Raw genomic sequence first — 60,948 nt, 5'->3', positions numbered from 1 at the left:
CCCAACACAATCAATACAAGCAAGCCACGATAGATTTTTTTTCTTAAGACTGGGTTGTCTACTAAGAGTCAGTGCTTACATTGTAGTATCTGCTCTAGGCTTTGAAGCCCCCTGACATATACCAATGAAATTATAATGAGAGAAAATCTACTACTAGAACAACAACAACTACTACTACTACTACTACTACTACTACTACTACTACTACTACTACTAATAATAATAATAATAATAATAACAATGAGAAGAAGAAGACAAAGAAATGAGCGAAAATAAGAATAAATAACTAAATGGATTTGATATATAAATTTAAAATTTTTTCTTAACAATCAAACATCGACAACTGGCTCCACACGAGAAACTAACTGAAATTAAACGTAATAAAATAACAATTAAACATAATTTAGAGTGCTGATCGTGATAGCCCTGCTACCTATATTTATGTTGCCCGAATCTGTATATAAAGTACCAAAAAAAAAAAATCCCACAAGAAAACCAACAAACAAAAAGACAAACGGCTCAATGACAAGCATTTCAGAACTGCGCTAAAAGTGTATACACACGGAGACGAGTGGGTCAGCGCGCGTGCGTTCTTAAGTTTCATGTGTGTGGGGTTTTTTTTGGGGTTTTTTTTGTTGACTTGCAGAATGGTACAGCCCACGCGGTTCTGTAGCTATGGAGAGAGGCTCCCCAGGAGCACGAGCCAGAGAGAGAGAGAGAGAGAGAGAGTGAGAGAGAGAGCAGGGACGAGCGAGGAGCGAGGAGAACGGATCCGGGAGTGCCGAGGCGCACAGACACACAGGAATCATGGAGAAAAGATTACCGCTCAGGAGGACTTTGCCATCTAACGGACTGCGACTTTTAATATCCCTCCTCACCGTATACGGACTTACCGGTGAGTTAACGGTTTCTGTATCATCCCTCCCATAATACTTTTGAGGCCATTGAAAGAAGTTGTTGCAGTAGGATTGCTCGGAGAGGGTCCTCACGGATACAGTCCACTACCCAAACCGGCTGGCTAGTTTTTGTTGTTTTGTGGTGGGCTCGTCCTGCTGCATTTAAGCTAAGCTTAAGCAGGCTAGTTGTTGCCTGTGGACAGTTATCTTTACGTTAACACTGATGGGAAAGTAGCTGCTGCGTCAGTTGACCGTTAGCTAAAACTCACTCTCCTCCCCCCATTTGAATTCAACTCCGTTAACATCAGTTAACTTCTTTACATCGGAGCGACTGTTACACACAAGCTAACTGTGTTAAGATTTTCAGCTTATTCCAGGAGACATAACTCAGACACGGCACTGATTGGTGTTATGGTGATAATGGGCAGACCTTCAAGCTGAGGTTACTTACAGTATGTCACATCATGACTTGGCTAACATCATTCAGGGCGTTTGGGGGATTTACCGGCTAGTTTGTCTCCCACCCACATGGTTACAAACTGAGGAGAAGCAGTGATTAGAGGTGCACAGAAATAGACAAGAAATGGAACAATCCGGGTGTCACGTATGGCTAGGAAAAAAAAGAGGCTCCTTTGTGAAAAGTTTGCCAAGTGGTTGGTTACAGATGGATTGTAGGTTATGTGATACACGACAGAAGGAGAGTCAGTGCAGAGTCTTCAGCTTTGGGGTAAGGGGTGGCAGGGGAAATGAAGACATATTTGAGTGCATGCACTGCAGTCGCAGAGTCTGTAGAAGTATTGACCTGCAGTTGGGCTGCATGCCAGCTGAAGCACCTTCCAGCCCCCTCACTGTCCCGAGGAGAGCAGCTGGAGAGCTTTGCTGTGTCTCAGACACAAACACAGATGGATGCTTAAGTAAATACTACCCAGAAATACACCAGTGTTCTTTTCTTTTCTGAATCCAAGAGCAATACACGAAAGAACAACTTTTACTGTATTGCTCATGTTAATGTGTAACATAGTGTTGGGCGGTATGGAAAAAAACCAACTGCATGATGGTATTTTTTTAAGATTCTGGATGGTTCATAATAGATCTATTATTATTACTATTAACTTTTTCATGGCCATCTGTAAGGTTTATACAAAAAAAACACTTCTCTTTTAAACCATTTAAAAGAAAAAAAAACAATCAAAATAATAAGTAAACCACACTTAGACTCTTATCAGTAGTGCTCATGTGTTCAGTAGACTCGGTCCTTAATAGACTGCTTGTTCTGCTTTTAGGTTAGATGTCAAACTGGCTCCTTAGCATTAATATTTCCACAGCAGAGCTGGGTCTGAAAAAGCCTTGACTAACCTCATATCGTTGCCCTACCTGATTCCCTTTTGCTGTGTGCGAGTAGAGTTCCCTTAGACTTGCCTCCAGTGAAAGTCCAGCACAGAGACAGCATGACACAAAGCGAGTCTCATTTCTTTACAATTGAAAAATCAACAATCGACAAACCCAGCTCCTCTCTGGGTCTCAAGTCATTTGGGTTCATCCCCAGTCTTGTTTTTTTCATCCCCCATATGGCTTCACTGTTCTTGAATGTAATGAGGGAAGCCCACCCTTACTTCCCTAGCTGTTGACACATTGTTATGATGTGTTCAAACCATATGCCAACAGAAGTTTTCATGCGGTGTGATTACATACAGAGTGAGGCGAATTGACAGAACGTTGCGCTACAGGAGTTGGGATGAAGCTGTTTGCTCAACTTGTGACACACAAAAAAATCCACTTCACTCTACGATAGAGGCAAAAAATAAAGAACAAAGCTCGGAGAAAAGCGAGTGAAATCATAGTAAGGCAAGGCAAGTTTATTTATATAGCGCAATTCAGCAACAAGGTGATTCAAGTAAGGTCTCAAAATACGTGATCCAACTATTGTGTTTATTTTGTCTCTGCCCTCTTTTAAGGGCAAATATTTGTTTGTTTCTAACTTGACTATGTTCATAAGACTAATGCAAGGTCAAACTTTGTGATTTATGTCACAACACTGATATTTCTTGGCACCTTTCTGTTTTAGTCATGTAAATGTACTGTTATTAATGCTTTAAGTGGTTTTATCATTAATTATTCCGTACCATGATTTTTTTTTCCCCACAGGTTGTGGATTGTTAATATTGTGTATGATTGGAACTGAGTTAATATGGGTATCATCTCAGTACACTCTTCTGCGCTCCTAGTGGCAATATAGTGCATGTAAACCACTTGGAAAACCTGAGCGAGCATTTTGCCTGTTCACCATTATTTTCAAAATTCAAACATGCATGAAATTAAGCTCAGGATGCTGCCCAGCACAAGTGTGGCTCCCAATATAACAGTAACTAATGGCCTTTTAAAAGCTGTGCTTTTTGCCTAGACACTTAGAATTACTATTGATTTATCTCTAATAATATTCTTGCTTAAATGCTTGATCCAAACAATATGTGTTACAGTTTTCCAGAGCTTAAGCTGATGTACAGAGATGCCATGTTTTGTCAGATCTGTAATTAAAGAGCAGATATTTTTGCTTTAAAACCCTAGAAGACTGAGCAAAAACTCTCCGAGAAGCCATGTCTTGTCTTAAATTGTATAATATCTGCTCTTATAGTAAACTGATTAATCGGTTGAGCACTTGTCTTTTGCGCCTGTCCTCCTGCTACAGTCAGTTTCATTTCAGTTGCTTTCAACAAATGTTTTTAAAGAAGCCTCTTCGTGCCTTTCTTTTTGTGTCTGTTCCCACAAAACACTGGTTCATAAATCATCACAGCAAACCGATAAACAATGCAATGTTGCAATCTAAGCTGATTAGCCTCAAAGGCGTGTTCAAGTGTGTTTGTTGATTTTCCAGTCCAACATGGTACCTCTACAGCCAGATTTTCTTAGCATGAACACATACGATAACGTAGCCAGCATTTTTAGTTTTAGGGTTTTTTTTTTCGGTTTTGTGTTTGGATAAAAATGTGTACAGGTTTTTGACTCGTAAAAACATTGTTAGCAGCCATGTGGTCCTAGGGGACATTGTGATGTAAACACTTTTGAAGTTAGTTTTCTTCACTTCGCTGTAGCGTGTGGACAGGATTTTTGAGGAGGGGATTTGTTAAAAGGCGTGGCCACTGGCTGTGAGGACTGTAATTGAAGACCATAGTTTTGTGGTTCCTTCTCTTGGGGCCACATGATTCACAATCTAAATAAATAATGTAGTAATGGAGCCACCCCAAATTACAGACTCAGAAATAGATTTGAAAAAGCAGTGCAGCGACTGAGCAGATTTGGTCCTTAAGCTTAATATGATTCTGGACTCATTAATTGACAGCATGATGTAGCCAAGAAAGTTACTTTGTCATTAGGAATATAATTAAAACAACCGTGGCTTTGCCACCACATGGTATAGGGCAGATCAGGTCAAGACCCTTTTGTTGGGGGAGGAGATTGGATAACTTAATATAAAGTTACATCCCAGTCTTACTGGCTTTTCTGAGCAATTACAGCGTTAATACCTTGGATCGAGTGATTTAACTTTTTCAGGACTGATTACAGACATTAGTAATTATAGGATAACCAATATTTTAATATATTTTTAAAAATAGCATGTTGTCATGTTTTTATTCTGCTATTTTAATGCTTATTTTTTTATGTTTTAAGTATTAGCTGTTATGGTGTTTTAGTGTCTGTTTAAGCCTTATGCACTATTGGGGTTAGCACTGTTGCCTCACAGCAAGAAGGTCCTTGGTTTAAATCCACCATCTGGCCAAGGCCTTTCTATACGGGTACACCGACTGCAGATGTTTACCTGTCTCTCTGTGTTAGCCCTGCGACAGACTGGTGACTTGTCCATGGTGTACTCTGCCTCTCACCCTGTGGCAGCTGGGATAAGCTCCAGCTACCCTAAATTGGATAAGCAGTAGAAAACTGATGGATGAATATTCAGTGTAGTCTGAAGCTGCCTGCTAACTTAACCACTAGCATAACCCTTTGCCCTTTTGCTGTTTTAGTGTAGCTTTCGCCACTGTAATCCTTTTTCCTTATCTATTCCCAATATGTCTTGGTTTTCTTCAGTTTTGACAGCATTGTCTTACTTTCACCCCTCCAGCTGGCCTGATAGCAAGCCTGCTATCCTTGCCTTCATTGGATGTCACTGCAAAATATTGCATTTGATCATTAATGCATCTGGGAAACTGTGCATGCTTGTCATGGTTGTGTGGTCGTACAGCAGAAAGAATTGCAGCATTTATTGCAAGGTCAGCTATATCTGCGATATGCAGTCCAAACCACAGCTCCACTACGGGAGCTGCTTCAGACTGTGTTCTGCTCTGTGCTCAGTGGTGATAGGCTTTTGTCCATAGCATGTAAACAATCAGAACATTATGTGGGTAGGACCCTATATCACAGAAAGTCATACAGAGAGAGGCAGTTTTGTATTGTGACAAATCAGCATGCAAAAACACAGAATAATGACCCCAATAATCAGCCTATCCATAGCTAATGCTTAAAAAAAACACCCTTTGTCATGATAAATTTTGCACCACTCACTTGATGCTTCTGCATATTTCAGCTAGTCTCTTCCAAACAGTGATAGTGATAATTTAGCATGACCTATTGATTTATTTGTCAGTAGATTCAACCATTTCTCTTCATTGCTGATGTTAATTATCCACAGTTGTTATTTGTTATCAGAATTATGAGCAAGAAAAATGGCTTTGAAAGAGCATTTTAGCATTTGGATTCACATGTGTGGGTCACAGCTGTCACATCCATCTGAGCCTCCTTATTTGATCTCAGTTGAGAAGCAGCTGACTGAACACCCCTAATCACATTAAATGCACACAGGGTTTTCTTTTTGAAGGAAGGCCATCAGCAGATGAGTGTGTGGCTTTGTTGTGTAGGCTGGTGTGTAGGCTGTGTGGGGAGTTCAGGGAGCAGTCTGTGGTCACCGGCTCCTGTTGACTCCACCCTTTGCTTCCTCTTCCATGACAGATGTGACTGACTGTCAGAGGCTCTGAATTGCAAGCAGCTTCCTGGTGGTCCTTTAGTGAAAGCTGAGTTGTAAACCGCAGTTTTACCTCTTCAGCAAATTTGTTTGTAATTTAAAACACATCATCGTCAGTGACACTAAAGTTGCTGTTTGTTATACCTTGTAAGTGGGGCATAGACTTTCCACCACTTTCCATTCATTCCAGTGTGAATAGCTCTCTTTTTGTGTTCTTTCTTCTTGAGTGGGCTAATGCACCAGTACGCTTTGGTATTGACTGCAACATTCCACCAATGTGTTCCAAAGCATTTTGTTGTTTGTTGAACCACTTGTCATTGACATATGAATCTTTCAAAGATCAAAAAGGAGGCACCTAATTCAAGGGATGAACTGCTGTGCTTTTGCACATTTTGCAATAAAGCACATTTCACACAAATGTGCAAGTAATGCAAGAAAGTCTAAGTAAGCTTGGCTGTGTTAAAGAATAAAGGTAATCTTATCAAATATTGACTTTCAAGAATTATTAGAATCGTAAAAGCTCTACTTTTTGACTTATATACTGTATACAACCCAATTTCCCATTGTTCTATTGGAGATTATGTATCGGAATTTCAGGAGCGGGACCACGCCTCCAAACACGCTCCTTCCGGTTGTCATCTATATAGGTTCCCCCAAGTTCTGCAAACTGTTCATTCTTGTTTACATGCCCCACCCTCCCTCCTTGTTCTCAATTCTTTAACTTCTTCACTCCTATTTAGTATATGGGGATCTGCCAGACCCGGGAACCGTCGCCAGTCCTCTTCGAGGCCTTCCCCAAACCGCAGCTCAATTCATGTCCAAGCATTCACCTTTACCCACTAAAACGCTGTCAAACCTAAACCTAAAACGAGGACGTGGGCCCAGCTAGTGAAATAAAATATAAAGAAATGAGGGGTGACTATATAGAATCCATCTAAAAGTAATTTTTAACCCCACTGTCTCATTTTGTCAGTCACTGACTTCTGGTGGTATTTGTTGTTTTATGTCTGTACCAACTTTAGTAGTTACCAGTCATTATGACTGCAGTGCCTGAGTGCTTAGCCATTCAGAATTGGAAGGAAAGGGGAAAATATAGAAAAATACACAAAAAATGCTAATATTAGCAGTACTATTTTTACTAGTGTGTCTTGCCTACTGAATAAATCTTGGATAGACAGGAATCAAATGTTTCAATTACTGAGTCATAGGAAACGGTGCTGTATAAATGTCTTCCAGATATTTCCATGGTTAATTACCTACCGTGAATGAACAGAGGGAAACTTTTTAAACAGTGTTTTTTGTCTACTGTTTTCAGGAGTCCAGGGTTTTTCCCAGAAAAACAGAAAGAGTAGATCACATTGTGTGGCTGTTAGGGTCACATGAGCACACTGTTGCTTTACAGTCCATATTAAAAAGCTATACATACAGTATGTCCACAGTCAGCAATCCAGTTCCCCAGGAGAGGAGCACAGAGGTTATGGGAAACAGGTGTGGCGGCTGAGCTTCATCCGCTCCGTCTCATTTGTTTCACTCTTTTCAAGTGTGGGATGAGCACGCAGTCAGTTGTGTGCACTGACACACCCCCTGCCACCCAGGTGGGAGATTAACACCCACCAGTCAAATACTGGGCAGTGTTGGTCGTAGAGGGGAAGCTATCTGCAGCGTGGTCTCGTGCCCACAAAGTATGGTGAGTAAGGTGCATTAAATTGAATAAGAATAAGCGCACCTTCATATTACTCATCTGCTCAACCGCATCAAATAATCTCCTGTTGTGTTCTGACTGTGTGCCTGAGTGAGTGACATTTTTACCTATGTAGGTAATTACAGTCAAGACTTCTAACACACATACTGCACTTGAAAGTTTCACAAAATGTGTTGGCCACAGCGTTAAGACAATTTTTTTTTTTCTTGAAAGTAACTGTTCTTTATTCCCAGTTTGCATCGTACACAGTTTTGCTACTAGTTGGAGAGCAGTTTTGAGAGTGTTTGCAGATCTTTTATACAGACTACTGTGGCAACCCGTTAGTAATGAACGTGATTGCAAGGAGGTTTTTGTGACGTGCCCTCTTTGTACTTGATTTCATCGCGCAAGATCCAGCAACCTCCAGAAACTACTTGACACTCCAGGAGGGAAGGGGATCATTAACCGTGTGACTGAGACCTCAGTTATTTATTTATTTATTTATTTTTTAAAAAGGTATGTAAAGTGGGGCCCTGCGACAGACTGGCGACCTGTCCAGGGTGTACCCTGCCTCTCGCCCTATGACAGCTGGGATAGGCTCCAGCGCCCCCCGCGACCCTGAAAAGGATAAGCGGAAGCGAATGGATGGATGGATGGATGTAAAGTGGGATTATTTTTTTTTTACATATTTAAGAAGTCATGAGTACACCTCCTTTCATGTGCATAGGCTCAAACTCTCTCCTCAAACTCCATCTTTTGTTTATTTTTAGAGGTTGTTTAGTTTTCCTTTTAACACCAGCCATGTTTTACCCATGTGTGCTCTAAGTTCTCTAGCATGATGTTTATTTAGTAATAAGACATGTGATATGCACAGAGAAAGAAAACAGACATTTTATTGAAAGATGTTTTCACCTCCGTCAGTCAGTCGCAATTCTGGCTTTTATCAAAGACCTTATTTACCCTCCTTCATCTGATTCTCATTGTATGGTTCTTTTTTGTGGGGATAATCATTGACATACACCTGAATTAAGCAGTGAAAGCACAGAAATATTTGGCTAATTGGAGGTTGAAAGGTTCAGTTCCTTGTTCCTCCTGTCCTCATGTGTGCTTGGGCAAGGTACTGAGCTCCAAATGGCCCCAGTTGCATCCATCTCTGTGTGAGTGTGAGATGGGTAAAAAGCACTTAAAGACATGTGGAAAAAGAAAAGTCATATATAAATACCAGTTCACTTGCCGTTTACGGTTGAACTGTGATCCAAACCCAGAAGTGAGGAAATGTTCACTGCATGCGTTATTTACAATAATATATTTTCTCATGAGTGACAGCCTTAAATTATTTCTTGCATTACCAAGGGTAGTTTAAACATCTGACTGCGGAATTTAACATTTATCTGAAACAGCCTGTTTGTCTTTAAGAAAATCAATGCCGTGACACTTTTTGGATTTCACAGTTACTGTTTTATCTACTGTGGTCCAGGTTTTCAGACACTCAAACCCAGGGAAGGAAAACCTGTCTCCTAATTCACACTTTGCTAATTTGTCTTTCTGAGCATGGTCCAGAATGCAGATTTGTTGCAGTAAAAGCTTCAACACAATACTGCACAGCCGTACTCTTGCTGGTTTTCAGACAGATTGTTCTGTTCCCCTGAGAATCACCGCTACACTACCCATGTCCATGCAGCCCCCTTCTCCATTCTTCAGTCTCTCTGCTTCTGTTTTAGTTTCTGATCCCTTCTTCCTTTCAGCTGAATACATTTCCCCACCTTGATTAAAGCAGAAGCAAAGAAGAACAAACAGACTGCAGGTTTTATTACTTTTTAATATTGATGAAGGGAAGTGGACCATATCTGTACACTTTTTTTCCCCACATTAAGTTACTCTGTCACTGAGGGGATGAGTCATAAATCAGTGCTAATCTCTGAGAAACTTCATGGTTGTTGTTGTTTTTGCCTTGGAAAGAATAATCAACAAAACAAATGGACAGACCGGTTCCTTTTAGGTCTTAAAAGAGTGGAACAATATCAGATTTTTGAGAAAGCAAGGCACATACTCTACATCCTAAATGTGTTAGGCAAGCAATAACAGAAATCTTTGTTTTGTACATGTGAGCTTGTGTAACCTAAATTTGTTAAATCTATTTGTTAAAAGTTTGAATCTCTTTTGATTTGAACAAATGCAGGTGAATGTGGAGAGTGTGTAGAACGTACTTATGCATTTGCCTGTTTCTCTGAGGTCCCTGTGGATACAAGCTTCAATCAGCTTTGCATTTTGTGTTTTAACAAAAGACCTGAGTGACCCAGACACCTACATATTATCTCCTTGTTCTCTCTGTTCAAAGTGGGTGGCACATCTGAATAGAGAGAAGCGCCTTAATCTGCTGCAGAAAAATGGTGAGAGTATGTGAGTGGGTGTGCCGGAAAAACAAACTTCCTCTTAGCAGGATAATGCTGGGGCAATGCCACACTGACCAAACTACTTACTACTTATATAAACAGGATAGGATTTTGCTGGTTTGCTTTACTTCCTCCCCCTTTTGTAAAACAGCCAATATTGCTCTATACGTGCATAGAAATCATAATATACTAATTGCACTAATTAAAACCCACAGGTGTAAGCCTATCTGAGTGATATCTGAGTCTGTCTTTAAGTTATTCCAGGTGTCTGGATAATATTTTGTATGATTTGTCTGTTTGATTGTGGTAGAAATCATAAAGGGGATTACTTTAATCAGTAATCAAATCAAATCAAATCACTTTTTATTGTCACATCACATGTGCAGGCACACTGGCACAGCACATGCGAGTGAAATTCTTGTGTGCGAGCCCCACAAGCAACAGAGATGTGCAAACACAACAACACAAACGAGCAAAATACAAGAATGGCCAACCTGAAACTAATAAATATATGTACAATATATAATAGTGTATGCATTTCTGGATGTGTATACTAAATATTTTCCTACGTGTGTGTGTGTGTGTGTGTGTGTGTGTGTGTGTGTGTGTGTGTGTGTGTGTGTGTGTGTGTGTGTGTGTGTGTGTGTGTGTATACACATTTTTACAAATTAAATAGTAAAAAAATAAAATAAAGTAATAATAATAATAATAATAATAAAATATATAAAATATACAGAGTTGAATATGTGCAAAACAAGTGGCATTTATATACAGTGTGGAGTGCATAATGTTAAAGTTCCAGTAGTGAAGCTGAGGTGTCTATGACGTGTTCAGCAGTCTGATGGCCTGATGGAAAAAGCTGTCTCTCAGTCTGCTGGTACGGGACCGGATGCTGCAGAACCTCCTTCCTGATGGAAGCAGTCTGAACAGTTTATGGCTGGGGTGACTGGAGTCCTTGATGATCCTCCCCGCTTTCCTCAGGCACCGCTTCCTGTAGATGTCTTGGAGGGAGGGAAGCTCACCTCCAATTATCCGTTCAGAGCACCGCACTACTCGCTGGAGAGCTTTGCAGTTGTAGGCGGTGCTGTTGCCATACCAGGTGGTGATGCATCCAGTGAGGATGCTCTCAATGGCACAGCGATAGAAGGTCCTGAGGATGCGGGGGCTCATGCCGAATCTTTTCAGTCTCCTGAGAAAGAAGAGGCGCTGCTGCGCCTTCTTCACTGTTTTGTTTGTGTGTACTGACCACGTAAGATCCTCAGCCAGGTGTACGCCAAGGAACCGGAAGCTGCTCACTCTCTCCACAGCAGCGCCGTTGATGGTGATGGGGGTGTGTACTTCTCTGCACCTCCGGAAGTCCACTATCAACTCCTTTGTCTTTGCGACGTTGAGGGTGAGATGGTTGTCTTGACACCAGTGGGTCAGGGCGCTGACCTCCTCCCTGTAAGCCGTCTCATCACCGTTGGTGATAAGACCCACCACTGTAGTGTCGTCCGCAAACTTCACAATGATGTTGGAGCTGTTAGTGGCTGTGCAGTCGTAGGTGTAGAGTGAGTACAGGAGAGGGCTCAGTACACACCCCTGTGGAGCACCAGTGTTCAGTGTGATGGGGGATGAGGTGATGCTGCCCAGTCTGACCACCTGGCGTCTGTCAGACAGGAAGCTAAGGATCCAGCTGCAGAGGGAGCTGCTCAGTCCTAGATCCTGCAGTTTCCTGTCCAGCTTCGAGGGAACGATGGTATTGAATGCTGAGCTGTAATCTACAAACAGCATCCTCACATACGTGTCTCTCTTCTCCAGGTGTGACAGGGCAGTGTGTAGTGTCAGGGCTATGGCATCATCAGTGGACCTGTTGTGGCAGTATGCAAACTGTAGAGGGTCCAGTGAGTCGGGTAGTGCAGAGCAGATGAAGTCCCTGACCAGCTTCTCGAAGCATTTGCTTACGATGGGGGTCAGGGCTACAGGTCGCCAGTCGTTCAATGAGGAGATGGTGGAGGATTTGGGTACAGGGACGATGGTGGCCATTTTGAAGCAGGCTGGGACTACAGACAGAGAGAGGGAAAGGTTGAAGATGTGCGTGAACACTCCAGCCAGCTGAGCCGCGCATGACCTGAGGACGCGGCCGGGAATCCCGTCCGGACCAGTAGCAGTAATTGAAATCTGGTTTGTTTAACACTTCGGTTAACTGCTGGTCTATGCTAGCCTATGCTAGGCTATAGGCTCGGAGCCTATAGCCTCCACCTGGGTGTTTGCAGGGACAGCAAGAGGTCCTTGTTCCACGGGACTCGTGCACCTTAAGAGAGATCATCTCAGTAGCCACAGGGACAGTGAAGAGCTGAAGCCAAAAACCAGCTGTTACCTTGGTTGCATGCCACTGAACACCAAACAAAGGCAGCTGCAGGTTCATCCTCAGAAACCTTTTACAACTTTTGCCCTGGATAGATCTTGTTGATCAAAGACTCTTTCCGTCATTGCTCAAGTTAAGGTAAACTGTGACTGTGTTTTGGCTTTCACACTTAGTTTATGCCCATTTGTTGCCCTTGCGAAATTTGGCGCATGCCAAGAGTGATATCAGAAATACTGGCAGCAGCACTGTTTTTTGTCTGACACACAGCCGGCACATCCAGCTTGGAACAGATTGGTCTTTACCAGCAATTCAATTACATGTCAGCATAGAAACTTAGATGAAGATGCTGCAGCAGTTGAAAAAAGATGATATGTTCGTAAGAAAACTGGGGATGAAAAAGCATACTGAGGCCAGTACGCTTTAAGCACCAGTGGTCATGGGGCTTTGCTGAGGTTAAAGTTTACACGAGCAATGGCCAATGCATCAAGCATAATCACAGCTTTAAGTTAGGACAAATGCAAATCACCGAAAGAAGAAAGGTTGTGCTTGACTCTGTAATAGTTGGAGCTATAATCTGATAAATTATCCAGCATGGTTATACAATATACTAAAATGTATCAGGATTTTCGTGGTCATGTTTTTAAAAAACTCAGATCCCATCAGAAGGGATCATATTAGCTTCTCTAGTCCAAACAACACCAGGCATAATGTATTAGTACTGGGCATTTGACTGGAATTAAAACTGTATAATATTTTGCCAACTCTAGCCTGCTGACTTTGCAGCATGAAGTATTTTGCTTCATACTCATATTTAAATTAATATCATAATGTGAAATTATTATTTGGGGAACTTTTTGCAACAGAAAATATGACTGCAGTACACACCCTCAGCCATTGGTCATAATCTTGACATTGTGCTTATGTTGTATGTGCTTCAAGGTTGTGGTTTGGTGTGGCTCACCAATGACTAATTGTAAAGTAAAAGAAAGTATGAAGTTGATCAAGTACTTTTGTAGTCCAAGCAACTTAGAGTCACTTTCTTCTGCTTTTCATTCATTTCATATCAATATTTAAGCTTATTAGCATGACCACAAATGTATTTAAATATGCTTGTAATCAACATTCAAGTTAAGTGTTTAGCTGATTAGAAGATAAAATGGCATAATTGAGTATTTTTTCATATCCAGCCACATTATTGTTCCATCTTTGTTGGAGTTAATGAACACAGCTCTTTGTATATACACAGATGATGTCCACGGAGTAGCATTGTTTTTGACATTCATAGGCCTTGGAGATGATAATTTTAAATACTGTTTGTTAGCAGAAATTGGCATCATGCAAGAAATCCAGAATTAGACAATCATGAGAATCATTTGAAAGCAAAACATTGTAATTCCCTCTGGGGGCTGTGGGAAAGTATGTTTCCATTATGTTTGATTGGCTTAATGAAAGTACAGTAGCCCATTTAGACTCAGCGAAAGGCAGTGGAGTCTGTGATCAGTAGAGAACTCATTTTTTCTTCGCTGTAAAGCCCTCAGCACCACCCAACAAGGGCGGGATCTATTTCTGTCCTAATTTCTTCATCAGGAAATTACAGTAATTTTAAGGGAATAATGACATGTAAATGTGGAGGCAACAGCAGGTACCTAAAAACAAAGTGTGCCTCTAAGGTCATTGCAAGGTTAACATAGTTTAGGAGGCTGTTGTTTTCACCCAACTTCTTTTATTAGCACAGAGCCTGGAGTGGAGGGTTATCCTTGTAGCCATAGTATACTGTCCTTGCTTGGCCTGTTTGGGATTTTAACAAATGCTGTGAATGATTTACTGGGATTAGTTAATCGGATACTAAGCCACCCATGAAGCGCACCTTGTTGTTTTGTAGACACTTCACTGGTGCAATGTCTGCCCAGACAAGTCAACAGTTACTAAAGCAATGGATTGCTGTGAAATGTTTATACAGGACGTGTCAAACTCATTTTGGTCAAGTCATCGGCCAAATACATTCCAACTTGATCTCAAGCAAGATGCACCTTTTCCCTTTCTTGAAGTCTAAATATATTCACTTGAATAATGTTTTTTTTAAAGATGTAATGATATGTTCATTACATCCAATTACTCAACTCCCCTAAAAATTTACCAGATTCCAGAAGGTATTATTTCTTTTCAAATTATCTTTCTAATCTATTGAGTAATCCATTTGGAAAGAGATGACCTGCAGCCTAAGTGTAATTTTCGTCACTGTGTTGTATAGTGAGAGTGGTCTATGTTAGCACTTACTTGTCAGGGATTTCATACACTTAAGCTCTAATTAAGAAATTCTCAAATTGTTGCCTCTCTATTTTAAAAAAAGAGACCTTCAAAATTAAGTTGCTTATTCTCACAGCACAAAGGCATATTCTTCTTCGTCTTCTTCTTTATGCCTCATCCCATGCCAAATCATTTTAATCTGGGAAGAAATTCCATCTGATCCCCCCCAGAATCAGATAATTTATACTAAATGAACAGATTTTATCTAATCTGAAAGTAGATAAAACATGTTTATGTTTCTCTGCATCGTAGGTATTAGATTGGTGTAGTTTTGCAGTGAAACTATGTTGTATCCCATGCTATTGAGGCAGGTTTCTGGAAGTTGGTTGTAGAGAAAATCACAGACAACTAAAACAAGATTTTACTTCAGATTGTGACATATGGATTGGGTGAAAATTGATTTGGTGGCAAAAATATTGGAAGAAAATAACACAAATTAAAAAGTGCAAAGTTGTGACCCATGCCATTGTACTTTAAAGGTCTTTAACTGACAAAGGATTTGTTAAATGTACTGAAGTTGTATAAAAATATAGACCGGTTTAAATGGAAAGCATTTTTTTTTCTAATTTAACTCACATGTCTTTTTTGCCTTCTTAGATCAGCTGTGACTTTTGTAAATAGCCTTCTCTGTTCTTTTCCACATGCATGGAAAAATAACATTTCCACCCATCTTTGGGTCATCTAGCAAATTTGCACGCACATACTAAAGTACCGCAAACCCCCACAGCAAACAATAACAAATCCCACACAGTAGGACAGGACACTGTAGGAATGTTTATCTTCCACTATGTACCAAGCAACACAATGCCCTTCACAGGTCCTACGGCACAGCTATAGTTGACTCTGATGAGAGTTTGCTTTCTGTCATGACACTCTGTATGCCTACATTATTGATCTTTTTTCTTTTAAGCTCCGATCTTTAATCAAATGTGACTCAGATGTGAAGGACACACAAGTCTGCATTGCTATGGGGGAGCAAAGAGAAAGAGGTTTTTAAGAGGACAGTGACATGTGAAAGAGGCCTGACCTGCCCCTTTTTTAAAGGCCTGTCAGCCTGTATTTGTCTATGTCATGAATTAGACCCCTGAAAAAAACTCACACCCTCACAGGATATAATACTCGGAAGGAAGGAAGAGGGGGGGTTCACACTGCACAAATATTTCTAACAATAAAAGCATACTATTCACCAATGCGCCACTTGGCCGATCCTGTTTCTAACTGATTAAGGAAGAGTTATAGGTGCCGCAAGAATGAAGAAAAGATGTGGGGGCCTGTGTTTGGCATATAGGCATTGTCTAATGATTTATTTTTCCTTGCTACTACTTTAGAAGCTAACAATACTAAGTGGTTCTGCACTGCCAGTTCACTTTATTATATTAGCGGTGTTTAAAGTCATAGATGTCTCTCAAATAGAGGACCTGGTACAATGTCTGCGAAAACAATTCCCATGTCCACTTAAATATTAGCGGATAATTATTTTCTGAATTATATTCTGACCTGCTTTTTGTGTGATATTGGCAGTGTGTGCAAATGAAATTATCAAATGAATGTTAATGAACATTTTTACAATGTGACCTTGATCATCAGAAGGAAGTTTTAATAGTAGGCCAATGGTTCTGTTGGCTTATACGAGAGGGAGAGAGTGTCTGTAAGGAGTATAAATTACTGCACTCATTAAACGGTAATGAAACACTGCCCTTCAACCCACCTACCTCCTACACTCACTTAAAAATCACTGAACCAGGAAAGGGAGCAAGCTGTAGGCTAACAAACTGGAGAGGAGCATGACAGGGATAACCTTTACCTTCAGAATGATCATTTTTCCCACTTCGTTCAGAACAGCTTCAGATATCTACTGTGATGTTATTAGAGTGTAGTCAGGTTCACAGACATATTTTCATTTATAAGCCAAACTGATTTGTTCGATAAGTTCGATAAGATTTTTTCTTAGACCTGGTATTCTGAGGGTTTTCCATTGACATGTTTCATATGCTCCTCCTTGAATCGCTACCTTATCGTGGTGGAGGGGTTTGTCCCAGGGATCCCAGGGGCTATGTTGTCTGGGGGCTTTTGTCCCCTGGTAGGGTCTCCCATGGCAAATTGGTCCTGGGTGAGGGACCAGACAAAGAGCGATTCAGAAGACCCTTATGAAAAGGATATCGAGGGAACAGTTTACCCTGCCCGGGATAGGGTTACCGGGGCCCCGCCCTGGAGCCAGGCCCGGCGAGGGTGCCCGAGCGTCTGGTGGCTGGGCCTTAGCCCATGGGGCCCGGCTGGGCACAGCCCGAAGAGGAGACATGGGCCCATCCTCCCGCAGGCCCACCACCCGCAGGAGGCGCCATAGGGGTCGGGTGCATTGTGTGCCGGGTGGCGGCCAGGAGCGGAGGCCCTGGCGGACTGACCCCCGGCTGCCAAGACTGGCAATAGGGACATGGAATGTCACCTCTCTGGTGGGGAAGGAGCCTGAGTTAGTGCGTGAGGTTGAGAGGTACCGGCTAGATATAGTCGGGCTCACCTCTACGCATGGCTTGGGCTCTGGAACCAGTCTCCTGGAGAGGGGCTGGACTCTGTCTCAGTCTGGAGTTTCCCCTGGTGAGAGGCGGCGGGCTGGGGTGGGTATTCTAATATCCCCTCGGCTTGCTGCCGGTAAGTTGGGGTTTTTCCCGGTGGACGAGAGGGTTTGTTCCCTGCGCCTTAGGGTCGGGGAACGGGTCCTGACTGTCATCTGCGCTTATGTGCCGAGTGGCAGTTCAGAGTACCCAGCCTTCTTAGAGTCCCTGGGGGGGGGGGTGCTGGAAGGTGCTCCACCTGGAGACTCTGTTGTCCTGCTGGGAGACTTCAATGCTCACGTGGGTAACGACAGCGAAACCTGGAGGGGCGTGATTGGGAGGAACGGCCTCCCTGATCTGAACCCGAGCGGTGCTTTGTTATTGGACTTCTGTGCTAATCACAGTTTGGCCATAACGAACACCCTGTTCGAACATAAGAGTGTCCATAAGTGCACGTGGCACCAGGACGCTCTAGGCCGTAGGTCGATGATCGATTTTGTAATCGTATCACCAGACCTGCGACCATATGTTCTGGACACTCGGGTAAAGAGAGGGGCTGAGCTGTCAACTGATCACCACCTGGTGGTGAGTTGGATCAGGTGGCGGGGGAGGACGCTGGACAGACCTGGTGCACCTAAACGCGTAGTGAGGGTGTGCTGGGAACGTCTAGCAGAGGCCCCAGTCCGCGAGATCTTCAACGCACACCTCCGGCAGAGCTTCAACAGCATTCCGAGGGAGACTGGGGACATTGAGTCCGAATGGACCATGTTCAGCGTCTCCATTGCCGAAGCTGCTGCATTGAGCTGCGGCCGCAAGGTGGTTGGTGCCTGCCGTGGTGGTAATCCCCGAACCAAATGGTGGACACCAGAGGTAAAGGGAGCCACCAGGCTGAAGAAGGAGTCCTATCGGGCTTGGTTAGCCTGTGGGACTCCGGAGGCAGCCGACAGGTATCGACAGGCCAAGTGGCGGAGGGCTTTCGCTTTGGTGGCCTCAGAATCTCATCTCTGATTTTTGCGGATGATGTGGTTCTGTTGGCTTCATCGGGTGAGGGCCTCCAGCTCGCACTGGAACGGTTCGCAGCCGAGTGTGAAGCAGCGGGAATGAGGATCAGCACCTCCAAATCTGAGGCCATGGTTCTCAGCCGGAAAAGGGTGGAGTGCCCACTTCGGGTCGGGGATGAGTTCCTGCCCCAAATGGAGGAGTTCAAGTATCTCGGGGTCTTGTTCGCGAGTGATGGGAGAAGGGAGCCGGAGATCGACAGACGGATTGGGGCTGCAGCTGCAGTAATGCGGACGCTGCACCGGTCCGTCGTGGTGAAGAGGGAGCTGAGTGTAAAAGCGAAGCTCTCAATTTACCGGTCGATCTACGTCCCTACCCTCACCTATGGCCACGAGCTGTGGGTAGTGACCGAAAGAACGAGATCGCGGATACAAGCGGCAGAAATGAGCTTCCTCCGAAGGGTGGCTGGCCTCTCCCTTAGAGATAGGGTGAGAGGTTCGGCCATCCGGGAGGGGCTCAGAGTAGAGCCGCTGCTCCTCCACATCGAAAGGAGCCAGCTGAGGTGGTTCGGGCATCTGACAAGGATGCCCCCTGGGCGCCTCCTGGGTGAGGTGTTCCAGGCATGTCCCACCAGGAGGAGGCCCCGGGGCAGACCCAGGACACGCTGGAGAGATTATATCTCTCGGCTGGCCTGGGAACGCCTTGGTATTCCCCCGGATAAGCTGGAGGAGGTGGCTGGGGAGAAGGAGGTCTGGGCCTCTTTGCTTAGGCTGCTGCCCCCGCGACCCGGCCTCGGATAAAGCGGATGACGATGGATGGATGGATGTTTCATATGTAGTTCTAAACATGCCTTAAAGTTTGATGCTTGTTAAATATTAATTAAAAACAGAACACAACAAACAGAACACAAAAATGACCGAATCCCTAAATTTAGCTGAAAATGTTACAAATGACAAGGAGCAAGCAACAGTAGGCAACTCAGCACAAACCTGCACTCAGCTTCCTTGCTCTCTGACCTCAGTAAATATTTTCCTGATGAGTTAATGACCTCAGTAACTACTTTCAAGGCTTACTGAATTTTGTATTTCATGATCTCCATTGGAGTCAAAAAGGAGGATAAAAGAAGGCCCACTGTGTAACTTTGTTTCAGTCAGATCTCCACATTACCAGTTGTGTTCACTTTCAAAAAACCACATAAGTGAGGATGGAAAGGCTCAACTTGAGATTGCCTTGTGTCTTATAAAAATTAAGATGGCAACATCCATCTTTTATGCGCAGTCTTTGGACTGTATATAAAACTGCAGGTTTGATCAATTATGTGAACTTGTTGAATTTTGTCATGTTCCTTTATGTTTATAAACTATGTAAACATTAGACAATTTTTAGCCATGTTATTGTTTCTTTTATTGTTGTAATTGCAATATGTACAAACATATTGAAACAGGGCTCTGTTGTAAATGAAACATTAGGTTTTAATAAAACCACCTGTATAAATAAAGGTTAAATACAATAAACAAAGCACATTTAAAACAACAACATTGACCAAAGTACAGGACATGAACAATAAAATAAGATATACACTCATATACATGCCAGCTCACAAGAGTAAATATATTTACAGGATTGCGAAAAATACATGGTAAATGGCCTGTATTTGTATAGTGCTTTTACTAGCCCCTAAGGACCCCAAAGCGCTTTACACATCCAGTCATCCACCCATTCACACACTGGTGATGGCAAGCTACATTGCAGCCACAGCCACCCTGGGGCGCACTGACAGAGGAAAGGCTGCCGGACACTAGCGCCACCAGGCCCTCTGACCACCACCAGCAGGCAACGGGTGAAGTGTCTTGCCCAAGGACACAACAACCGAGACTGTCCAAGCCGGGGCTCGAACCAGCAACCTTCCGATTACAAGGCGAACTCCCAACTCTTGAGCCACGATCTCCCGTACAGCAGACTAAATATCTAAGCTCTCACTCCAGGATGTAAGCCAGGGAATAAAAAGTATTTTTAAAAATAAGCAATGGGGAGGCCAGCCTAACATTACTTTATCAGTATCATAAGTGTGAGATGTCAACTTAGAGAAACCCGGTATCAGCTCATGTCAAAAGTTAAAATGACCCAGCTCAGATTCATTTTCATGACCTGACATAGATCAGGATGTTTGTTCACTCTTCTGTTTTCACTGCTGAACTTCTACTGAATAGCTGTCCTATTTTCTTGCTTTGTGTTGTATTCATTCTCTGCTTAACTCAGTTTCCTCTTGCTTTTAGTCTTAAACCACACTCCCTCTTGCACAGATCCTATGTCTGCATTCTTCTCCTGTGAGGTCTTCAGATCAGTTCCTCATGAGTGCTGTTTGACACGATAATCTATGCATGGAGTTTGTCTACATGAACCTGACATATTGTCTGTTTTGTTGCTGCTCATGAATGTTGCTGGCTGTGGATCCCTCTTGTTTCACACTGCTCTGAAACGGACTGCAGGGTTCATTGGGAGGATCTCAAGCCACGAGACTGCTTCCTCAGGGGAGGTCAAGGCTGAAGCTGGGTCGGGTCTCTGATAGGTGGAGATTTTGGCTCGTCTAGTGGCCGACTTGGACTGTTTGAGTGTTGCCAGGCAAAAAGGAAGGTTTTGATTTACCATCGCGTCTTCCGAGCAGCTTGTCGCAATTAGTGATGTCAGCAGGGAAAGAAACAAATATGAGGCATTTCTTCAAAGAGCAAGCGTACTCTTCCCATGAGTTCATTCTTTCCTCGGGTTTCTGAAGAGAAAAGGGGGCAAAAGTGCAGCCTGTTTCTCTTTGGCCAAGTTAGGTTTTGCAGGTCTTCGTGATCTGCAGGCTAAGGTGTCACATTTAAACTGAACCAACTGGATTATAAAGCGTCAAAAACAGTGACAACATATAAAGTTGGACGGCATGATAAGTTTTGTTTGTATGTTTATTTCATAAGCCGTACTTTTTAGATGGATAACCAATAATAAACTTAGTGACACATCTGAGCTGTGCCTCAGCTCTGCGTTCTATTTTCTTGATTTAAACTGTATAACACTGTTTTTTAACACATTGCTTACATTTAGTTGCCTGCCGTATTTTAGACAATTTATCACAGCGCTCTAGTTTGTGAGCATTGGTTGTGTTTTTCATGGTTGCAGCTAGCAGTGCCAAGTTTCCCCACTCTCCTCCTGGCTGTAGGTATCCCATGCAGAGGCCATCTGTCTCTACTCCCCTAATGGTAAGGGTGGAGTCCTCTTTAAACACCTCCCCCACACACGCACTGCCACCACCACCCCGTTCCCTCTTATTTTCAAATGCCTACTGCAAAACAAACAGAGCATGGTATAGATGGAGTTTAGTTTCTTTGTGTGCTTTGACTGGCCTGAAAACTGACACGAGTCAGATAAACTACCTACAGTAGCAGTTGGGGTGTCGTGTCAGGTAGCAGCAGAATGTGGAGCATATTGAAGAGAAGTTGGGTTAGAGACACGTGTCTGCATACATCAGTACAATGTCACGCATGCCAAGTATGTAAGTGTGCTGCAGGAGGGGGTTTTATCAGCCTGCCATCTACATTCTTGTTTCTGTCATAGATACGTTGTAGGTCTTGATCTCTCTGTCAAGCATTTGTCTTTTTTTCTTTCGTCAAGCCAAACAAATGAGTTGCACTAGTAAGGTGACAAAAAAGAAAACAGCTGTTGTGATGGCTCAGATGACTGTGGAGTGGAGAATGTGGCTCTGACCCTGATTCTCCCCCACACCAGTGCATCCAGAGGACTCCTATAGAAATAATGCAAACACAGGGCAACAAATGCACTGCAAAGCACATTATAGGGGAAATTTTTTTGTGGGGAAATGAAGTAATGACCCAGAGTGACTTTTCCAAATGTCATTTTCAGGCAGATGGCAAATAAGGCCACCTGGACTAAACAATTCAGGTTAAAAGTTTAGATGCAGTGCAGAGCTGTATTGGGTCAGTCTGCACACACAGAAAGGTTTGAAAATGTGTGTGAGGAAGAAGAAAAAAACTCAGGAAAGCCCAAATGTGACAGTACAGCACGAACCTTCACAACACAATGCAACATACATTTAAGACTGAGCAGCCATTCAAAGTATATGCCCGACTCGCACACATGTTCACACACTTATTTCTTATTTTGGAAGAGAGAAACTCAGTGTCTGTTTGTCCGTGTGTGTATGTGTGTAGTCACTGAAATTACAGGGGACGTAATGGAGCCTCAGCCTCATTGGCTGTATTCCTCAGAAACCAAGATAGCATTGCTGTGGCTTACCACTCACATTCATGCCAGCAACTCAAAATACCAGCCAGTGGACCACTTTTATAAGCTTTACTCCATACACATCCGAGACAACGGACAAAGTGGAACTTTATGGCTCCCAAATATAACTTACTCTGCAAGCATGTCAAGAAACCCAAGAAATACTGTTTGATTATTTTGAATAAAATCACCTTTTTATGTTTGATGTATGCAACTTTTTCACAAAGTTTAAGGTGGATGTATTCTGCTTTTCAACCTGAAGCAGGGCTGTAAGTCTTTGTACGACTCTGAAAAATGAGTAAACGTGCGTCAATCAATCACTCATTGGTGAGATTGTTCTAGAAAAAAAAAAAAACCAGGAAGGATTTTTTTCCATTTAGAGCACTAGCCAGAAACCTGCAATTTAAGACTTATTTCAGGTTACCTTTCCAAGATACAGCATTCATTCCCACCAAACTAGATGTTTTTGTTTGTTTTGTTTAAACACAGCCGCATGCCTGTCAGCAGTGATCTGTAAAGTGATAGGGATGAGAATCTTTGGCAATAAAAATATCCAGTTCTGATTGTTGGTGTCATGGTTTGATCAATTCAAAAAGGAGAAAGAGGATTTCTTTGTTTTGGTTCTTAGTTCTGTACACAGTAGGGTTGGCACATGTACTCTGTACTCCATAGGCTGATGTTCTTCTTTGGGGCAGCATAGTATTCTTGCATGCACCCATTGTATTATCATTATCCATCCATGCACAATGCACAATGTGTGGGGCACCCATCAGTAAAACGCTTGTATACAATGTGCCAAACTTTTGACTCCTATCATTTGCCTGCTGAGCTGCAAATGAAACTTAGCTGAGTGTTAAGTAGTGCTGATTATGTCATTTTCTGATTAAGGCGTGTTTACAGAAAATGACAGAAAATGTTGGTGGGCACGAGGCTCATTGTGACACACAACGAGCCTCGTGCCCACCAATTTCTGAAATTACCGTTAACTAGAGCCTGGTGAACTCTATCACTCTTGCAGATGCAGTAACTACATACTATTAGTAACACCAATTACAGACAAATGCAGAGAAAGCTCCTTCTGTAAAACTTATTTGTTTAGGTTATTTTTATGTAGCTTATAAATAGTATATTGTTAGTTTTTTGTTGTAAAGTTTGTGTCTATTATTTTGTAAGAAACACAATGGTGTCATCAGCATAAGGCAGTGGTCACACACTTATGGTTGGTTTGTGATGTACAACTAGGCTAATCCTAGCATACGCCTCTTTTAATAGATATTGGTCCTCATATGTGTTAAAAGGTTGTCAAATCTATCTTTTTTTCAAGATAAATCTTTTGACACATACAGATATGATACAAATGTGAAGACACAACCATTCATTTCACCAAACTGTAACTTTTTGCTGTGGTACTGTATTCGTTTTTCTGTCTACAGTATTCAGATGGTCATTAATGGGGCGATCGTGGCTCAAGAGTTGGGAGTTCGCCTTGTAATCGGAAGGTTGCCGGTTCGAGCCCCGGCTTGGACAGTCTCGGTCGTTGTGTCCTTGGGCAAGACACTTCACCCGTTGCCTACTGGTGGTGGTCAGAGGGCCCGGTGGGCCCGGTGGCGCCAGTGTCCGGCAGCCTCGCCTCTGTCAGTGCGCCCCAGGGTGGCTGTGGCTACAATGTAGCTTGCCATCACCAGTGTGTGAATGTGTGTGTGAATGGGTGGATGACTGGATATGTAAAGCGCTTTGGGGTCCTTAGGGACTAGTAAAGCGCTATATAAATACAGGCCATTTACCATTTACCATTAATGTTCAAAGCCAAGTTTACGGGTTGCATTTAAAAAAAAAACTGTGGTGGGCCTTAATTCAAATTAAGGGCCTCATAAAAATAGGCAATGAAGCCATCCTCTGGCTTGCTTTGTTTCATCTCCTTCCAGTAAATTGTTTTCTTGCTTGTTTAAAAGGTACTCTGATAATTAGCAAAAGGGACAGGCTGAGTGTCCTGTGGTGAGAGTGTGTTGCTTGTTAAGAGCAACCCAGAACCCAGAAGATATTTGTTCTGCTTTTCAACCACAGGAAGAAACATGAATGAAACAAATGGCTGTTAGTGTAACCTTGGGAAAACTACTCAGAATGTTCTGATATATTGCTCCATTATGTTTGGTGCACACTGCTAACATTAGAAAATTGGTCCAACATCTCACATAAGTGGGGGAAAAAATGTGTTGTAGTGCAGTTAGATACCACATGCCTTGTGAGTATATGCTGATGTTCTGTTTCCGAGAGTTGACACAATCCTCCAGAAAAAAATCTTCCTGAATTAGCTCATCTCAGCTACTGTTTTTCAAATTTAATATCGTCTGGTGGTGATAGTACATCTATATCAGTGTTGTTACAACTGAAAAACTGGATGAGGAGACGCAAATTGAATCTATGTGACTTCCCAGACAATTTTCTTCCACTGCTACACATCAGAGAATTAAAAAAAAATCTCTTAATCCAATGAAGTGACATTGTCATGAGAAATTCATTTTTCCCATTTTAATTATAAGCTGAAACTCTGTCTTTTGTATTTCTGAATCCCAACTCTGTTTTTTCTCTCAGCAGGTGTGAGCAGTAACCAGGTAGTTGTTCCTGAAAAAGTGAATGCAGTGCTGGGAAAGAACATCACACTGGGCTGCCGAATAGAAGTGGGTCCCAGCCTCAGCTTCACGCAGAGCTCCTGGGAGCGTCGTCTTCCTTCAGGCACTATTACCCTGGCGGTATTTAATCCCGAGTTTGGAACCTCATATTCTTCACAATATGAAAAACGTATCTCATTTGTTTCCCCTTCAATACGAGATGCCACCATTACCCTTGAAGGAGTTGACTTTACGGATATCGGGTCCTACACCTGCAAAGTGGCTACATTTCCTTTGGGCAATACACAAGCATCCACCCATGTTAATGTTTTAGGTAAAGTACTGCTTCCTCACTTCACTTCCTCACTGAGTGGTTCTTCATATTGTCCTTAAATCTCACTTTTTAATGAAGGTCATTGTTTGTTGTGATTTAGCAAAGCCTAGGTGAGCACTCAGTGTCTGCCCTGGAGGAAACAGCGGCTCCCTGAAGCAACCTAACGTTTAAATTACAGCCTGGACACATGCCATGTACATTTAAATCCCTGCAGGAATCTGAAGCTGCATAAAGGCTGCTTTGGTGTGGTCCCACCTATCTCCCTCCCCCACTGTTACTTTAAAAGAAAAGCCAATGTAACTGTTTTTATATTCACAACATTATATCCAAATGTTTCACAGAGTTTCCATGGCATCCTCTGTAAAGTCACTTAGGCCCTACATGCAAGACACAAAACGGAAACCTTCTCATTCAGCAAGCACATAAATATAATGCAGCAAGTTCAGAGTGTCCCAGCTCAATGCAACTTAGTTGCTTGCAACAACAGTTTAATTGTAGGGTGTGACACAGGGTGACTCTCATGACATTTAGTTGCGTTTTGCTAAGCTGGATTACAACTACAGTCTGCACCTCTTTCCCTCAAGGCTGTGACGATTGTTGATAGTTTTCTCTCCTTTAACCATTTGTCCATTATGTCCTTAAGTGATAATCAAAGCAAGGTTATTTGCCAGGTCACTAAACTAAAAATGAAAACTACCTGTGGATCCCTTCTGAGCTTCCAAATAAAATAAACAAAACAAAGCCGTATTATATTTTAATGGGTTTTCCCATTAGTATGTTCTTATTTTATCCAAACACAAAGCATACATTGAAAGCAGCATACGTTCCTTTACATAGAAGTTTCTCACTGTAGCCTCACTTTCCAGAGGAGCAGAAACACTGAACTTTCCCTGTGGTCAGCGTATGTTTCAAGCCCTAAATTGGTGCCGTTGCTGAGAGGAGGAGATTGCAGTGTAGGCAGCAGCAGGTTCTCATCATCCTCCAGAGACTGAAGGAGACTCTGATGTCTAATGAGCGGTACATTAAGTGCTGCTGTGACAGCCACGGTGTCTAGAACCTCACAGGGTTCAGTTACAGCTTTCTGTCTTCCCTGAACACCTTCTTGCATATTTTGTTTTTGTTTTTTGGGGGGGTGGGTGGGTCTTATATGGATGCATATATCCACACTCAAACACAAAAGCACATCCTTAGTCCTACTTTACATTTCAGATGTAATTAGGGTGTGGTGTATATTCTTTGCAGTATGATACATGTCAAGTGGAATGTAGATTATCTCACAGGGTATTTCTCTGTGAGAAGGCACATCACGATTACAACACCAAATGTCAGCAGGTTCAGAGAGGAGTGCCTTCCTCATCTCTGCTTTGTTTAGAGGTGACTTTTACAGTTTCCTCCGCCACTCTTTTGATCATGCAGCCCCACTGTCACAAGTCCAATGTGAACAACAACCACAGCAAACAAGAATTTCTGAATAAAACAAAGGTTTCTGGAGAAAACGTCATGGTTATTCCAGCATACGATTGTGTACATAATATTGGTTTTCCAGTGTAAATCAAAGTTGTTTTAGTTTCAGCTTCAGTTTGTAAGTTAACTTAAGATTCCCAGTTTTGATTCCTGTTTATACTCTGAGGTTTATGCGAAGACAGACGACTGCGTTTTCGTTCCTTTCAAGTGGACTAAAGTAAATCAATGATACTTTCAAGCCCATGAATAATGCACCAAAGTCACGACAAACTTCATAATGATCAACAGGTGCAAGAGACGTCAGGTTAATTTCAAACCTCACACAATCGTGATGCAAAACTTGCTATGAATAGTATCAGTACTGTGAGGCACAATCTCAATAATTGTATTAGCTTTCTCACGTTCTTTCATTTTATCTTTGTGTCAACAGCAACTCATAAAAAGGGCCAAAGCTTTTAAGGAACAGTTCAACAGGAAATGTTCTTTGCTATGTGAGCCAAAAGTCCTCGACATTAAACAATCGGAAAGAACCAAAGGAGGAAATTTTGACACATGACCCATTGTTTTCAGATACTTGCAGGGCAAAAGGAAAACTACTGAAAAAATAATTGGCTGTCTTTTAAACAAAACACACTAAATTACTGGCAAGATGTAAGTGTGTACTAATAAATGGTCCTGCTGATAACTCTTTAGAGGTTTAAGCTCCTCTGACTGTTCATATGGCCCAAATTGCAACTCTGTTCTTGAGAAAAGAGCCCAGCAAAGAGATGGCTTTTTCCAGTCTGTTGCCATACCCGAACTACTGCTTCAAACAGTTAATATTTCTAATTATTATTTTTTTATGCTAGATTTTACCGTAAAAATGTTCCAGTGTTTAAGTGCATGGCCATTGACCATGCTTTTAAACCTTTTCTTTATAGAGCTTTCCACTCAGCGTTTAGTCTGCATTTGTGGACAGGAAAGGGCCAGAGCAGCCAGATTGCTGAAGGGAAATCGTTACCCTTTCCCCCAACAGATTTCAACTCATCCAAAGCGTCCCCCTCCCTTTTTGACAGCAACTTCAAATTAACACCCCTGACTGATTTAGGTATTCTGATGCTTCAGCCAGCTCGCGTCCGAACACAGAGCTGCTACTGTTTATAGTCAGAGGCCTGCAAGGAGGGGCAGGGAGGAGGGAGTGAATAATGTGAGGTAGAGGACTAAGAGCAGCGTCCCCACCCCGGGACAGGAGACGCCAGGTTATTTTTGGAAAAAGGCGGTGCCGGTAGTTATTTGAATTTGTTGTTGGAACTCCTGCCTGTCTGAGGTGTCTTAAAGATGATGGTCTCGACTTGCAGCGCTTGCCCCCGTGCACCACCTTTAAAACTGTCACCACTGTAGTAAGTGGAACAGCTGTTAGTCTTCATTTAAAAGAGGCAGCTAGGGGGGAGACGGTTCAGATTGTGCACTGCGGGACAAAGAATAAGGCAATGGTTTGTGATATGTTTATTTTGTGATAGATTAGAATAAGACAAACAGTTTTTACTGCTCTACACAACAGGTAGAGAGTTGAATTCTAGTCATGTCCCCTTCACATGGATCTGTTTTGTTTCTCTGTTGAGAAAATCCTTGTTGCGTTTAAACATTGAGTCGTTCTCAGGAAGCTGGTGTATCATTCCTTCACCTCTAAAGTGCTGAGAAGAGTACGGTAACTCAGCTCCTCGTCTTCCAGTACAACAAAGTCAAATATAAACACAGCACAGTGTTGGCTGCACAGTGTTTTTCTTCAAAGTCCCATGCCTGCTTCAGGTATTGATGCACTTTTCACAGAACAGGACTAATGGAGGTTACTGCTTTGTATTACCTTCACTCAGACATACTTTATTTTTGACACACAGCAATAAAGAAGTCTCCACAGAAATGTGTACATATAATTGAATGGCGTGGTTCATTAATTTTTAAAGCATATAGGTGAAATGGAAGAAGTCAATCTGTGCTCTTTTGGCAGTTAAGTACACTGAAGCCTCCGGGCATTATTTATTCATATTCGTTCACAACGGGATCGATATTCATTTTGTAATCTTTCCCCCGTTCTGTCATTTCTTCCCCCTCCTCCTTCTCTTCACTCTCCCTTTACACAGTGGAGCCAAAAGTGTACGTGTCCGCAGGCCCCACAGCTCTGCTGGACGGTGGCAATGAGTCACTGGTGGCCACCTGCATTGCAGAGCGTGGTCTTCCTGAAGCCGAGGTTTTCTGGGAGACGGAGCTGTACGGGCGATCTGAGAAGCAGAGTCAGAATGAGGCAAACGGCATCACCACCGTACATGTGCGCTACATGTGGCAGCCACGGAGCTCCGCCCAGGGGAAGACACTCACCTGTGTGGTGAGACACCCAGCCCTGCAGACAGAGTTTCGTATACCCTACATGCTAAATGTCCAGTGTAAGTAATGAAACATAAGACCTTCCAATATAGATACCTTAGTTTTGGCTAACTGCAGATACACAGTGTGGCTGTAATACCAGTGTTGAATTAATTGGCTGTATTCCTGCTGAGGAAGAGCCAAGGAATCATCCTTGCAGGCTTAAATTAACATTGGTTTTCTAACTTTGTTTAAATAAAATGTAGCAGTTAATAAAATGTACTGATTCTGTATTAATTAGTAAAATAACAGATAAAAACAGGCTCAAGGTAAATTTAAAGCACATTATCATAGTCTTGTCTTAGCTCTGAGAGAATGTTTAGGCTGCTGTCATTTACAGCCACAAAACCATACACATGTCATGAGCTTCCAAGAGTCAGCTGAAGTGAAATAATATTAGTAAAGTTGTGTACAACACATTATGTTACCATAAAAGCGATAAAATCTACTGAACAAGCATTACACTCAGCCAATGTCCTCCTTGTGTAATTTCTCTATCACTCAACATAATACGTTTAAAGGAAGAGGAAGAGGCGCTAAAACACTGTTGTGTCAACTCACATGACCATAGATTTCAGTTAAGTAAAAAAAAATTCTCCCAACACATAAAGAAAAGCTGCTGGTATAGCTGTGTGAAATCCCTCCAAAGTGCTGATAGCTTCCTTCGTGCTATGTTATCTCTCACACTAGTTGCTGATACTGAGATACATCTACCACTTTGATCTGGCATGCACATATCAAATCTTTGCATCCTTGTTTTTAATGTCAACACTGAGGCTGCTAATACAGATAAATAAAATTATTAATCATCACTTTAAAAAATCAGCTGTCTTTAAAACAAAACAAGTCTCAAACACAGCTGAAAATGTATGTAGAGGTAAAAGTGTCAAATATAATCCTGCAGCCACTGCACTGAAATGCTTTTACAATATAGAACAAAATAATCATCATTATTATAACACTATATTTTTAGCCCTAAAACAACCAGTGTATTTTATCAATATTAACCCGTGCTGCTGCCTTGATTTGCAATGAGCATGCTCAGTAAATGTTTCTTCCTCGCCTATAAAAGAGCAATTTAGGAGTCGTCTTAATGTTCTAATCATTGATGCATACTTCCTTGGCGAGCAGTAACGTTACTCTGTGTTTGGACTGTGTGAGTGCAGGCTAATGAAGGTGTTTTATGAAATATTGATCAGACCTCAGCAGGAATTCAAGTAGCAGACTCGGGCTGCTGGGGGCAGCGGATGGAGACGCAGAAAAATCAAGGTTAATATGGGAAGAAAGGAGCTTCCCAGCTCAATAAATCACACCAAGTGCAGAGGCAAGGGATTCTAAGTGCAAAAGAAGCACAATTTCAACGTTGAACCGTGTGAAAAGGGTCAGCGGACATTGTGGGCCAAGACATCTTCTTGTGCGAAATAATGAGTTCCTCATTTATCCTCCAGAGAAATCAAAATGAAAAATTGGATATCTAAGACAGTGTTTGCCATGTTTTATTACAGTGGCATGTGCTGGGCTTCATTTAGGCATCCTCCCGTCTTCCTTGATTTTTTTTTTTTTTTCCCCTTTGTCGTGGCGACGCAGTAGAGTGTATTATTAGCTGCAGTTCATCTGCTGTCTGAGTCTGTCATTTTCGAACTTTCCACCAACCCAGGATCATTTGTTTGTTCGCTTGGCTCGCTTTCACCAACAGATCCTGTGCCCTGTTACAGTCCTGCAAAGCCTTTTCTTTGTCGTCATGTGCTGCTGTGCTTTATAATACGTGCTTTGTTTCCTCCGGAAAAGCTCATTTGTCATCAAGCTGCAGGGATCACAATGACTGATTGTGAAGTCCAAGTCTTTTAACTTGAAAAAGAAAAAAAGAGAATAAATGATGGTCAGTGTGACCAACCCGACTGCAGGAGGAGGTTAAAAAAAGTACAGTAAAATTGTGATTTTTAAAGATTTTTTATTGTATTTTGTTTTACAGTTGCACCAGCGGTATCCATCATGGGAATTAGCAAAAATTGGTACGCTGGCCAAGCAAATGTGAAATTAAACTGTGAAGCCAAGGCCAACCCAGCTGCGCGTCAGTTCACATGGACCAGGTCAGTATGCCTCAACAGTCTCTGATATGTGAAATACAAAAAATGCATTATATCTCTCACACACATTATTATACTGGTCAGTCAAATAGCTCAATAATTAACACAGTTACTTGCAAACTGTGAAAAGCTTACAAGTTCTTTCAGTTGTAATTCAAATGGATAAACTGACTAAATGTGGAATAAACTAAATCTGCAGTACCCAGGCAGGGGATTAATTTGGAAAGGAAAGTGCTGAAGGCAATCCAAGAGCATTATTGCAAAACAGAATGCATTAATCATTTCATCTGAGTTATCTTGTTTGCACAGCACCACCAGCTATAGATCTAAATTTGGACTTAAGGAATTCAAGGCCAGGTACTGCTTAGACTCAGCTGTTGTAACCTTTGCAGCGCTGAGTAGAGTTTGAGTGCTGTAAAAGCGACGCACTTGTCAACTCATAAACCCGAGAAAAATCTTTTGTTGTCTTAAAGCAGTCGGGAGTTTATATTCATGATCTGCACTACTGAAGAATGTAAATAATAGAAGCCAGGGGTAAATACTCTCTATGGGTCATCAAGTAAAATCTCACTCACACGGAAGTACCCTGAAACTTGTGTGTTAGCTTAGTTGATCAGTAGCTCGTCCAATACCGGGCTCAAGGGACGCTTCATTAGCAATTACGACGGGACTGATCAGCTGTTGTTTGGTTCATTTGCATATATCTAAGATGGGTTTAAACAAACCTCAGTGAAGCAATGAAGTGAAGAAGCCTCAGTCTATAAATTACCTCCAGCATAACTTTCGGGCCTGGACACTGGAGCTGTCGAATGCACTGCTGCGCCCATCGGGAAGACTCCCTGCTATAAATAAAAAGATTCCAAACAGTTCATGCATCAGAGCAGCGCTGGCCTATTGGCATCTCTTTGTCATCATCTTGCTTTGAAAACAAGGACTATGCTCTCATTTGGGCTGACAGCCTCAGTAAAGTCTAGACAGCCAACCTCTTTTGGGCCAGACCTTGTGTTCATGCAGAAAGCTTTTTCCTCTCAACTGATGGCAGAGCAGGCAGCTCAGATTATCATGTGATCTTATAATAGTTGCACCAGGAAAACTGGACCAACAGCGCAGTGATGTCATCGCAAGTCTTGAATAGCCTTTTTCAGTTGTACATCGAAAATGATTTATCTTAAATATGAAGTAGTGATGTTTTTTTTTCCAGTCCTGCAGGCTTTTTTCTCTGTTGTACAGCACGCTGAAATGTCTGTCTGTCATGTTTAATTTGTGTACAGGTTGGATGGCTTGATGCCTGAGGGTGTTGAGATCTCAAACAATAGCCTTGCTTTCACTCGGCCATTGGAGCGCAATGATTCTGGAGTCTATCACTGCGAAGTGACGAATGACATCGGTACCAGCAGTCAGGTTGTGAACATCTGGGTACAAGGTATTTTTTCTCCCTTTTCTCTCTCTCTAGCTATTTAACAGCTCTCTTGTTGTTGTTGTTTTTTTTTTCTTTTTTTGGTTTTGTTGTTTAACCATCTCCAGGGTTTTCACAAGAAAAGTTGTTTGACTAATTTAGACAACTAGTAAATTAGTTGCCAGGAAGGTCCCTAAAAATAAATCAAAACAGCCATTGTATTAAAACCAAGAGGGGTCAGCTTAGCCCCTGCAATCAGATTAGAGTGAAAATCCTGATGTCATCTCAGGAAATCTTGAGAGCTTACTCACTCTGAAACTAAAATGAATAACTGCCTTTTTGCATTTTTCATGCTTTTCTCATGTAGGATTAAATTCTTTTTTAAATCAGGGCCCATATCAACACTTTTAGCAGAGCTAGGTCTTTATATACGTATAAATGCCCCTGCCCTGATCCGCTTCCACACATTCCTGGCAACAGAGGAGCACGGGGTGCAGATAGAGTATCAGTACCAAACGTTTCCAGTGTTGTGGCTTTGGCAACATTAGATGTTTCAGATAAGGAAGCGGGTGTTTACCCCTGCTTGCTCAGCAGAGTACGCACTCATGTAGCCTTTCTCTGTGTTTTGTTTGAGGTCAAGTTTCACAGCAGGACCTAGTGAATTGTGCTTGCAGATTTGCAGTACACACAAGTTTGTTTTTGTACACCATGAAATATGTTATTGAGGAGTTGTTGTTTTTTTTACAGCTGCAGTTGCACAAATTATGATCGAATTAGTTTAATTGAGCACTTCAGAAATGAGACTATCAAGTAGAGAAAATCTCTTAATTGTATACTGGGGTTTCCCTGCAGTTGGATTTGTTGAATGTTGTAGATCCATTGATACAATTCTTGTCATAAAACATGCAGCTCACTGAACTGCCCCCGTCTGCCATCAGGGTGCGGATCCTGAGAACTCTACATCATTTTATTTTCATTTCTCCTCTCCTTCTTTTAATCCTATTCCAAACAAAGCTACTGCTGCTTTTGGCCACGTATTCCTCTAACACACGCAGTCTTTTTGGTTTCCCATTGTCGAAAGGAGTGAGCTGGAGATGTCCCAAAAAAGTCTGTCAAGCTCCATCTGCGTACAGTCCTGGTTTGGAGTCCCGCTCCAAACAAAAGCACAGCTGACATCCTGTCCGAGATGGACTTGCGCTGAGCAATTATCTTGCTTCTCTTGTCAGATATTACAACTTGGACATGCGGCCCCTTGCCTCTCTGTCCTGTAGAGATAGTTGGGTTGAGCTCAGTGATATTTCCTCCCCACACCCTCACCCTCCCCGGAGCTGTTTGGTGTAGCTGTTTCACATTCCCAGTTGCGTACGCAGCCTTGTGGTTTTTGGCCGCTCGTCTCTCAAATGATCAGCTACATAGTTGCAGACGCTTGTAATCTGCGTGGGGTTAAAATGTGCCGCTGCAGGGTGGGATTGATGGTGACTGATGAAGGAAGTGATTGCCAGTATATCGGTTCTCCAACCTTGATCTGTCTTCCTTTTCCTCTCTCCTGCTTTTGCTTTACTCCTGATCCTTCAGGCTCACACACTGTGTGTAATTGTAGGTAATTAGATTCTTACTCAGTTACCAAATCATGGAAATCATTATAGCTCTATGGGGATTCAGATTTTGATAACTAGTACTTAAGAACCTCCTGGTGATGCAGACCTTTTATTAGTGCGAGTCATATTGCTTTGTAGTCGGGCCTTTGATCTGCCTGCGCACTGATCGACAAGGAGTGTCAGACTGCTCTTCGTTTCAGAAGCTGGAGGTCATCATGGAAGCACTTATCCTGACCTTGAGCTCCAGGCAGCCCTTTCCTCTGCAGCTGTAGCAGAGAGCAAATCAGATGCAGGAACCGCACATCGATCAGTGTTTCAGCTTCTCACATGACTTCCCCACAGCAGAGTTTAGAGGGGAAAAAAGAGGGGAGAGCTAATCACACTTTCTCTGATGCGTAGGAGTGCACGTGCTCCGATCCCTCTCCGTCTCACTGTCATGTTCACGCACACATTGACATTTAACACTTAACCTCTTTCTGCCCTGCTTATTTCCCCCCGTTTTGCTCTACAGCACAGCTTTCAGCAGGCTCTCTCTCGCTCTCTCTCTCTCTCTCTCTCTCAAGAGAGGCATGTGTCTGTGCAGTGTTGGTATAAATTGATCTAAAAACCATTCGCACTTGCTTTGTTACAGAACATAAAGTGTAGTCTTTCTTCCTTTCAGTTTTATGATTTGTCTCTCCATCTGCTGTCTTTCCTCTCTGGTTTAAATCATTTCATCACATTTGCTCTGCAGATCCTCCCCCCACCACCGCAGCCGCCAGCACCACTGCCTCTGTCCTCCACGACACCCCTGGAACCGGCACTGCTGTGGACCGGCGGACAGCCCCGTTCACCTCCCCCACCTTGGCGTCCTTACACGACAGCAGCCTGGGTACTATAGTTGGTGGGGCAGTGGGAGGAGTTCTCTTCCTGATCCTCTTGCTGATCCTTGGCGGGGCTTGCTATATGCACCAACGTCGAACCTTCAGAGGGGACTACTACACCAAACAGTATTTGGGACCCTCCGACATGCAGAAGGAATCTCAGCTGGACGTGCTGCAGCCGCACGAGCTGCAAGAGGTCTACGGGGACAAAACGAGCAAAGGTAGCCAGGATCTGAAACCCAAATTGGGTGGGGATATCATTTACCCCGACTACACACCTGAGCGCAAAGACAGGGACGACTGGGTCGACAGGGGAGATGCCAACAGGGGTTTCAAGGAGGGAAACTACTACCCAGATCACTACAACAGCCAAAACATGCACCCCTGCGGGCCTCCTGTGCACAGCCCCATAGTCAACAACGGCTCCCCCTATCTCCCGGAGGACTGCTATGACAATGGTACAGACAGCGACTACGTGTCCCACATGGACGGATCTGTGATTTCACGCAGGGAGTGGTATGTTTGAAGAAACAAGCAAATGGAGGGGGAGAAATGGACAGCTGACTGAGAATAATTTGACAAATGACAGATTTAAATATCATTAAAAGCTGTGTCATTTCAGTTAAAGGATAAAAGAACATTTCTCAGCTCAGTCTCACAATGAGCTCTTTGAACAATACTGCTCTGCCTTGATTTTAACCACTTAAACCTTAAGGACATGGACATGGATTGCGTTTCACTTTTGTGGCATTTCAAGGAGCTGCAAATATGCTGGAGCGCCTCGGTGATATTATCTGTGTAGGTTTAAGAGGCTTCAGCGTACAGTGACGTTTCATCTGATGTGAATGAGGTTTTTCGTTCTCGTGTTTGCTACCTGTCTTTGTCGCAGGTCACATGTCAGGTGTTCAAAGCCTTGTCAGTGAAGTATTTATTGCCCTGACTGACTGAGCTCTGCTCCCATTAAATTCTGTGGCATTAAAAAAAATGATCTCATGATTGCTTACAGCCTTTTCGTACAGGCGAGCTGTTTATCATGACCGCGATCAGTATTTCTAGCAAATTATATTGCATGGTTTTGTTTTGGGTTTTTTGTTTTCCAAAGTATGTTTGTAAGTGAAAGGGAAAGTCGTGTTTAAAAGGGAGAATTACACAGGCATTGTACCAAAGGAAAGAAAGCTGACTTTACATAGACGCTGCCCCCGTGCACAGCTCTTCTGTGGCTTTTGTCATTTCACAGCATCTCCTGGAACTTTGTTATACTATGGAAAACCTGAGCGCAGTCACACTTTGTGGATATAGTTTTACTTTCAGCTCCAATTATTTTATTTTGTTATATAGTTGTTGTTTGTAAAATGCCAGGCCTGGTTGATTTGAAAACACCCATGGATTTGATGTCACAGCAGCTATGTACAAAGCAAAAGGGGCTAGTAAACCGCTCAACTCAACACCTGATCTGATAAAACTGCGAATGAAAAAAAAAAATCAGTCATTGCTATCTGCCATGGTTTTTTGGAAGACGATTTCTTTAAATGTGAGACAGCAGAAAATGTTTGACACTTTAGGTTAGCAGCACAGTAATAGCAGACTAATTAAAAACTATAATCAGTGAATGTAGCTACTTCGAATGGCTAATCCAGAAAAAGCACAGACCCTAAGTAGAATTAAAACATTTGCTTTGATATTAACTTACTCATTTTACTCAGTGGAGAAATGTGTTAATTCAGTCACATTCATGCAGTGAAAAGCACAACTCTGTTATTACAGTTGTGAGCAAACATCAAAAGAAGCCACCCGGGCCTTGGCCTTCCCCACTTAGCCATGATAACAGGCTGTGATGCTGTCTTTTCCATTTTCCCTCCTCACTATCCTCGGATTTCTGTCGGTAAGACCAACACCAATAGGGTTTTTTTTTTTTAAACTTCACTTCAAAGTAATGTGTTATAAATACCAGATGTGACTGTAACGGCTGTCATCATCTAACATTACGCGGCTCCATAAACCACCAACAGTTTCACTGCTCCCGCTCGACACTCTAGTGTCGTGATTCATTATTGTAAATAAGCAACAAATGGAGAAGGAGTACTAATAAACTGATCCTTCAGTTTCAGATTGGATGTGTTTGTTTAAAGTGTGATTGTTTGAGTAGCTTGGAAACGTCGCGAGCAGTTGACGTCACTACTGTACAGGCCCTAATGCTGGGGTTTGGCTCCTCCGAGGATACGCAGCAATCATGGAAACGGGAAACTTAATCCATGAATGAAAAAATCAGAACCATGTAGGTTAAAGCTGTCTCTGCAATGGCTCCCCAAGGGAAATATATATATTTTCTTCTTTTTTCCTACAAACAACAAAAAACTTGGAACAAACCCCAGGAATATTAAGTTAAAGCTAAAAAGTCGACATCATCAGTGATCTCATCTGTTCCTGCTTGATTTGACCTCAGCCATTTGTTTCCTCAGGAATGATACATGAATCAAAGTGACCTATGCTAAGTCTCGCATGAATGGGAAAACGTACCCTTTTGGAAACGCACCACTTTAGTCAGCTTGTGTGTTACAGCTAGAGAAAAGTCTATGAATATGTATTAAAGTCAGATCAGGACAGGAGGTCAGGTGTATTTATTATTATGAGGTTTAATAGATTTTGGACGCACTTAAAAAAACCAAAAATATTTCTCCGCCCTTGATTTCGCATGCCAGAGCTTTGGTTGAAGGTTTAGAAGCTGAGAATAAACTACTTTAATCTCTTCAGCTCGCTCTCACTCTCATCGCCAAAACACACACACCCGCCCGCCACACATCTGCCACTGCAGCCCACATTCAAGGAGCAGTCCTTGCCTCAGACTTCAGGCTTTTTAATTAACTTTTATTTTTTTCCCCCCGTCATCACACTCGGCGACAGAAGTGCCCGGGCTCTCTGATATATAGCACGTCCATGTCTGCATGTGCGTTTTGTTTCTTTTTTTTTTTTCTATGGCCGATGATTCATAGCTGTCTGCTTCAGTTTCTTATTCAGTCTCAGCTACATCTCAGAAAGACAAAAATGAGCTGGAGTGATGAATGTTTTTTTTGTTTGTTTTTGTAGTTGTTTGCATGTAAATGAAACTATTTGCTTTTTATTTCTCATCACAAATGTTTCTATACGTGTACATATTGGGATTAGGTTTCGTTTAGGATTAGCTGTTCTCTCGGTTCGGTTTAAATGTTGGTGTACAGTTTGTTCTGGATTCCCCTACTGAATAGTTGGTGCCTTAAATGGGCTGAGCAATGCACAAGCTTAGGAACTTAAAACTATTAATATCATTAAAGAGGAGGACCGACTGGTTCTTTAATATGTATTTCATCTCCATATTTAAGATTTGCTGTTATCAAAGCATTAGAGTTGACAAAAGGTTGATTGTCATGCCTTATACGTTTTAAAAGAAGGACACATGTAACAAGTTGGTTACTGAGAGAATTGCAATAAGCAAAGTTTCACTGGGAATTTAGTCAAGCCAGATTCATAGAAAATATTATTGTCCTGTAAATATGCTGGCTTTTTTTATCATTATTATTATTATTATTGAAGAATCTTATTTTTTGTATGAGGTCTGTAATTTTCTGAGTATTAGTTTATCTTTCGAGCATTGAGGAGCTTGTCTCATGATAACATAGGCGGCGATCCTGTTTTCACTGCATTTTGTATTTGTTCTTGAGAGTTTGTGACCAATTATTTTGTACATTGTCATTTGAATGATTGATGTCTCACATGAATCGGAGATGGAAGTTTGATAGATTGTATTATGTTCCTTTGTTTGCAATAAAAACCACCATTATTGCACTCAGTTGTGTCCTGGGATTCTGTTTTTGCAAAGGATTTTAAATTCTTTTACTTTAATTATCTTGCATAGAGGTTTCCCTTATCAAATTAAAGCCTGTCAGTAAGACACAAGACTAGTACAATAGCCTTGCAAACCTTACAGTTAAGTCCGATTGAGATGTGATGGGCATGCAGACTTTCAGCTTTAATTCAGTAGTTTCACAAAAATGTTGCAGTATGTTGGCTACACCAAAAGTTTAAAGGTTTCTTTAGCTTTTTTTAGTCTAATTATGGCTTATTTCACTTGCATCAAGTTTGGAGCTCATATTGAAAATTCTTGTTAAAAGATAACAAATGCAAGTTCAACAGTTCTTAATGTCTTGATGCATGCTCAATCATCCAGGTACGTAAATCCCAAAAGGTTGATTCTGTCCATCTGGACGTAGTGTTCTCAGTGGGAGAAACGCTTCGTCACTCATCCAAGTGACTTCTTCAGTCTCAGCTGACTGCAGGTTTCCCCAACAAGAAGGCCCTGAGTAAATGTGGTTGTCCCAGCTGGACATTGTCAAAGCTGGGAAGGCACCTAAAGAAACCTCCAGCCGATCCAGGAGAGAAGAACAACTGCTGCCTAAGCAAAAATCCATAGTGATCACCTATGTGTCAGGAATATCGGAACAGCTGAGACGCATTTTTTCTAAACACAGTCTCTGTGGCTTTTAAACCCCAAAACAGGCTGGGCCCAAAAAGTCGTCCACCCCAAGGATCGGGTCCCCAGACACAATCAGAGTAACATAGTGTACGCCGTTAAGTGCCAGGAGGATTGCCAGGATTTATACATCAGGGAAACCAAACAATCTCTCGTGAAGCGGATGGCACAACACAGAAGAGCTACCTCATCAGACCAGGACTCTGCAGTCTATTTACACCTACAGGCCAGTGGACCCTCTTTCAATGATGAGGATGTACACAGAGGACAGAGAGGATCGCTAGTTTGAGCGCGGAGTTAAGGAGGCCATTTACGTGAAAAGGGAAAGACTATCTCTGAAAAGCATAGTAATGATCAAGGAACTGACCTCACAGGCCATTGCTCATTCAGTGGGCTGGTTTCAATTATTGTGCAAATGTACTGTTTACAAGGTTGGGGAAACCTGCAGTCAGCTGAGACTGAAGAAGTCACTTGGATGAGTGACGAAACGTTTCTCCCATTGAAAACGCTACGTCCAGATGAACAGAATCAACCTTTTCGTTCTTCTTAATCTGTCATAAAATAAAGTGCTAACAGTGTTCACCTGATTATGTAACTACATGTCAATAAACTGTCCAATTAATTCTGATCTGAAAGTACGGGTCCAGTGAGCTTGTGATCTCATTCATTGCCTTTGAAATAGCTCCTTTAAGAATAGGGACGAGGTCTGCGACCACTTGCAGTCAGTTGAGGTTAAGCGGTCAATTGCATGCAATCTGTTTGCAATGAATCAGAAATTTGTAAATCCACTGCTGGCTACAGACACAGAATTCACACTCACTTCTTAGATTCGGACTGACTGATTGATTGAAATATGCCTGTGCTCATAAATTAAACAGCAACCTTTGCAATCGGTCTGTCTGTGTGATTGCAGTCAGTGTGAGTCAGACTGGAGCTGTTTGGAAACAGGTCCTAACAGACAACCGGCGCAACTGCCTTGCAATTGCAAGTGGTTGCTGAGAGACTGAGGCTGTTGGATGTTGATTGCCGCAACTACTTACATTCTGTTGCTGACAGCAAAAATACTACATGCAATTATCAGGCAACCAGCAGTTTATTTCTAGTACCAAGGACATTGCTGTCCTCCTATAGTGTAAGTTGTAATACAATGTGATTGTTCGTTATTATTATTATTTGATTTAAAATCCATCGTGGTGGTGTACAGAGGCAAAATTGCAAAAACATTTATTGTCATTCATCTCCACACACACTTGTTAAATGTAAAGTCAGGGGTCAGTTTTGGTGAAGAAAGTGTTTCAGTCAGTGTTGACAAGTCTTCATGTTTCTTTGTGTAATGTTTCACTTGTGGTGGAAAGTTAATTCTTAATCTTGGAAACAAGATTTGACAAACAATAGTTGTGTTCAGGTTTAAAGGTCCACCATCCTAACACTAGCCCCAAAGAACAGCTAGTTTCATTTTCAGCTTCGCTCTATTAGAGAGAGAATATTTTTTTGTATGTGATTGAACTTGTTTAATTCTCTAGTCCCAGTGCAGATATGATTTTAAATATAGCCAAATTGTGGCGGTGAATGTCATTGATTCCAGTCAGATTAGGATCAATGGGGGTTAGTCAATTTCCATCTTGGGGTCTTTGTGGTTTTCCTTGAGCCCATTACTAACCACATGTGCAGTGCGGTGCAGCACATTGTCCTGCTGGGGAAAACCATTGGCATTGGGGACCTTTGTTAGGTGTGTGTGCTTGTCTTCAGCAATGTTTAGGTATGTGGTACATGCCAAAGTTTAATCTGAAGGGGTTGCCAAGACCCAAAATTTTCTGGTCAGTGTTATGCAGATCATCTGTCAGCGGATATTGCTGATTGGGGGACATTACAGACTTGTGTCCATTGGATGTCTGATCATGGATGGATGGATGGATGGAATTCTTCCACACATGAAGTGAAGAGGTCATTGAAGCCAGAAACCATTAATCTCTGTCACCTTCCTCCTCTTCCACTATCCACACCTGTGTAGTTACTAACTGACCCATCTCACAAGGCTCTCCATCCTGTCCAACTCACCACCCTCTTCATCACTGGTTCACAGAGAGAAGAGAGCGATGCCGCTGCGTTTTTGTCACACCCGCACCAAATTCAGGGCTACTGACCACCCACAACTCCCCCCGTCACCCATCAGTCCTCAAAGAATAAGTTGTTTCTCTTTAAATACTGTGAACTTCTCACACTGAAATTATGCCCTGAAAACATTTACAAAGGAATTTACAATGGCATCCCTAATCCAGGCCCTCCTACTCTAAGTGCCTGCGTTTAATCCCCAGTGTTAACCTGGCTTTGGGAGTGCCGCTCACTATCAATATGTGTTGTTTAGCAAAGTGACAATCGCTCCCTCTGGTCCAGATTAAGCGGAGAAGGAGAAACCAGATACTTAATCCTTTGTGGCATGGAAAGAAAACTCCCTTCTTGGACTTCACTTTCATCACCTCAGGGTCCACGTCTGCCAGAACCAAAAGCACTCACTCTATTATCACAGTGTTGCCTGACTGGGATAACCCCAGCCTAATCCATCACTGCTACCATCTGCATGTTTGTGCAGGCAGGGTGGGTAAATAACGCCGTGTTGGTGGGCTTGGGTTACTTCTTGTTTTTCCTTTCTTAAGTTTTTGGCAGATGGCTGCAAGGGGCATTTTTTCACACATAATGAATCAGTCAGCAAATGTGTTTAGTTTTGTTACCTCGTAAACCACAGCGGGTTCCTTCAGCATTCCTTACAGACCCCACCCAAAGAAGTTCACACCAAAATGGGGATTCTCCATCAGACTTCAACAAGTCAAGTTTTCAAGTTTTCTCCCTCCTTGTTAGTATCAGCATTAACTTTATGTTGTACATTTCGTTGAAGTGAGAGGTAGCCACGTGTATTTAGTTCTGTGACCCTATTCTTCTTCTTCGAAAACAGAGGTTTTAGCTAATGAACACGACCGCAGCCCCGGGGAGCTCACATCAAAGGCCACAGCTGACTGAGCTGAACAGACAAATTGTTTGAACGCATGGATTTGGAAATAATGAACTACTGCAGAGGGTGGGAGAGTGTGGAGCAGTTACAACAAAAATGTTGTCACATGGCCCGCGGTCTCACCGGCCTTGTCTCGGTGTGAAGCGTGTGAGGCTTCGGGGCAGGGGCCAACTGTAACGGCAAATACTGGGAACAGAAAAAAAAACGTGTTTGACATAAACAGCTACACTTGTTTTTCTTTAGAGTGTTCACATTTTACTTAATGTTTTGATATTGAACCTTGATTTCGCTGTAGTTGTTTCCCAGTACATAAGATGACATGGAAATGCAGATGTTCAGATTTCAACAGTGGATCATTGGCAGCTTGTGTGTAAAAGGTGTCGCATGCAGCAATGAATCCGCCTCCGCAGCCCCTCTCAGGTTTATTGACCTTAACACTGTGGTTCAGCTCTTTGTTTTGGTTTTCCACCAAAAATCTTTACTGTTTTGGCTCATTTTAAAGCTCTCATAGGATTGTTTGTGCCTGCTCTGTTGGCTGGCAATTTTTTCTCTCCATGTCTAGTCATGGTTCAGTAGTGACCGAACCAATGTTTGTTCTTCAGTGTCCTTCTTACACTTCCTAGCAAGAGAAAGTTTGTGTTAAATGATTGTTTTCAGCTATTTCTTAATCAGCTATGATAAAATAAAATAAATTACATGTGCTCAAATGTCAAGGATGTGAAGAGAAAAAAGGCTCACCCGGTTCTTTTCCTGGTGATGTTGACACTGGGGACAGAGAGGCGATGTTGGTGACTGTGCTTCAGTGGGAAATCTAGACCATACCTCTGTGGTAACTCCATCCTATCAGAAACCCTATGATGTCACATACGCCATCTTACTTGGACCTCCCCAGAAAGGCAAGAAGAGCCTTTAGAAAAGTCCCAGCATTTTATTTGTTTCCATCTGCTGGCTTTGCAAATAGAACATAGGACATAACCATAAGGTAATTAGCAGACAATGCACAATAAATGTCAGCAGTGATATTAAGTCTGTTTACGTGGCGAAGACACTGAGGCCGTCTGTTTGCAACCATGTGCTAACCATATTAACTGTTTAAACAAAAACAAACACAGACGCGTTTTTGTTTTTTTTATTCATTTCAGTAATTTGATTAGAGCAATACTTCTCACTTTGTAAGAGACTAGACCTTTGTTCTGCATGGAAACAACATCAACATCTGTCTGTTTGTAGTTGAGTTTTGACCAGGAACATGATGCCAGGCATTGCTGAGATGAAACATATGGTATCTCAAGGCAAGCATCCATCCACTGGTCATTTAGAGGGTGCAGTTAAATATTTGACTCATAGGCGTCACCCATTGGTTTTGGTCATTGCAATCTTGTTTTTTCAGGCTAGACAGCTGAACTGAGCTATGACCACCTAGAACTAGTGTTAACCAGCTAACTCCGGTAGCAAACCGCAAAATTCATTGTGATTCAGGTTTAAAAAACGAAACACAGAAACCAAAACAACAATCCTTTCAGCAACTTTTAGTGTAAACAGATGCTGTAAAGTTGGGCATTTTAACACAGCATGGGTGATTTTGGAGTCAAACTCAAGTAGCCGTTTATGGAAGGGCAGCTTTAAACAGGATTCACTCTTGAGCCAAAAAACATTTTGACTCTCAAAGTGACAACAAATGTGAATCCAAATGAGTCATTTTGATTTACATAAGCTGAATGTGTAAATGTAAAACGTGACAATCTATTTTCTGCTGTCCCAAAATGCTCAAAAGTTATCAACTTTGGTCCTTAAAGACCTCAGAAAACATTTAAAGTTCACCTGGGGAAATACAACTACTGAAAGGACCCTGCCCAGAGATTTTGTTTTTGTTTCGATTATGACACAAATTTCAGGCCACATTTTGTTTTTTTATTCTTGCTATTTATTTTTAAAGGATCCCACAACAAATTAAGGAGTAAGGAAGTTAGTGAAGTAACTCTTTACACAACTAGTCGTTAACTTGAGAAAGTCTATTGTCCATAAACAAATGACAAAAAACTCCATTCTGTCCTTAAGTTTTCCTTCACCCTATGGATGGAAAAGTGGTGCTGTCTGCTAAGAGGGCTGCTGTTCCACTCTGCCTTTTGGTGATTTACATGCCATAAGTGTAGGTTTTCATTGTTACAATGGAGAATTTAAATGATGCCGTATATCACCGACATGACTGCCGCAATGGAAACCGTCTTCATTATCCACTTTCTACTGCAGTGTAGAAAGAAGAAAAGAGCATACAAATTTTGCCTATACAAAAGCTTCCAGGAGACAAGGGGTTCTTATCTGAAGCAGGGCATGTTTAGAAACCCTGCTGCATCACCTTTAAGCAGTAGATTTGACTGGTTTGCTGTACTTCCGACAAAGGAGAGAGGCTGGGCACTGTGACAAAACCCCCTTTGTGCAGTGAGTCCTCAGAGACTGAGAGCAAAGACAATGAAGGTTTTCATCGATGAGCCGCATTGTTACTCTGGATTGCACTGAGGGCCATTCACAGATCAGATCCCGTGTGCGGTTCCCAGCCCGCTCTGCTGCCATGGAAAAGCTTGCTGCTGTGAGGCTGCGTTTCTCTCTGCTGACTCAGAAAGTTTTCCAGAGACACTTTAAGGAAAAGTACTTGGAGCAGCATATCGTGTTGTACAATATAAAGTTAAATGGGGAAGACAGAGTGGTTTTCTCAGGAGTCCATTAAATATAGTATAAACATGCAGGTTGGGGGAGTGTAGCAGTGAGAAAATATCCATCAGATCATTTGTCGAGGAGAACAGCTATCACTGCAGCCACCTTTAAAGACAAAAAAGCACTCATGTCAGGGTGAAAGGAGCAGACAGTTAACTGTGTGGTTTTTATATAAACCAGCTTCTAATTGGGCTCCGGGCATGCTACAACCTCTGATCAGAATGGGTGGGCAGCCATGTTACTGGGCGGCGACAGAAAGACCCCCATATCCCCCTCCATTGTTCTGCAGTGCTGAAGCAGATATAATCTTCAGTGAATTTTAATCCCTCCAAAACAATGCAGTGGTCCCTGGGAAGTCACCGTAGGGTATATAAAAGGTAACAACAACACACATTTGGAGCAGACTGAAATGCCGTTAGGAGTCAGCTGCACCTGCATATTTATTTGTGAAAGATATATGAGGTGCCTGGAGAAACTGCTTGTTTTATCATTTTAGGGCATCTGTCCAGTAACTGTCAGGATAGTTCAATAAAACGCAAAAATGTCAAACTGCTGGTGACGCTGGAGGACAAGTCAGAGGATCCCAAAAGTCATTAGAATACGTCATCCGGGAACTACGAATAGCCATTTTGGAGATGCTAAGATATTTCACCGTGAGAACTTTGAAACTCCAGAGATGGGTCAATTTAAGTACACAGTGATTTGAGCTGCTCTCAGAAAGCTGCACATTCTGATGTGTGCCACCCGGAATATTTTCAAAGCCAAACAAGTCCAAGCTGCAGTTTAAGTAACATGAAACAAAAAAAGGAAGGGTGACCCTCTTAATTCAGATGAGAATTTGCTCTCTTCCTCTGGTCGAACATTGTATTTTCTGCCTTTTTTCTTCAGTACAGTAAGCACACAATCACCCAAGGTCGCTGTGATTGTTAACTAGTGTGGTCATGGAAACACTCTGCATATCTTTAACTAGTCTATATGGCCTCCTCTAAGACTGAGATTGAGGACCTCCAACAGTGCATTTAAAGGGCACTTTTTTGTTTGTTCACTGGGGTTGCATGTTTACACCAGCTGGGCCAGACATTGTCATTTCCATTTGCATATTTGAGTTGAGCATGTTTGAGGCCTTGCTGCTGCTTGGTGAACCACAAGAACTGCGGGCATTTCCAGGATTTTTTAAATGGGGTTCCACAGGAAGCCTAAAAACTGGCCCGTGAGGGTGGGACAGCCCATGGAAAATAACCACATTCTATCAGAAATGAATATAGAACAAAACCACTTTAAAACTGCATGACAGTTCAACCAGATACCATGCACAGACCTCCTTCCTCCATATACATGTATTAGGAGAGGTGCCTTCCCTTGGCACTGAGACACAACATTCAACCACAAGATAATGGAGTTAACAAAATGCAGTGTGATTATAACCATTAATCTATTTTATCAAAAAGTAGTAAAAGAACGCTGTCTCACACGTCTTTTGTTTCAGGTTCACCTTTGCAAAGTAGAGAAATTAGGGAATTGTGGGTAGTAGATTAAACCACTGTGGAGCAGAATACACCATATTTCATCTATGATTATCACAGAAGCTTTAAGTGTATATTATTACATTATTTAACATTGTATAGTTAAAGTGTAAAAAGTATTTGCCGCTTCCCGATTTCTTGTTTTTCAGATCATCAATTAAATTTTAATATTATACAAAACTAAAGTGACCCTGGCAAGCACAAAAAGTGACCTTGTACTTCCCAAGCAGTTGTAACCATTACACTATGGGCCTATGTAGAATTTTTTTTAAACTAAACCTAATAGCTGCTTGTTAGACTTTTGGCAGCAAGAACTATAAAGAAGTGTTTGTGATTATTGTTTGTAAGAATTTTGGTCCACTCATCTTTGCATAATTGTTTTCATTCAGCCACTCTGAAGGATTTTTGACTATGATTAGCCTGTTAAGGTTATACCAAATCATCTCAATTGCATTTAAGTGTGAATTTTAAATAGGCCACTCCAAAACCTTCATTTTGTTTCAGAGGTGGATCCTGCTGCATAGCCAAAGTGTGCTTGAGCAGAATTCATGGTTCCATCAATTGTCCAGGCCCTGAAGTAGCAAAGCAGCCCAAGACCACCACACTAGCACCACAATCTGTGACTGTTGACTATTCTTTTCATGAAATGGAGTGTTACTTTTATGCCAGATGTGATGGGATGCAAACATTCCAAAATCGGAACTTTTGTTCCATCAGTCCACTGAATATTTTCCCAAAAGTTTTGGGGATCATCAAGAAGTTTTGGGGGTTTTTTTTGGCAAATATGAGACAAGCCTTCGTGTTCTTTTGGTCAGAATTGAGTTTCACCTTTGAACTCTTCCAGTCTCTTTCTTATTGTTCAATCCTGAACTCTGACCTTAACTGAGGTAAGTGAGGCCTGCGGCTCTTTAGATGTTGTCCTGGGTTCTTTTGTGACCTCCTGAATGAGCTGTTGATGGGCTCTTGGAGTAATTTTGGTAGGCAAGCCATTCCTGGCAAGAATTGCCACTGTTCTTTCCAGTTATTTTCCATTTCTGGATAATGTGGTTCACTGGAGTTCCAAAGCTGGAACCCTTTGCAGACTGACAGATGTCAATGACTTGTTTCTCAGCTGTTTCTGTAGTTTGTAACATGATATGCTTTTTGACATTTTTACTCTGTTTCACGTCTAAATGGGATAGTGAAACTGAACTCAGCTTTCCAAAAAAATATAGTTAAACATAGTTCATTCATAATTTATTAAATAAAAAATGATCTTGGAGTATTTTTCATTATTGTTAATTAATGAGGGAAAATGGGATTTGTGGGGCTTTAACTTCTTTGTCTGAGAACAATTGTGGGAGAGAAATAGTCACAGGATCACTAAAGTCAATGGAATACATCCTCCAGGCACAATGAATATCTGTCCATTGTTTTAGTCTTGACCAAAGATCACCTGATCACCCGATAAACATTGTCATCCTCAGGGCCATGCTGCTGGCCTGCCTAAAAAAAGACCTCTCCACTACCATCAATCATTATCTGTCTGCATTTCCATCTGTCTTTCTGTTGTTCTCTGGATCCTCTGTTGTTATTTTTAGTGTTCAGTCTCTGTCTCCTTCACCTGCCTGCGTCTGTCAGTCTGCTACTTCTACAAGGCCCAATAAGCAGTATCTAATGTGACTGAGCGGACACCCACCGCTCCTGCTGCACGCTTCCTGTGAACAGCTGGACCTGCAGTCTGACAGCCGGACCGGCAGTCCACACTCCACTCTGATCCCACCGACTCTGTGCATTTGTGCATGTGACGGCGCTCGTCATGTGACTTCTGCCCGGTTCACTGCTTCGGTGTCAGAGCTTATCAGCCAGCAGACCACCAGCAGAGGCTGTAGATGTTTGTTCCTAGTTCTCAGAGCAGATCAGTGGTCATAAAACTTCACCTCAAAGCCCCTGCCAACTCACCTTATTCTGAATCGGTCTGCTAGTTTGGCTTTTATCTTTTATTATCTGTTTAACTCTGATTTGTGTTGGCCGTCTTCATTTTCCAGCCTTCGCCTTGAGTCTTTTGTCAAGCTGTTTGTTACGGCCGAGAGGGCCCGGCTTCACGCCCCGTCCTCCAGGGTGTGAAGCGGGTATGGAGGAGATCAAAACTCCAGACATCCAGAGGCCCCCAGAACACAAGAGACCATGGAAGACCAACAGAGGGGCAGCCGCGCCACTGTTCCAGTAAGAGCTGAGGAGAGTCCCAGATGAGGGCTCGCCCAGCAGCCGCGGAGCAGAAGTCAGGGGGAGTTGCAGTGACGCGCCCGTGAGCTCCGCCGGCCCCCAGCTGTGCCTGAGTGACCGAGCCCCAGGCCGAGAGGCCGGGGGCACCCCACCTCCAAAGGGGCCCGAGCGAGCCCCAGGCCCCAGGCCCCGACAAGCGGCCGCCAAGGAGTGAGCCGGTGTGTACCCGGACGCCCACCCCCAGACACAAAGAACCACCAACACACCGACACCTGAGGGAGTCCGCCACCGGCAGGGGAAGTGGTGGTGGGTGGAGATAGGCCTCCAAACCTTGGAGGGCCTGAGGTGTCCTCAGAGAGGTGGCGTCTGATACCCAACCTGACATATAGACACAGACATACAGGCACACACAGACACAAACATCCATTCCCACCCTCATGCTCTCATATGCACTCACTCCACACTCAACCAACGTGGAGGCAGACATAAAGAGACGCTGTACACACAATCACACTCCCCAAGCGTACTCTACAAACCGGGTCTAGGTACCCTTGCCCCTGGAGGGGGGAATTGCACCCAGACCCAGGTGGTGTTACCTTTTTCCCTGCGGTGGGGAGAGGCAGACCACCCCGACTCCGCAGCAGCAGGGAGGCCCCACACCCCAGACCGCAGTCGGATGGCCAACTCCTCCTACTAGCCCTCCCGCTCCAGCAGGCCGCAGAGAATGGGGGTGGGAGAAGACTCCAAACCTCCCTCCACCCGCTCATTGTAGTGTTGATGCATATGTGTTCTAAGGTGCAATTAAAACCCAGGAGGGCATGGAGCTACCTGCCAAGGAGCAGCAGGTAAGCGCATAGTCCCTCCTGCTAGCCCTCAATGACTAAGTGTATTTAAAATTGAGAGGTGGGCAACGACGTCAGGGGTGAGGTATACACCCTGATGGTAATTTGGACTCCGTGATTGTGCCCACCCCCAAGATCCTATATGTATGTGTAATGAGAGTGTGAATAATGTGAATGTCTAAGTTGTGGGATAAAATTGAGGCAGAGGCAGCCAGAAGGGGACGGGGGGGGGGGGTAGCCTCCTCTGCACCCTGGTGACATACCCCCACTCCAAGGCCCTGCATGTGTGGGTGGTTGTGGAGGAGCGGGAAGAGGGAGGCAGCTGGAGATGGGGAGGGAAGGAAGGGAGGGGCAAAAGGTGAAAGACCTGTGGCCGAGGCGGTGAGTGTGTTATGCGCATATTCAACCCACGGCAAGAATGTGGACCAAGAGGCTGGATTATGGGCAGTGACGCAGCGAAGAGTGGTCTCGAGTTCTTGGTTCAGGCGCTCAGTTTGGCCATTGGTCTGTGGATGGTAGCCTGAGCTCAAACAGGGCTTGGCCCCCAGGGCCGTACAAAAGGCTCCCCAGGCCTGAGAAGCAAACTGGGGACCCCTGTCAGACACTATTTCCATAGGGATCCCATGGAGTCTGAAAACATGTTCAACCAACAGTTTAGCTGTTTCTGAAGCAGTGGGCAGTTTATCTAGAGCTATGAAATGTGCTGCCTTGGAAAATCTGTCAACTATGGTAAGTATGGTAGTCTTTCCTGCAGAGTTTGGAAGCCCTGTTACAAAATCCAACGCAATATGTGACCATGGCCGGTGTGGGGTGGTTAGTGGGTGAAGCAGTCCGTAAGGACGGTGATTCCTGGACTTATTACGAGCACAAACCGTGCAAGCAGCTACGTATTCACGTACATCCCTATCCAACGTCTCCCACCAAAAGTGTCTCTTCAGTAGCATAGCTGTCCTACCTCGGCCCGGGTGACCTGTGAACTTGGCCGTGTGAACCCATTCCAAAACCTTGGTGCGGGCTGCTGTGGGTACATAGCGCTTGTTAGCTGGACCGGTGCCCGGATCAGGTTCTGCTTGCAGAGCCCGCTGAATGACGGAGTCTACTTCCCATGTGACAGCCCCTACACGACAGCTGGCAGGGAGTATGGAGGGCACCCCTGACCGCTCTGAGGCAGCTTCGAACTGGCGGGAGAGAGCATCTGGCTTAACATTCCGGGTACCTGGGCGATATGAGATAGAAAAGTTGAAACGGGCAAAAAACAGTGACCAACGGGCTTGGCGTGTATTTAGTCTCTTTGCATTCCGTAGGTATGTTAAATTTTTATGGTCTGTCCAGACTATGAATGGGTGCTCAGCCCCCTCCAGCAGGTGCCGCCACTCCTCCAATGCTAGTTTCACAGCAAGCAGCTCACGGTCCCCAATATCGTAGTTTCTCTCTGCCGGAGACAAGCGACGCGAGAAGAAAGCGCAGGGTTGTAACTTTGCTGATGGACCAGTATGTTGAGACAACACTGCCCCCACTCCAACATCTGATGCGTCCACCTCAACGATGAAGGGCTTGCTGGTGTCGGGCTGAATTAGCACGGGAGCTGTTGTAAACAGTTGTTTCAGCTTGTTGAAAGCTCTGTCGGCTTCGGTAGGCCACGTGAATGGGTGCTTTGTAGACGTGAGGCGTGTTAGAGGTGCAACTACCTGACTGTAGTTCCTGACGAATCGCCTGTAGAAGTTGGCAAAGCCCAGGAATCTCTGGAGAAGCTTACGGGATGTGGGCACCGGCCACTCTGTGACTGCCTTGACCTTTGCTGGATCAGTCTTCAGTTGCCCCCCTGCCAGGATATAACCAAGAAAAGAGACTGACGATGCATGAAACTCACACTTTTCTGCCTTTATGTACAGTTTGTTCTCCAATAAGCGCTGGATGACAGCACGGACATGAGCGTGATGTTCCTGGAGCGATCTGGAAAATACGAGTATGTCATCCAGATATACGAACACAAATCTGTTCAGAAAGTCCCTGAGAACATCATTCACCAAAGCTTGAAATACGGCTGGGGCGTTCGTTAGTCCAAAGGGCATGACCAGGTACTCGAAGTGGCCCAGTGGCGTGTTAAAGGCCGTCTTCCACTCATCTCCCTGCCTAATGCGAACCAAATGATAAGCATTACGAAGATCCAGCTTAGTGAAGATAGTGGCGCCTTGCAGGGACTCTGACACAGAACTGATGAGTGGCAATGGGTATTTATTCTTAATAGTTATGTCGTTGAGACCACGGAAATCAATACATGGTCGTAGCGACCCGTCCTTCTTACCCACAAAGAAGAATCCGGCAGCAACAGGTGAAGATGACGGTCGAATTATTCCAGCAGCAAGTGACTCTCTGATGTACTTCTCCATAGCAACACGTTCTGGTTTAGATATGTTGTATAATCGACTGGAGGCAAAGGAGCACCGGGGAGAAGGTCTATGGCACAGTCGTATTGTCTGTGAGGCGGCAAAGCTTGCGCCTTACTCTTACTAAAAATCTCTTTGAAATCGTGATATTCCATGGGCACACCAGTGAGATCGGGGGTTGTTTCTTCCAACGCATAGGGCTCCTCGGGGCCCGGGGGACACGCCGACCTCAAACAATTAGCATGGCAGAATACACTCCAGCTTATTATCTTCCGTCCAGACCAATCCAAGTGTGGATTGTGTAGCTTTAACCAAGGGTAGCCGAATGTGAGGGGAGTGTCAGGCGATGAGAGGGCGAAGAAAGTGAGCTCCTCCCTATGATTTCCTGAAGTGATTACAGTCACTGGCTCAGTGTGGTGAGTTATTTGTGCAAAGACCTGGTTATTAAGTGCTTTCGCAGAAATGGGCGGATCTAAAGGCACAAGGTGCAATCCTAACCGTGTGGCGTGGTCAAAACTGATTAGGTTTTGCTCTGAACCGGAGTCGACCAGGGCCTGAAAGGTGTGCGTGGCACGGTTGATAACTAAACTGACTGTGAGAAGCAAACGGGGTTTATCATCACTATGAGAACCGCCCACCCGTATCCCTGAATCTACTGGCGGGCTGGCCCTTTTCCCCTCTTGGGACATGCTGCGATTAAATGTTCTGTTGACCCGCAATAAAAACACGCGCGTGCACGAAAGCGACGCTCTCTCTCCTCCGGCGGCAGCTGAGCGCGGCCGATCTGCATCGGTTCCGGCGCCGCGTCCACGACGGAGGGAGAGGCGGCCGACACAGGCGACTGCATTATGGGTGGGGCTGGCGTAAACGAACACGGAAGTGGGCGGAGGAGGGGACGTTGGGGTTTGTAGTTCCTTTCATTCTCCCTCTCTCTCAGCCTGATGTCAATACGGAGAGAAAGGGAGACTAACTCCTCAAACGTAGCGGGCTCATCCCGTGAAGCAAGCTGATCTTTCATGTTATCATTCAGGGACTGTAGAAAGATTCCCTGCAACGCGTGATCTGGCCACCCCGTCTCCGCGGCGGCCGTTCGAAAATCTATGAGGTAATCAGCAACACTACGGCGACCCTGGCGCAGCTTTAACAACTTACGGGCCGAACTGCCCTCAGAGACAGGATGAGTGAATGTCTTTTTAAACTCACCCAGGAAGTCATCATAAGAGCAAGTTCGCAGGGGATGGCTTGACAGGTATGCTTCTGCCCATTTTAGAGCACGGTCCCGTAATTTCCCTATGAAATAGGAAATCCGAGCGGCGTTGTCAATGAAGGTGCGCGGTGAGCGGCCAAATACCAGATCGCACTGAAGTAGGAACCCCGTGCAGCTCCCCGGATCCCCAGAAAAAGGTTCGGGCTCCGGGGATGATGCGTCGCGAAAAATCGGCCCACTTTGGAGCGCGTAAGCCGAGGCAGGGGACGAAGTGGATGGCTGTGTGTCTTGTGCGGGGGGCGCGGGTTCGGGGGCAGGACGCGGCACGGAAGCGAGGTTAGCTTGTAGAGTCTCTAGGGCAGCAAAGATCTTAGCCTGTCCCTCACCAAGGTCTTTCTGTGAAGCCAGGAGATATTGAATGGATTGCTCGTGGTGACCTAGGATTGCACCTTGTTTCTGAATGGCTGTCCGCGCTGCGTCTGCTGAGTCCATATTGTGGCCAGATCTTACTGTTACGGCCGAGAGGGCCCGGCTGTGGGTGTGGACTCAAATGCAGACACAGAGGGAGGCAAACGGGCGTGAACACAGTGCTTTATTTACAAGTGTCTAGTGAAATTACACAACAGGAGACTATGAATGCTATGAATTATGAAATGCTATGAACTGTGAACTGTGAGGCCAAACTGTGAACATGAAACTGAGTGCTATGGCTAGGTGCTGGACTTCACGGATGGAAAAAAGGGGCAGCGGCTTGGATGGAGGTACGCAGTCACTATAATGAGAAGAGACAAGTAGTCAGTGGCAGTCCAGTGAATCACAGCTGCAGGATTAGGCTATGGAGGTTAGGGCTTACGCGTTGCAGGTTTAAAGTGTCATGCGAGGAAGGGGTGTCCAGGGGGTTCCGGGTGAGGAGTGTCCAGAGAGGATCCAGAATATGCGTGGAGTGAGGGACTTGGCAGGGAGGCAGGCAGGTGTAGTCCGATGGTGGAGAGGAAGAAACCAGATGACAGAACCAGCGTCCAGGCGGAGATGAGAGTAGTTCGGGAAACGTGACTGCCAGGTGGGTCCTATGACAAAGAAAAACACGGTGAGGGAAAAGCAGTAGTTGAGGGTTCTCACAAGGGGTTCGCAGCCTAGCACTGACATGGGTTAGCAGAAGATCTGGCAGAGGTCTGTTGTGAATGCTGGTCTTATATGCAGGTGACTTGATTGGAACCAGGTGTGGAAGCTGATTGGAGTCTCTGCCTGAAGGTAGAACCCAGCGGAGTGGAAAAACCCCGTGCTCACCCGGACCATGACACTGTTTCCCTGTTTCCTGACGTGATTCCTGGCTGGGACAGATGAGCTTGTCACACTCAGCTGTTCCTCTGGATGATGTATCACCAGCACTTGGGCTTGCAGTCAGGACATGTGCTTTTTTGTTAGAACAACATCGGCGAGACTTTAACATATCTGAATTATAGCTGTGATTTAGTGCAGGGTCAGACAGAGCAGTCACAATTCAAAGCAGCCAGCATCATTATAACTTGAGTCATGTTGTCATTTCATGACTCATGTCGTTGTGTCATTTTGGTTTGGATATTTTAACTACATCTGTCGTTGCTGCGTGCTCATATCTATATACAGTTCTCCCATTCTCCGCTTATGTTATTTTAAGCACGTCCATATTTTCCTCTTTTTCTTAAAATTATCATTCAGTTTCACTTTTGTTGAGAGGCTTTGGTAATTTACCGCAGTAATATCATATTTTGAAGCCTATCTCCTTCTTTCATCATTCTTAACTGTGTGAAGCAAAAATAACTGCAATAATAACAAATCTCCACAAATTCCTTTCCACTTGCATATCCTAGGATAGGATAGAGGATAGACTTTAAAGTCCTGATGCTGGTCTATAAAGCTCTGAATGGTTTAGGACCAAAATACATCAGTGACCTCCTGACCCAGTATGAACCTTCCAGGTCCCTCAGGTCATCTGGATCCGGTTTTTTTATCAGTTCCCAGAGTCAGAACCAGACACGGAGAAGCTGCATTCAGCTTTTATGCTCTTTATATCTGGAACAAACTCCCAGAAAGCCTCAGATCAACTGAAACACTCAGTTTATTTAAATCCAGGTTGAAGCCTCACCCATTCTCAGCTGCATTTGAATAAAGCACCAAATCCACACTTTTAAGCTTAAATTTCAAAACTTACATTTAACTACTGATTTTATCTACTGTTCTGATTTTATCTGTTTTGATTTTATATACTGTTTTGTTTGTTTGTTTGTTTGTTTGTTAATTAGTTAGCTTGTTTTAATCAATTTTAAATCATGCTTTTTATTTGTTTTCAAGGTTCAAGGTTCAAGGTTCTTTATTTGTCACATGCATAGTTATACAAGTATAACACACAGTGAAATGTAGCCTGTAGTTTTTGTTTCTAATGTCTCTGTAAAGCACTTTGAATCACCTTGTTGTTGAATTGTGCTATACAAATAAACTTGCCTTGCCTTGCCTATGGTGAAAAAGAATGCTTTCATTGGACTCTAAATACATTCTTACTGCGTCCCCAAGAATTAAGAGAGTAAATAGCAGTCAGATGCTGCTAATCAAATGCTTGATTAATTAATCATCAGTGAGCGTGACCACATCTATAAGAAAGACTTATGGAACAATGTCCTTTGCACAGATAAGACCAAAGTGAAGATTTTCGGCCAGAATGCACAGAACCAGCACGTCAGCACAAACATCTCAAGCCAGCTGTCAAGCATTGTGGGAGAGGGTTGATGATTTGGCCTTGTTTTGCAACTTCTGTAACAACTGTTTTGGAACTTTGCAGTAATTGAGTTGACCATGAATTCCTCTGTATAACAAAGCATTCTAAAATCAAATGGAAAGCAACCTGAGAGCTAAAGTTTGGCATAAACTGTGTCACTAAACAAGACAATGATCCCAAGCACACCATCAAATCTACAAAACAGTGGCTGAAAAAGAAAAGAATCCAGGTGTTGCTGTCACCCAGTTAAGGTCCAGATCTCAACCTGATTGAAATACTTCAGTGAGACTTTAAGAGAAGTACATAAACTACAAATCTTAGTGAATTGAAGCAATGTTGTAAAGAAGAGTGGACCAAAAATTCTTAAAAAAACAACAACATGAAAAACTCATAAAGTTATAGAGAAGATGATTGCTTCATGTTAGTGCTGCTATAGCGTGTAATTAGTTTTTCAGAGGACTTTTTAGTGTCCTGTACAAAGAGCACAGAGTGCTTTTTTCATGACTGTACATAGTGCCAGTGGTAATCCAGAGCAAATTGTGCTGCTGTCCAGTTAACCTGAGGGCCTCAAGTTAGCTGAGTTATAAAATCAAGAGGCTGCATCAGTGGTTGTATAATAGATCAAAACTCACCAGTCATACAACCAAAATCTGTACAAGATGAATGAGATACAGAATCAGAATCTCCTCAGAATCATTTCCCGATTGACCACATGACTTACTTCCCCTCTACTTTAAATTAGGGCACTTTTGACTTAATTAAACACAACCATGATCATATACAGAACCAGGGATGACAAAGCAGCAGAAACAAAAGGAGGAGAAGAACTCTTTTGTGCTAACCACAACACAAGCGTGTGTAGCAGGAGACCTGAGAATGAAGCAAAGCACAACTCATGTCAAAATGGATAAATTACTTGAAACAGAGAGGTTCGGGGGGTGCAGCAGGAGGCCCATTTAGGAGCTTTTAAAGTTGAACAGCATGAAGTCTTAATTACTGAGACTTAACACTGGCCAGTGCTCCGCTCACGCTGCGATGGTCAGGAGTTGGAGGCTGCTGCCCCCATGGTTTCAGAGGAAGGAGAGAAGACTAAAAAATGAAGCCTGAGCAGAACATATTCACTGTTTTTATCAGCAGGTGGGGGATATAATAAAGGCTGGTTAAACTTAATTCCATTCTTGGATTTTTAGATAAAAGGCCTGATCCTGTTTGCCACTCGGTGTCAGGATGAGATGTGTTTCTAACAAATTACACTTTCTCTCCACCTTTTATCCTCCTGTCAGAATGAACCTTCATGCACACTGGAGTTTATTGGCGGTAATGATCGCAGGTTACTCCCTGCTGATTAATCGTGTTAATACTGTTTGTTCAGATTGAGGTGGGTGGGGTCACTTATTTGGAAATATACTGTGTCCGAAGCTCTGCAAGCACTGGTAAGAGTGCAAATGAGAACAGGGATACACATGTGTTCATTCCGCCTGGGATGACAGGGTTCACATGTGTCTTTATCTCTTTAATGCTCTTCACAACGGATAGAATCCATATTTAATATTATAAAATAAATCACACAGGCAGAGCAAACAGACTTTAGGTTTACAACAAGGTCCTATAATAGCAACTGTTTTCTGTTTTTATAAAGAGCAGTGAAACTGTGAAACGTTTCCCCCTCATCACTTCAGAGGATTCCTCTCCAGTTCCCCTTGGTTCACTTCTAGTAAAACTCCATTGTTGCATTTTGCATGCAGGGACTGTTAATTTACCCAATTACTAGATGTGGAGATGACTAGTGAAGTGTAACTGCATCTATTAGAGCTTGCGGTACCACTTCACTACATTTTTCTTAAAGTTAAAACGTGATATGAGCTGTTACATTATTATTGTCATGTGATGCATGAAAATTCCCATAATCACCAGATTAAAAATACCTCTAAACTGAGTAATTTGAATGGTACTTACACATGAATGCATTCGAATCTATCACATCAAAGTGTGCAAAGCTCAAAGACTTTCACTGTTCTGCTACTTTTTTCTGATTTCTGTATATTGAGCATTTCCTTCCACATCGCAGGAGTTTAAATGATGCATTCAAATGCTGTCTCCCAGTGTTTACCTTTAAGCTTCTCTTAGTCATGGTTCCCAGGTCCTGTTTTATGCTTACTTGTGAATACTACAAGCTAATTTTGTGTGCTAACTGCCTAATGGCCATGTTGCTCTTGTTAAATACATAATGTTTCTCAAGAGAATTAGTGTATAATTTGGTATTTTCAGTATTTGTATTTCTCAAATTATTAGCAGCAATTTTATTTGTTTCATTAAGTAGGAATGTAAATAAAATCTCACCTGACTTGAACTCCCCATCACAGCACAGTCGGGACTCTTTCCTTCCCTAATTAGCTGAACGTCCGGGTGTCTCCTGTGGTGGTATCAGAACAAATGTCACAGGGCATTCTTCTTTTGGCTGATGTACGTGTATGTTCTTGTGTAAAAATCTCCCCGGGCTTTGTTACCTTTGGAGGTCATGAATTGGCCCGTCAGCAGCCGTGATGATACACTTTCATTTCAGCCAGTAATCCCACAGCGCAATAAAACTGTCTGGCCTCTGCGTCTGGCTCCAGTCAGACCAGCTTTACTCAAAAAAAATGTCCCAGCCCTCCCCCCTCGATATTATTAAGTGGAATGTAAATCCCAAAATACATGTTTAGATCTCCTTTTTCCTCTAAAGGTTACATGTCATTACAAAAAAGCTATTTGCCAGGAGATGGAGAGACAGTAATCATATATAGGTCGTGTGTTATAATGAGGGAGTGCATGTCAAACCAAACCAAGACACCAGCAAGGACAGAGGTCACTGCAGTGTGGTCAAGCTGTGTTTGGGTTGGCAGAGAAGCTGCAGCTTTGTGCAAAAAGTGGGTCTCTGTGTTGAGGCATTATCTCACAGCTGGGTTTGCTAGAATTTTCAAAACAAACAAGTTATTGGATTTTCTGCCCCTGCCCTGCATGTCATCTTTGTAGAAAAGTGAAACAGCTTGAGAAAAAAAAGAAAAGAAAATTAATAATTAATTAAATTATGTGAAATTCTTTCCAGTTCTTCAACTTTAGAGATGCCATAATGTGAATAAAATGTATGACCCTTTCAAAGCATACGACTTGTGCTATGATCAATAAATTATTGAGCGACAACAAAACACTCACAGTGACTACAAACTCACTCAACTGCTAAATCCTCAGTGTTTTTAAGTTTGCTGTTGGTTGTTGGTTTTGTGTTCAAAGTTGAAAACCACCCCAAAGAGACTTCAGCGCTATGGTGACATTGATTCTTCTGTAGCAACAGTACCGTGCAGGTAGAACTAGATCCTACAGTGCTAACAGCTTGAGTCCCCATCACTGCCTTTTACTTGTTGAAGATCAGGCTCTGGCTGTTGGGCTGCAACTTGTTTTTGCCACCACTCTGGCTTCTCTGGTTCTTGTTCTGCGTTAGCACGTTTGTGCAGATGTTTCCAAAGAGCTGAAGTTGTGTTAGCATATAATATACCTGTTTATGTCCTTGTTGCACTTTACCATGATGTTCTTGTCCTTTTGTTCAATAAAAATACAAGTAATTTCCATATTTCCACTCCTCAAAAGATATAAATCCCCCCGCCATTCTCCTCCTCCATAGACGAAAACCAAAATCAGATGATTAAAAGGCACGGCTGATGTTTTTTGTCTTTATATCTGGCTGTCATCCAGATAACTGAAGAATCTTCAGGAAATCTTAGGAAACTATAACAGCAATTTGATTATTAAATTTAATGCAGAAACTCCTTAAAAGGTTAACCGAGGAATGAATTACACCCAACACTACCAACTACTCATTTGCCTTCAAAGTAAGATATACACTTTTTGAAATGTGTTGGTTTTCATGCTACCCTTCTAGTGATGCCCGAGCAAAGTTTGAGGAGAAAGGGCGACGCCTGAATCATGAATCATCCTCTGGGAGTCATGAATTTACCATAGTTTGTGCTAATCAGTTTGGTATTTGTTAATATATTTCTTTTGGGAACAAAATGTTTGACAGACCAAAAATTACAGCAAAAACAAACAAAGAAACCAAGAGCAAAATTCCCCGGTCATCCAATATTCACTACCAAGGACCATAAACTCAATCATAATAAGTTGACGTATATTGAAAGATGATAATCGATGGGTGGTAAGCACTAATCTCTTCCTGAGAATGCAGCTTGGGGCCTCACTGGAGATCAGCAGCATTTCACAGGGCCTGATGCCACTGAGGAAGTGTTACAAACTGAGAGAAACAGGCATAGAAATGAGTACAAGAACAAACTGGGGCAATAAGGCTTTTATTGATGTATGACTGGAAACGGAGTATATGAGGCTGAACTCAGTACATGAGCAGAAACACATTCATCACACACAAAAAACTCTTGCACTGCAGTGACAGACCGTCTCTAAACTGAGTGCTGCCACTCAATACAGAAAATATGAAACTTACTGATGACCTCAGTTTCCCTCAAACAGATCCATTTCATGCAGTGCAGCCTCGTGACACTGAAATACAAACTTTATGTATCAAATAGCACATGCATCACTTATC

At 43.0% G+C, this 60,948-nt stretch overlaps 1 protein-coding gene across 2 annotated transcripts; it reads left to right on the top strand.

The window, feature by feature from the left end:
* The first annotated feature begins 701 nt into the window (after positions 1–701).
* Positions 702–39,027, top strand: nectin3a (nectin cell adhesion molecule 3a). 2 transcript variants are annotated; one of them, XM_080888439.1, is made up of 6 exons: positions 702–895; positions 25,060–25,407; positions 28,992–29,291; positions 31,244–31,361; positions 32,630–32,781; positions 35,086–39,027. In XM_080888439.1, exons 1-6 carry the CDS (start codon positions 808–810, stop codon positions 35,739–35,741), a joined length of 1,662 nt encoding a protein of 553 aa, XP_080744565.1. In that variant the 5' UTR covers positions 702–807; the 3' UTR covers positions 35,742–39,027. The 2 variants fall into 2 exon arrangements, with proteins under 2 accessions (XP_080744565.1, XP_080744564.1); XM_080888438.1 differs by having other exon boundaries at positions 703–895; positions 25,057–25,407.
* The last annotated feature ends 21,921 nt before the right edge of the window (positions 39,028–60,948 follow it).

Source organism: Rhamphochromis sp. 'chilingali' (genome assembly GCF_963969265.1).
Source record: "Rhamphochromis sp. 'chilingali' genome assembly, chromosome: 8".
Lineage (NCBI taxonomy): Eukaryota > Metazoa > Chordata > Actinopteri > Cichliformes > Cichlidae > Rhamphochromis > Rhamphochromis sp. 'chilingali'.
This window is presented reverse-complemented; position numbering and strand designations above follow the sequence as displayed.

Excerpts from the sequence above, each read along its gene's own strand:
- nectin3a (XM_080888438.1), top strand. The coding sequence starts at position 808 with ATGGAGAAAAGATTACCGCTCAGGAGGACTTTGCCATCTAACGGACTG. Across the intron at positions 896-25,056 it reads CACCGTATACGGACTTACCG|CAGGTGTGAGCAGTAACCAG; the intron begins GTGAGTTAACGG and ends TTTTTCTCTCAG. Across the intron at positions 29,292-31,243 it reads CTACATGCTAAATGTCCAGT|TTGCACCAGCGGTATCCATC; the intron begins GTAAGTAATGAA and ends TTTGTTTTACAG.